Raw genomic sequence first — 72,089 nt, forward strand, 5'->3', positions numbered from 1 at the left:
GAGAATTAGCAAAAGAACCAGAGGCGAGAATGAAGAGAAACTTTCTAATACAGCAAGTTGTTATAATCTGCAATGCCCTGGCTGAAAGGGTGGTGGAAGTTGATCAATAATAACTTTCAAAAGGGAATTGGATAAATACTTGAAGGGAACAATTTGCATGGTTATGGGAAATGGGACTAACTGGATAGCTCTTTCAAACACGATGGGCCAAATGGCCTCCTTCTATGCTCTATCATTCTATGATTCCATGATTCTGGCTCAGTGGTCATCTACATTTGTTGCAAACCTTATTGAATATTCAAATAAATTTCACTTTTGCCAGATCTTGTGAAATTTGGACCACTAGTGATGAAAAGAAGTGACCCAACCCTCATCGTGTTCCAGAATTCATCATCAAGCGGAAACCAGGAGCTGACAGGTTGCTAGCCATACACAACTTGTACAGTTTACAATTAGGTGCCTACTTTCTGCTGCAGAACTTCTTACTAATTGCTGGAAAATAAAAGGGCGAGTTTAACCCTATCCACCTGGCGGAAACCAGGCACTTGTGCACTGTCAAAATGTCTTTTGACAGATCCACACATACGAAAATAATGAGCCTCTGCAGGTGGAGATTTGGGCTATTTGCCCAACTCTTGCCCAGCGAATGTCCTTAAAACCCTTACGCCTGTTAACAGAAGAGTTTTAAAAGATAGAATAATTAAATTTTATCACTAATTTTTATATTAAAAACCCTATCCATTAAGGTAAGTTTATTTTTAACCCGATTAAAACATGTTTAAAACATTTGCAAAAAAAAAAATGTTTTCCTAAAACATTTAATTTAATTCAATTTCAATTAATTTTAAATATGTGAGGTGTTTTCTTTATTCATTATGTTGTGTTTCTGTGTTTTGGGGATATTCTCATTGATAGTAATAGGAGCACATACAAATGGAACTCACCATTACAAGCAATGAGAATATTACATTGTGATTGGTGGTCCAGGCCCATGTGATCCCAGGTTACGCTTACGGTCCTGGGATGCGTGGGCCTCTGCGCTGGGCTGCGCATCTAGGCTTCGGAAAAGGTTAATTCCTCCGGGACCCCCAGGTACATACATTTAAAAAAATTAGGTCGGAGGCATCCATCCGCGGGAAGCCTCCGACCGCACATTTTGGACCATTGTTGCTGTTATGATAGGCAAAGAAAGGGGAAACGTACACGTGAAAGAATAAGGAATAAAGCAGACAAAAATTGTATTTTCTAAAATTTTGATCATCCTAATATTGTTCAGATCCTTAAACAACTGCAGTGCCTGTTTTTTTTATTCTGTGGAAAAAGACAATGACAATTTGAACTAGAACAAATGACGTATTAGGGGCTAGAATTTCCTATGGTTTACTGCCCAGTTTCTGGGCAGTATTGGCCAGTGTGGGCGGTAACCAGGTAAGCGAGAAATTCCTTACCTGAGTTACACCAGCGGTTTCGGCGTGCACCATCCTCAGATCGCTCTGGCGCGATATTTGGCTGGCTGAGCAGTGACCCGTAGGTAAGTATAAAAAATAACGCCCACAAGGATTAGCAGAGCTGGGTGGCAGGCGAGTACCTCTGCAAGAAAAAGGTTAGTGACTGTTTTTTTACAATTTATTTTAAAAATCTATTGTGATTTAGTTTAAAAGTATCTTGGGAATGTTTTTTTGATTTTTTAGGAGATGTTTTTTGAAAGTTATTTGTATTGTTTTTCTGCTGTTAGCCCAACCTGCAGCCTCGGGGTAAATTTTATTGATTTTCAAATTTATCACCCATTTTGTTTAGGAACCGCCCAATCGACCCTAAATTGCAATTTTCTGCACAGAATGGAGGTACAAGGCCCATGTTTTTCGCTCGGTGATAATCTTCCCAGTCTTTTGGGCGGCAACCGGACGCTGGCGGACTGATAGGAAATTCTAGCACATAGGATTTATAAAATAATAGACATGGGGCTGGAATTTCATCACCTTTCCACCCATTTACCACCCATTTACTGCCAAATTACTGCCGAAATACCACTGGCGGTAAATTCATCAATGATTACTACCGAAATAACGGCGATTTAATAACTTACAAGCCAAAATACCACTGGCGGTAAATTCATCAGTGATTATCCGCCGGCATAAAAAATACTGCCGGCCTAATTTTTTAACCATTTTTATGATGTCAGTCGGTGTGCAACTCCGAAATACTGCCGAAAATTACCGCTGGTGATAAATTGATCAATACCACCATTTTTACCACTTGCCTAAAATATCACCGTGAAAACTGTAGTCTTACTTGCTTGGACCCAGCGGTAACTACACCATTTAAAAAAAACGGAGCTGCAGTTCATTCCATATGAGAGAAGGCTGAGTTTTACATAGTTAGCTTTATGTGAGCTCAGAGTTCGATTTTAAGGCTATTTGAGGCTTTTTAAGGCACATTGGAGAACATTTGAGGATTTGAGGACATTTAAAAGAATGGGGCCTATAATACCTCTGCCAATATTGCTAACTACTTATCTTATGCAGAATAGAGCTGAAAGAAGGTTTATTCAAGAGCATTATGAGCCTAATCTAAGAGCTCGCAGACTTATGAGGAGGAGGCCTTACCCAGCCAATGAATTTTCTTGGCGAAACACTCATATCTGCACCTGTCTGAGGTACAGTGCATTAGAAGGCTGTGCTTTCGAAAAGAGGTAGTCACAGAGATATGCCAGCCCCTAAAGGCAGACCTGCAGCCCTCCACCACCAATAGGACTGCACTGACCATCGAGGTCAAGGTGACTGCGGCACTTGCCTTCTATGCCTCCGGCTCCTTTCAGGCATCAGCTGGGGACATAAGCTGCATCTCGCAGCATGTTACACATCGCTGCATTCGCCAGGTGACTGTTGCACTGTATGCATGCAGGATGGACTTTATAAACTTCCCAATGACAAGGGAGGCACAGAGTGAGAGGGCTGTGGGTTTTGCATGAATTACTGGCTTCCCCAAGGTTCAGGGTGCCATTGATTGTACACACATCTTTAGAGAATCCAGAGGTTTACCAAAGCCAAAAGGAATTCCACTCCCTGAATGTACAGATCGTCTGCGACCATATGCGGTGCATCATGGCAGTCAATGCCCAGTTTCCAGGGAGCATCCATGATGCTTTCATTTTGAATGAGACCACTGTTTCTGACCTGTTTAAGCATCAGCCAAAGGTCACAGCTGGATGCTGGGAAACAAAGGTTACGGGCTCACCACCAGGCTCATGACGCCCACTCAGGAACTCTCAGACAGAGGCTGAGCATCGTTACGACGACAGCCATCATCATCATAGGCAGTCCCACGGAATCGAGAAAGACTTGCTTCCACTCTTAAAATGAGTCCTTAGGTGGCTGCAGTCCAATATGAGAGCTATAGTCCCTGTCACAGGTGGGACGGATAGTCGTTGAGGGTAAGGGAGGTTGGGACTGGTTTGCCGCATGCTCTGTCCGCTACCTGCGCTTGATTTCTGCATGTTCTCGGCAATGAGATTCGAGGTGCTCAGCGACCTCCCAGATGCACTTCCTCCACTTAGGGCGGTCTTTGGCCAGGTACTCCTAGGTGTCGGTGGGAATGTTACACTTTATCAGGGAGGCTTTAAGAGTGTCCTTGTAACATTTCCTCTGCCCACCTTTGGCTCATTTGCCGTGAAGGAGTTCCGAGTAGAGCGATTGCTTTGGGAGTCTCGTGTCTGGCATGCGGACAATGTGGTCTGCCCAGCGGAGCTGATCAAATGTGGTCAGTGCTTCAATGCTGGGGATGTTGGCCTGGTCAAGGATGCTTATGTTGGTGCGTCTGCCCTCCCAGGGGATTTGTAGGATCTTGCGGAGACATCGTTGATGGTATTTCTCCAGCGACTTGAGTTGCCTACTGTACATGGTCCATGTCTCTGAGCCAACAGGAGGGTGGGTATTACTACAGCCCTGTAGACCATGAGCTTGGTGGCAGATTTGAGGGCCTGGTCTTCGAACACTCTTTTTCCCAGGCGGCCGAAGGCTGCACTGGCGCACTGGAGGCGGTGTTGAATCTCGCCATCAATGTCTGCTCTTGTTGATAAGAGGCTCCCGGGGTATGGGAAATGGTCCACGATGTCCAGGGCCATGCCGTGGATCTTGATGACTGGGGGGCAGTGATGTGCGGCGAGGACAGGATGGTGGAGGACCTTCGTCTTACGGATGTTTAGCGTAAGGCCCATGCTTTCGTACGACTCAGTAAATACGTCGACTATGTCCTGGAGTTCAGCCTCTGTATGTGCACAGACGCAGGCGTCATCCGCATTCTGTAGCTTGACGACAGAGGTTGGGGAGGTCTTGGACCTGGCCTGGAGATGGCGAAGGTTGAACAGGTTCCCACTGGTTCTGTAGTTTAGTTCCACTCCAACGGGGAGCTTGTTTACTGTGCGGTGGAGCATGGCAGCGAGGAAGATTGAGAAGAGGGTTGGGGCAATGACGCAGTCCTGTTTGACCCCAGTCCGGACGTGGATTGGGTCTGTAATGGATCTGTTGGTAAGGATCACGGCCTGCATGTCATCATGGAGCAGGCGGAGGATGTTGACGAACATTTGGGAACATCCGAAACGGAGGAGGACGCTCCATAGACCCTCGCGGTTGACAGTGTCAAAGGCCTTTATAAGGTCAAAGAAGGCCATGTATAAGCGATATATAGCCACACGCAATATCATCAAAAAGACAATTAGAGTACTCAAGCAGTGCTTTCGATGCCTGAACCACTCTGGAGGCAGCCTGCAATACTGCCCTCAGCAAGTCACTCAGTTCATTGTGGTGTGTTGCATGCTGCACAACTTAGCCATCCTGAGGGGATAGGTATTGCCACTGGGGATTGCAGGGCCACCTGAGGAGAGAGAGGAGGAGGAGGAGCAGGAGGAGTAGCAGGCGGAGGAGGAGGAGGGGAAGAAGGACAAGGAGCCTGGCGATGAACCCATGCCACCACCCCCACTCCCACCACCGCAGGGGAGACCTCTGCAGCTCATAAACCAACGCTTTGGTTGAACAGTGAGAGTTACGTTTCACCTTTGCCTGCCCTCTGTATCCGACCATGTTGACTATTACCCCTCTTATTCTAAAAGTGAGGCACTGTACAAGAACAGTTAATTTGAAGAAAAAAATTGATAAAAAATCTGAAATGTAAAACTTGAAAATTTTGGAAATGTTTTAAATAAATAATTCTTTAAATTAAAATAATTTTTTGTAAATTCAGCAAGAACAATAAGAACAATAGCAATATAAAAACACACCAACAACTACAGCAGCAACAACAAAGGCAACAGCCAACACCCCACCCCCCACCCCCACCGCACCTATTTTAACTGTGGTCATCTCTCCCTCATCCAGTATCTCCATCCTCCCTCCGCAAGATAGCCTAAGATCTCTACGAGGACAAGCTAATTTTATTGTATCAGTCGGCCGGTAAACTCTACGAGTTCTGGCTCATGATGATGTTCAGCGGTGAGAATCGAGGGTTCGCGTACGCCAAGTACGCCAACCGCTGGTAAGCCCAGTGTGCCATTGCAATGGCTACCAAATACAAGACGTGTACCCCATTGTCGTCTGCCGGAGCACCGAGAAAAAGGAGCTGTGTGTGGGAGGCATCCCGTGGGGCAGGCATGGATTGGAGGTTGGAGGTACTGGAGATTCTGAAGGAGCTGACGGAGGGAGTGACGGATTTGTTGCTCCACCTGAGCACTGACCGGAAGAAGAAGAAGAAGATGAAGATGAAGATGATGATGTTTGCCATTGTCAAGCACGAGAATCACTGGGTGGCGGCAGTGACAATGGCGAAGAAGAGACTGGTAGAAGTATAGTTCAACGACAACTTGTGCTTATATAGCGCCTTTAACATAGTAAAGTGTATCCGCTGTGGCTCAGTGCAGAGGCGGTAAATTCATCAATACCACCAATTTTTTGTTTGTTCAATATGAACAATTAGAACAATAACAATATAAAAACACAGCAACAACGGCAACAACTATAAAAGCAACAACAAAGGCAATAGCCAACACCCAACACCCTCCCCCGCAGCTATTTTAACTGCGGCCACCTCTCCCTCCACCTCCGCCTTAGGCCCCCCTTTCTACTTCCCGCCACTCCTACCCCTACCCGCGTTGGGACCAGGAAGTTGTGCAGCAAAGCGTTCAGAGTGTTGCCGTTGTGGGGGGATAGACACTGGCAACACCATGCATGGATCCCCTGCAGCAGCTCGGGGTGTGGAAGGCCCGGCTTCTGATTGGGGAGGCTGTTGTTCTGGCTCCCCGCTCACAGGTGCTGTTGGTCTGGGCGGTATGACACTGGAGTCTGCAGAGCCAAGATTCGACACCATCATTTCCCGCAGCCTCGGTGCATTCCCAGATCGCAGCAACAACCAGAGACATGTTTGCTTCTTGTCTGGCTGATTTCGCGGCGATGTTGCCAGAAATTGCACCCAGGGCTTGGAGTAGCTCGCGACCAAGTGGATGCTAGTCCCACCATGTCCAGGTTAGCACCTGCCTGGCTGTCAGCAGCAGACTGGCTTTGCCGACTCAACCTCCGAAGAGGCGGCATGTGGCCTTGTAGTCTCGGGGTGCGTTGCTGCACACCACTCGGTCTTGCAGCCTCAGAGGCGGGGATCCCTTGGAACGTGGATCGTTCCAACGGAGTAGTGGCCGTAGCTAAAATAGATGTTGACTCGTCCAGCACCTCCATCCCCACTCCCACCCCAACTCCTCCTCCTCCTCCATCTACTCCTCCCCCACAACAGCTGTCTCCGGCATGGGCCCCTCATCCGCCTCATTCTCTTCCACTTCAGAATCATCATGGACCCATGACCGGAGGTACAGTGTGGAGGCGGAGGTGGAGGCTTCCATCGATGGATGTGATGTCCTTTGTGCATGCTGTAGTATATGGAGAAAGAATCAGACGGAACACTTTGAGCTCAAAATGAAGTGTGACCTTAGTCTTTTATTGCAGGTCTCCAGAGTGCCTCTCCAACCTGTGAAGCCTCCTTAAATACCTGTGCTCCCAAGGGATTATGGGATTCCTTGGGACTCCAGGGGATGAGCCCTCTAGTGGCTGTACAGAGTAAATACAAGTATACATATATAACAACACTCCCCCCCCCCGCAAACTCAATAGTGTAACTAGTTACAATGTGAGTCGATCTGGGGCCTTTCTTGCCCTGGTTGATTATCTTGGTGTGAAAGCTGGTGTTGTTGAATTGTTGAGCCCTCGCTGGGCTGCTGTGCAGCAGGCCTTGCTGGGCTGCCTGGTGTGTTGGGCCCTGATGGGCTGCTGTGGATGATGGGTTCTGCTTCGTAGTCAACTGTGCTGCCGGTTGCCACTGGTGTGTATGTTGGGGGATCAAAAAAGGTAGGGTCCAAGGTGGGTTGCTCAGGATAGTCCGTGAATCTGAGTTTGATTTGGTCAAATGTTTCCGATGAATGAGTCCATTTGAAAGTTTGACCCGAAACACCCTGCTCCCCTCTTTGGCCATGACAGTGCCGGGAAGGCACTTGGGACCTTGTCCAGAATTTAATACAAATACAGGATCATAGATTTCAATCTCGTATGACACATTTTCGCAATCATGGTATGCACTTTGTTAAAGCCGCCTGCTCTCTACCTGTTCATGTACATCAGGGTGAACTAACTAGAGCCTTGTCTTAAGTCTCTTTTCATGAGCAGTTCAGCAGGTGGGACCCCAGTGAATGAGTGGGGTCTCGTGCAGTAGCTAAGCAGGATTCGGGATAGGCGAGTCTGCAGTGAGCCTTCAGTTACCCTCTTCAAGCCTTGCTTGATGGTTTGCACTGCTCTCTCTGCCTGACTATTGGATGCTGGTTTAAATAGGGCAGATGTGACATGTTTGATCCCGTTACAGGTCATGAATTCTTTGAACTCAGCACTGGTAAAACATGGCTCATTGTCGCTCACCAGGACATCAGGTAGGCCGTGTATGGCAAACATGGCCCGCAGGCTATCCGTAGTGGCAGCGGACGTGCTAGCCGACATTATCTCACATTCAATCCACTTGGAGTACGCGTCTACAACCCCAAGGAACATTTTACCCAAGAACGGGCCTGCATAGTTGATGTGTACCCTGGACTACGGTTTGGAGGGCCAAGACCATAAACTTAGCGGCGCCTCCCTGGGTGCATTGCTTAACTGCAAGCATGTATTACATTTGTGAACGCAGGACTCTAAGTCTGCATCGATACCAGGCCATCACACGTGGGATCTGGCTATCGCTTTCATCATTACGATGCCTGGGTGGGTACTGTGGAGGTCATTGATGAAGGTATCTCTGCCCTTCTTGGGGACCACTACTCGATTGCCACACAGAAGGCAGTCTGCCTGTAAAGATATTTCATCTTTGAGCCGCTGGAAGGGCTTTATCTCTTCCTGCATTTCCACTGGGACACTGGACCAGCTCCCGTGAAGCACACAGCTTTTGACTAGAGATAATAAGGGGTCCTGGCTTGTCCAGCTTTTGATCTGCCGGGCACTCTCAAATGCTTCCATAACCATAGCTAGATCTGCGGGATGCACCATTTCCACCCCGGTGGTGGGCAATGGCAGCCTACTGAGAGCATCAGCGCAGTTTTCTGTGCCTGGTCTGTGGCGGATGGCATAGTTGTAAGCGGACAACTTGAGCACCCATCAATGGATGCGGTCCGATGCATTGGTATTTATCCCTTTACTCTCGGAGAACAGGGATATAAATGGCTTATGGTCAGTTTCTAATTCGAATTTTAGCCCAAACAGGTATTGATGCATTTTCTTTACCCCATAGACACACGCTAACGCTTCTTTCTCAATCATACTGTAGGCTTTCTCAGCCTTAGACAGACTCCTGGATGCATAAGCAACCGGTTGCAGTTTCCCAAAATCATTAGCTTGTTGCAATACACACCCGACGCCATATGACGACCCATCACATGCTAGTACCAAACGCTTACATGGATCATACCACAGAAGCAATTTGTTTGAGCAGAACAATTTTCTCGCTTTTACAAAGGCATTTTCTTGGCTTTTGCCCCAACCCATTCGTCCCCTTTTTGTAATAAGACATGCAGTGGTTCTAACAGTGTGCTGAGACCTGGTAAGTAGTTACCAAAGTAGTTCAGGAGTCCCAGAAATGACCACAGCTCCGTCACGTTCTGTGGCCTCGGTGCGTTCTCGATTGCCACCGTCTTCGAATCGGTGGGCTTGATGCCATCCACTGCAATCCTCCTTCCCAGGAACTCCATTTCAGGCGCCAGGAAAATGCACTTTGAGCATTTTAACCTGAGCCTGACGTGGTTGAGTCAACTAAGAACCTCCTCCAGGTTCTGCAGATGGTCGACTGTGTTCCGACCTATGACCAAGATGTCATCCTGGAAGACCACAGTGTGTGGGACCGACATCAGTAAGCTTTCCATGTTTCTCTGGAATATCACCGCCGCCGATCGGATTCCAAACGGGCATCTGTTATAAACAAAAAGACCTTTGTGCATGTTGATGCAGGTGAGGGCCTTCGATGATTCCTCCAGTTCCTGCATCATGCAGGCTGAAGTCAGATCCAGCTTCGTGAATGTCTTTCCTCCCGCCAACATTGCAAGGAGGTCATCAGTCTTTGGTCGTGGGTATTGGTCCTGCAGGGAGAAATGATTGATAGTTACTTTGTAATCGCCACAGATTCTGACGGTGCCATCTCCCTTGAGGACTGGAACGATAGGACTGGCCCACTCGTTGAACTCGATTGGGGAAATGATGCTCTCTCTTTTCAGCTGGTCTAACACGATCTCTACCCTTTTTCTCATCGTGTACGGTACTGCTCTCGTCATGTGATGGATGGGTCGCGCCCCCGTTTTGGTGGATCTGCACTTTTGCTCCTTGGAATTTCCCGATGCCTGGTTCGAACAGCGAAGGAAATTTATTTAAGACCTGGGCACACGAAGTGTCGACAGCGGGCGATAGCGTTCGGACGTCATCCCAATTCCAGCGTATCTTTCCCAGCCAGCTCCTGTCGAGCAGCGTGGGACCATCGCCTGGTACCACCCAGAGTGGTAGCTTGTGCACCGCTCCATCGTAGGAGACCTTAATGGTAGCACTGCCGATTACAGGAATCAGTTCTTTTGTGTAAGTTCTTAGTTTTGTGCAAATTGGAGTTAAGACTGGCCTTGAGGCATTGTTGCACCACAATCTTTCGAAAGTCTTTTTGCCCATGTGGACTGGCTTGCACCCGTGTCCAGCTCCATTGACACCGGGAGTCCATTTAGTTCAACATTCAGCATTATCGGGGGACAATTCTTGGTGAATGTGTGCACCCATGTACCTCTGCCTCCTCAATCTGAGGCTCTGGTTCGTCGTGATACTCCATGGATCTGTCCTCCCCTGCAACATGGCGGTTTGCAGGTTTAACAGGCTTTGCAGCTCGCCTGCACACTCGTTGGAGGTGTCCCATTGTTCCACAGCCCTTGCAAACGTACTCTTTGAATCGGCATGAATGCAAATGATGATCACCCCCGCAGCGCCAAGAAGGTGTTAATGGCCTTGCATTCATCACCCTTAATGGTGGACTCTGAGACATCTGTGGAAGTGTAGCTGCAGGTATGTGTGACCTGCCCTGTACATAACGATTCAAAAACAGCATCACTTTGTTCACAGTACTTGTAGCAGCACTTGTGTGCTGAGAGATTTGCTTCGTATTGTCACTGGTGGCAATGAAGGCCTGGGTTACCACTATAGACTTACTCAAGGTTGGGGTCTCTATAGTCAAAAGTTTGCGAAGTATGGTTTCATGGTCAATGCCAAGTATGAAAAAGTCTCTGAGCATGTGCTCCAAATGTCCTTCAAATTCACAATGTCCTGCAAGGCGTCTTAGCTCGGCGACATAACTCGCCACTTCCTGGCCTTCAGACCTTTTGTAGGTGTAGAACCGGTACCTCACCATCAGAACGCTTTCCTTTGAGTTCAAATGCTCTCGGACCAGTGTGCACAAATCATCGTATGATTTCTCCGTGGGTTTCACTGGAGTGAGCAGATTCTTCATGAGGCCGTACATTGGTGCCCCATAGACGGTGAGGAGGATCGTCCTTCGTTTGGCAGCATTCTCTTCCCCATCTCGCTCGTTGGCCACGAAGTATTGGTCGAGTCGCTCCAGAAAAGTTTCCCAATCATCTCCCACGAAGAATTTCTCCAGGATGCCCACTGTTCTCTGCATCTTTGAGTTCGCTATCTGGAGGAGTGAGTCAGGGAGCGTCGTCGGAGAGGCCTATAAAGGCCCAGCGGCAACGTCGAGAGGCAGTCGGAGGAGGAGATAGTCGGGGAGCGTCGGAGGAGAGGCCAGCCGGTGCAGCTACAAGGGCAGGAGGTCAACAAAGAAGTAGAAAGAAATCGACAGGTAACGTCACAGCCAAGGGGGTAACTGATTGGCTGGTGATTGGTGAGTCGTTTTTCTTTTTCTTTTCTTTATCAGTAAATAACCTTTAGCTTTATTGTTGCCAAATTAAGTTACTCTAAGGATTAAGTCATGGCAGGAGAGCTCGGACATGTGTTATGCTCCTCCTGTGCTATGTGGGAAGTCAGGAACACAGCCAGTGTCCCCGACGACTACATGTGCTGGAGGTGCATCCGCCTGCAGCACCTGACAGACCACATTGCAGCACTGGAGCTGTGGGTGGATTCAGTCTGTAGCATCCGCGATGCTGAGGATGATGTGAATAGCACGTTTAGTGAGTTGGTCTTACCACAGGTAAAGGTTACACAGCCAGATAGGGGATGGGTGACCAACAGGAAGAGCAGTGCAAGGAATGTAGTGCAGGGGTCTCCTGCAGTCATTCCCCTGCAAAACAGATACACCGCTTTGGGTACTGTTGAGGGGGATGACTCATCAGGGGAGAGCAGCAGCAGCCAAGTTCATGTCACCGTTAGTGGCTCTGCTGCACAGGAGGGCAGGAAAATGAGTGGGAGAGCTATAGTGATAGGGGATACTATTGTAAGGGGAATAGATAGACGTTTCTGCGGCCGTAACTGAGACTCCAGGATGGTATGTTGCCTCCCTGGTGCAAGGGTCAAGGATGTCTCGGAGCGGGTGCAGGACATTTTGAAGGGGGAGGGTAAACAGCCAGTTGTCGTGGTGCACATAGGTACCAACGATATAGGTAAAAAATGGGATGAGGTCCTACAAGATGAATTTAGGGAGCTAGGAACTAAATTAATAAGTAGGACCTCAAAAGTAGTAATCTCAGGATTGCTACCAGTGCCATGTGCTAGTCAAATTAGGAATCGCAGGATAGCTCAGATGAATACGTGGCTTGAGGAGTGGTGCAAGATGGAGGGATTCAAATTCCTGGGACATTGGAACCGGTTCTGGGGGAGGTGGGACCAGTACAAACCGAATGGTCTGCACCTGAGCAGGACCGGAACCAATGTCCAAGGGGTAATGTTTGCTAGTGCTGTTGGGGAGGGGTTAAACGAATATGGCAGGGGGATGGGAATCTATGCAGGGAGACAAAGGAAAGTAGAATTTGGGGCAGAAGCAAAAGATAGAAAGAGGAAAAGTAAAAGTGGAGGGCAGAGAAACCCAAGGCAAAAAGCAAAAAGGGCCACATTACAGCAAAATTCTAAAGGGGCAAAGGGTGTTAAAAAGACAAGCCTGAAGGCTCTGTGCCTCAATGCGAGGAGTATTCGCAATAAGGTGGACGAATTAACTGCGCAGATAGCAGTTAATGGATATGATGTAATTGGCATCACGGAGACATGGTTCCAGGGTGACCAAGGCTAGGAACTCAACATCCAGTGGTATTCAACATTTACAAAGGATAGACAGAAAGGAAAAGGAGGTGGGGTGGTGTTGCTGGTTAAAGAGGAATTTAATGCAATAGTAAGGAAGGACATTAGCTTGGATGATGCGGAATCAGTATGGGTGGAGCTACGGAATGCCAAAGGGCAGAAAACGCTAGTAGTAGTGACAGCATCAAATAAGAAATTAGGGATGCATGCAATAAAAGTACAGCAGTTATCATGGGCGACTTTAATCTACATATTGATTGGGCTAACCAAACTGGTAGCAATGCGGTGGAGGAGGATTTCCTGGAGTGTATTAGGGATTTAAGGGAGTAGCCCTAGAACTAGTGGATGCATTGGTGATCATTTTCCAACAGTCTATCGACTCTGGATCAGTTCCTATGGACTGGAGGTTAGCTAATGTAACACCACTTTTTCAGAAGGGAGTGAGGGAGAAGGCAGTTAATTACAGGCCAGTTGGCCTGACATCAGTAGTGGGGAAAATGTTGGAATCAATTATTAAAGATGAAATAACAGCACATTTGGAAAGCAGTGATGGGATTAGTCCAAGTCAGCATGGATTTATGAAAGGGAAATCCTGCTTGACAAATCTTCTGGAATTTTTTGAAGATGTAACTGGTGGAGTGGACAAGGGAGAACCAGTGGATGTGATGTATTTGGACTTTCAAAAGGCTTTTGACAAGAGCCCACACAAGAGATTGGTGTGCAAAATCAAAGCACATGGTATTGGGGGTACTGTACTGACGTGGATAGAGTACTGGTTGGCAGACAGGAAGCAGAGAGTCGGAATAAACGGGTCCTTTTCAGAATGGCAGGCAGTAACTAGTGGCGTGCCGCAGGGCCCAGTGCTGGGACCCCAGCTATTTACAATATGCATTAATGATTTGGATGAGGGAATTGAGTGTAATATCTCCAGGTTTGCAGATGACAGTAAGCTGGGTGGTGATGTGAGCTGTGAGGTGGACGCTAAAAGGCTGCAGGGTGACTTGGACAGGTTAGGTGATTGGCAAACGAGTGGCAGATGCAGTATAATGTGGATAATTGTGAGGTTATCCACTTTGGTAGCAAAAACATGAAGGCAGAATATTATCTGAATGGCGACAGATTAGGAAAAGGGGAGGTGCAACGAGACCTGGGTGTCGTGGTACATCAGTCATTTAAAGTTGCCATGCAGGTTTGGCAGATGGTGAAGAAGGCAAATGGTATGTGGGCCTTCATAGCTCGGGGATTTGAGTATAGGAGCAGGGAGGTGTTACTGCAGTTGTACATGGACTTTGTGAGGCCTCACCTGGAATATTGTGTTCAGTTTTGGTCTCCTAATCTGAGGAAGGACGTTTTTGCTATTGAGGGAGTGCAGCGAAGGTTCACCAGACTGATTCCTGGGATGGCAGGACTGACATATGAAGAGTGACTGGATCGACTGGGCTTGTATTCACTGGAGTTTAGAAGGATGACATGGGATCTCATAGAATTATATAAAATTCTGACAGGACTGGACAGGTTAGATGCAGGAAGAATGTTCCTGATGTTAGGGAAGTCCAGAACCAGGGGACATAGTCTAAGATTAAGTGGTAAGCCATTTAGGACTATGAGAAGAAACTTCTTCACTCAGAGAGTTGTTAACCTGTGGAATTCCCTACTGCAGAGAGTTGTTGATGCCAGTTCATTGGATATATTTAAGAGGGAGTTAGATATGGCCCTTAAGGCTAAAGGGATCAAGGGGTATGGAGAGAAAGCAGGAAAGGGGTACTGAGGTGAATGATCAGCCATGATCTTATTGAATGGTGTTGCAGGCTCGAAGGGCCGAATGGACTACTCCTGCACCTATTTTCTATATTTCTATGTTTCTATGTATCTCGTCGCCAGTTGTAGTGTATGGAAAAAGAGTCAGACTGAACACTGTTAGCTCAAATGTAAAGTGTGACCTTAGTCTTTTATTGCAGGTCTCTAGAATGCCTCTCCAAACTGTGAAGCCTCCTTATATACCTGTGTTCCCAAGGGATTATGGGATCCCTTGGGACTCCACGGGATGAGCCCTCTGGTAGCAGTACAGAGTAAATACAAGTTTACATATGTAACACATTCGACTCCTCATCTGGAAATAGAAAACAACATACGAGTGGTTAACAGCATGGGAGACGGCAGGGTAACATGATTACGGTCACATAGCGCAGGCCTATTTGAAAGCCCACCACTACTGTCGTCGAGAGACACTACATGACATGACATTATATGACATTACCCCAACCCGAGTCCACAGACACTACATGACATTACGTTACCTGACCCCAACACAGCCCGGGGATTTTGCTGGACTTACCCTCACTTGCAATTAGGTCAGCACTCGCATGGGTAGCCGCCCTGTTGTGGGCACCCACCAGGACTGCCACACGTTCCTCCACCTCAGTCAGTAGTCGCAGCATGGGTTGACCACGCCCCGTGCGTCATTGCTCGGCGTGATTATGAGCCAGTTTCTTCTGCAAAAATTACAATAGTAATGCTTAACCAAATTGCCCTTCTCCACTTGTGGCACACAGCCATCAAAGCACTTGTAACATACTGTGTTAATTTAATACTGTAAAGTCCTGCCCCTGCAGTAAAAACTCACACGAGGCACATGCTGAAGTCAAGGTCACTCAGGACCTGCACCTTCATTACACAGCTCTCGAATGCCACACTTGCCTGAGACCTGTCCTTATATATCTGTCTGGGACAGGTATCCAGTGTCTCCTGCAAGTGCACCCCTAGTGGTAAGGTAAGCTAGTGGTTACAGGTCATCTCTAGTTACAGTCATGTATAGCACGGTAAGATACAGTTATGTACAGTAGTGTGAGATACATGACATCACCCTCCCCCAAGGTCTTATTGTCTTTATAGGTTCAGTCTCTCAGGTGGTCTACGCTCTCACGTGGAGCATCTTAGTTGTGGTTCAGTTGTTTGCCTTGGTGCCTGTTTTTCTTTCGGTGTGATTGCTGGTATCTCGCCTGGGTGGTCTGTTTCATTCAGTATGATTGTTGGTGTCTCGCCTGGGCTGTCTGTTGGGATTGCCCTTTCCTCAGGTTGTTCCCTCTGTCTGTCCACCAGGCGTGGTGTGAGTCGCACAGTGTAGTCTGCTTCTGGTTCAGCAGTGTTGTTGGTCAATCTACTTTTGACTTGGTCTACATGCCTCCGGCAGGTTTGGCCATTGTCCATTTGTACCACCAGTAGCCTGTTTCCTTCCTTGCCTGTTACTGTCCCTGCAAGCCATTTGGGACCCCTGCCATAGTTTAGCACAAACACTTTGTCCCCTATCTCATTCCACCTCCTCCTCGAATTTCTGTCATGGTACTCAGTTAGCTTACGACGCTTTGCCTCAATGATTTCATGCATGTCTGGGAGGATTAATGAGAGCCTTGTCTTTAAGGTCCGTTTCATCAATAGTTGCACAGGGGGAACTCCAGTCAATGAATGCAGACGAGATCTGTATGCCAGCAGCAGTCGCGACAGGCGGCCCTGCAGCATGGGACCTTGGATTTTGAGCATGCCTTGTTTAATGATCTGCACTGCTCGCTCCGCCTGGCCGTTGGAGGCCGGCTTGAACGGTGCCGTCCTAACGTGATTTATGCCGTGGTCACTCATAAAATCTTGGGATTCTGCGCTGGTGAAGCAGGAACCATTATCACTGACCAATATGTCAGGAATGCCGTGGATTGCGAACATGGTTCCAAGGCTCTCCACAGTGGTGGAGGTGGTGCTCGAGTTTAAAATGGTGCACTTGATCCACTTTGAAAATGCATCTACAACTAGAAGAACATTTTGCTCATGAATGGGCCCGCATAGTCTACGTTCACCCGCGACCACGGTTTGGTGGGCCAGGGCCAGGGGCTCAGGGGGGCCTCCCTGTGGGCATTACAGATGGGGCACCTCGGACGCAGAGCTCCAAGTCCGCATCAATGCCAGGCCACCAGACGTGGGATCTGGCTATGGCCTTCATGAGAACGATCCCCGGGTGCTCGTGGTGGAGCTCCCGGACAAATGCTTCTCTTCCTCGCAGAGGCATAACTACTTGGTTGCCCCACATCAGGCAGTCTGCTTGTAGTGACAACTCATGCATGTGCCTATGGAAAGGCTTGATCTCCTCGGGGCAGGCATCGCGGGCCGCTGCCCAGTCACCGGTTAAGACACATCTTTTTACTCGGGATAACATGGGGTCGCTGGTCGTCCAGGCTCTGATTTGGCAAGCCGTCATGGGTGAACCTGTGGACTCAAAGGCATTGATTGCCATGACTATATCACAGTCCTGTTCGTCAGACCCTTCTGTGGTCGCCAGGGGTAGCCTGCTAAGCGCATCGGTACAGTTGTCTGTGCCTGGTCTGTGCCTTATTGTGTAATCGTAAGACGCCAGCATGAGTGCCCACCGCTGAAGGCACATCGAGGCGTTGGCGTTTATTGCCTTGTTCTCGGATAGTAGGGACGTGAGGGGCTTGTGTTCAGTTTCTAACCTGAACTTGGCCCCGAAAAGGTATTGGTGCATCTTTTTGACACCGTACACGAACGCGAGCACCTCCTTCTCCATTATTCCGTACCCGTGCTCCGCCCACGAAAGTGACCTGGAGGCATAAACTATGGGTTGTAATTTACCCGCACTATTGACATGTTGTAAAACGCACCCGACCCCGTACGCTGACGTATCACATGTAAGAATTAACTTTTTACCTGGGTCAAAGAAAGCCAAAACACTGTTGGAACACAGAAGGTTGCGTGCTTTATTGAAGGCGCGTTCCTGGACGTCCCCCCAAAACCAATCACACCCCTTTCTGAGTAGCACGTGGAGAGGCTCCAGCAGCGTGCTTAAGTTCTGCATAAAGTTCCCAAAGTAATTGAGTAGCCCGAGAAAGGCGTGCAGTTCTGAGACATTCCGGGGCCTGGGTGCCAGGCGAATTGCTTCGGTTTTGGACTCTGTTGGGCGGATTCCATCAGCGGCAATCCTTCTGCCCAAAAATTCAACCTCGGGCGCGAGAAACAAACACTTGGATTTCTTAACTCTTAGGCCTACCCGATTCAATCGCTTTAGTACTTCCTCCAAATTGCAGAGATGGGAGTCGCTGTCCCTGCCCGTGATAAGTATGTCATCTTGAAATACAACCGTCCCAGGGATGGACTTGAGCAGACTCTCCATGTTGCGCTGGAATATAGCAGCTGCCGACGTGATGCAGAATGGGCATCAATTGTACATGAAAAGGTCTCGATGTGTGTTGATGGTGGTGAGTAGCTGAGACTCGTCGGTCAATTCTTGCATCATATACGCAGATGTGAGATCTAGTTTTGAGAAAAGTTTTCCTCCAGCCAATGTGACAAATAAGTTCTCCGCTCTGGGCAGCGGGTATTGGTCCTGTAGGGAGACTCTGTTGATGGTAGATTTGTAATCCCCACAGATTCGTACAGATCCATCAGGCTTCATGACTGAGACGATGGGACTTGCCCAGTCGCTAAATTCCACGGGTGAGATAATGCCTTCCCGCAGAAGCCTGTCCAGTTCAAGTTCTATCTTTTCCCTCATCACATAGGGCACAGCTCTAGCTTTGTGATGGACTGGTCTAGCATCCTGTGTGATGTAGATTTTGACTTTAGCCCCTTTGAAGGTGTCCACACCTGGCTGAAAGAGATGTTCAAATCGAATTGGAACTGTTGAGGAGGAGGTTCGTTTCTCTGACGACATGGCGTGAACATCATCCCATTTCCAATTTAGTTTTGCCAGCCAGCTTCTCCCGAGCAGTGCTGGGAGATCTCTGGGGACAATCCACAGGGGAAGTCGGTTCACTGTCCCTTTGTGTGTGACTGAAAGCATGGCGCTGCCAAGGACTGGGACGATTTCTTTGGAATCGGTCCTTAGTTTGGTGTCGACCCTTGTGAGCTTTGGTCTGTCTCTTTTGTGCAGCCACAGCTGTTCAAATTGTTGAGCACTCGAGAGATTGACTCGCTCCCGTATCCAGCTCCATGTTGACGGGTATCCCGTTGAATAGGATCCTCATCATTATTGGAGGCATCTTGTTGTAAGAGCAGTGGCCATTGATCGTGTTGACTCGCTGTACCTCGGTGTCCCGGGTACTGTACCCACCGTCTTCTGGTCCGCTTTCTGACCCTTCCGATTCGTATACCAGCTGAGCTGCCGTTTTTCTGCACATGCGGGCCAGATGCCCTGTATAGTCGCAGTTTCTGCAAACAGCATGCTGAAATCAACACCCCCTTGATGAATGCCTTCCCCCACATCTCCAGCACAGACCGCTTCCATTGTTTCCAAAGGATGAGCTGCGTCTGGCTGATCTCTCTTGAGCTTCTCTCAATTTGTAGTTGATTGCTCGCATTGTGGGTTGATGAGGTGTGAACGGCTATTCATGTGGCCCTTGATGGCTTCTGAAGCCACTGCCTGCTGTTGAGGGCCTGCTCTCCTGCCTTTGTCTGTGTGTTGGGGTAGCGGCTTGTTTCACGCTGTGAACACCTTATTCCGATGTTTCGTTAGTTGTCGAACCCGCAGTGTAGATCAACCTCGTTTCTTCTTCTCCTGCCAAGAATGTCTGTGCAACCAGTGCTGCTGCCTCTAGGGTCAAGTTCTTGGTCTCTATGAGCTTTTGGAATATGCCTGCGTGGCCTATTCCCTCAATAAAAAAGTCTCTCAGTACTTCTCTCCTTAGTTCATCGGAGAACTCACATAAGCAAGGCAACCTCCGAAGTTCTGCCACGAAGTCGGGTATGCTCTGGCCCACACAACATCTGTAGTTGTAGAACCTGTGTCTGGCCATGTGTAGGCTGCTCGCTGGATTCAGGTGGTCTCTTACCAGTGTGCTCAACTCTTCAAATGACTTGTTTGCTGGTTTTCGGGTGCCAGCAGGTCCTTCATTAAGGCATATGTTTTCGAGCCACAGCTGGTCAAGAGATGGGCTCTTCTCTTGTCTGCCTTATCATCACCTAACCAGTCTTTGGTTATGAAGCTTTGCTGGAGCCTTTCTATAAAGTCCTCCCAATTATCTCCAGCATTGTATTTTTCCTCTGAGCCGTTGATCGCCATTCTATGGATTCTGTAATCCCGTAACTCGTCGCCACTGAAAAGTCCTGTCCCTGCAGTACAAACTCACACGAGGCACATGCTGAAGTCAAGGTCACTCAGGACCTGCATCTTTATTACGCAGCTCTCGAGTGCCACACTTGCCTGAGACTTGTCCTTATATACCTGTCTGGGACAGGTATCCAGTGTCTCCTGCAAGTGCAGTCCTGGTGGTAAGGTAAGCTAGTGGTTACAGGTCATCTCTAGTTACAGTCATGTATAGTATGGTAAGATACAGTTATGTACAGTAGTGTGAGATACATGACAAATACAGTCCATTCTTTATTGTTTATTGTGCCATTAAGCTGCACATGGTTCATGAGGAACACATGTAAGTACAGAAACATCTTTTAAAATCTCAAAAAGCCATCTTAATAATGTGTAAAGACCATTCGTGGCAAATAAGGTACAACACTACCTACAGCAACAATTGTCAGATTTACAATGTAAGAAATCAGGGAGTGCAAGATTAAAATTATTACTTACTCTCGCGGACGCGCAAAGGTCATTCCACCTCTTGCAGCACCGCTGGCCGCCCCGTTGTATTTGGTCTCCTGAGACGACCTCCTCAGCTATGGCGCTCCAGATACGACGTCTGACAGCTGGGGGAGGTGTACTCTTCCCCCCTTAAACAATTGCTCCCATCTCGCCTCAACTCCTGCTACCAGTACCTCTTGGGCATCGAGGCTAAATTTATGTGCCCTCTGCCTACTTTCCTCAGGCTACATTACTTTTTATATACCAATCAGTCAAATAACAATAGTCTCTCTCTCTCTCCAAACTCTCTCGCTGGGATAGTGGATGCATTGGTTGTAATTTACCAAAATTCCCTGGATTCTGGGGAGGTCCCAGCAGATTGGAAAACTGCAAATGTAACACCCCTATTTAAAAAAGGAGGCAGACAAAAAGCAGGAAACTATAGACCAGTTAGCCTAACATCTGTGATTGGGAAAATGTTGGGAGTCCATTATGAAAGAAGCAGTAGCAGGATATTTGGAAAAGCATAATTCAGTCAGGCAGATTCGGCATGGATTTATGAAGTGTTCTCGACTCCATCCCACAGCACGCGACTCTTCACCAACTCAGTGAAACTCCAACATTACACGAGGTAGGCAAGGCCATAAAACAGCTCAAGAATAACAAGGCTACGGGTGCGAATGGGATCCCTACTGAGGCGATAAAGTATGGCGGAGAGGTGCTGTTGACGCGGATACATGACCTCATCTCTCTCATCTGGAGGGAGGAGAACATGCATGGAGATCTCAGAGTTGCAGTGATTGTGACCATTTTTTAAAAAGGGGACAAGACCGACTGCGGCAACTACAGGGGAATCTCCCTTCTATCAGCCACTGGGAAAGTTGTCGCTAGAGTTCTCCTCAATCGTCTTCTCCCTGTGGTTGAGGAGCTCCTCCAAGAATCACAGTGCGGATTTCGTCCCCAACGGGGCACAACAGACATGATCTTTGCAGCGCGACAGTTGCAGGAAAATTGCAGGGAGCAGTGCCAGCCCTTATACATGACTTTTTTTGATCTTACAAAGGCATGTGACACTGTCAACCATGAGGGTCTATGGAGCGTCCTCCTCCGTTTCGGATGCCCCCAAAAGTTTGTCAACATCCTTCGCCTATTTCACGATGACATACAGGCATTGATCCTTATCAACGGATCCATTACAGACCCAATCCACATCCGGACCGGGGTCAAACAGGGCTGCGTCATTGCTCCAACCCTCTTCTCAATCTTCCTCGCTGCCATGCTCCACCTCACAATCAACAAGCTCCCCGCTGGAGTGGAACTAAACTACAGAACCAGTAGGAAGCTGTTAACATGACGCCTTCAGGCCAGGTCCAAGATCACTCCAGCCTCTGAGCTGCAGTGTGCGGACGACGCCTGCGTCTGTGCACATTCAGAGGCTGAACTCCAGGATATAGTCAATGTATTCACTGAGGCACATGAAAGCATGGACCTTACGCTTAACATCCGTAAGACAAAGGTCCTCCACCAGCCTGTCACTGCCGCTCAGAACTGCCCTCCAATCATCAAGATACACGGCGGGGCCCTGGACAACGTGGACCATTCCCCATATCTCGGGAGCCTCTTGTCAACAAAGGTAGACATTGATGCGGAGATTCAACATCTCTTCCAGTGTGCCAGTGCCGCCTTCGGCCGTCTGAGGAAAAGAATGTTTGAAGACCAGGCCCTCAAATCTACCACCAAGCTCGTGGTCTACAGGGCTGTAGTAATACCCATCCTCCTGTATGGATCAGAGGCATGGACGATGTATAGAAGACACCTCAAGTCGCTGGAGATATATCACCAACGATGTCTCCACAAGATCCTGCAAATCCCCTGGGAGGACAGGCGCACCAACATCAGTGTCTTCGCCCAGGCTAACATCCCCAGCATTGAAGCACTGACCACACTTGATCAGCTTCGGTGGGCAGGCCACATAGTTCAATTGCCAGATACGAGACTCCCTAAGCAAATGCTTTATGTGGAGCTCCTTCATGGTAAATGAGCCAAAGGAGGACAGTGGAAACATTCTAAGGACATCCTCAAAGCCTCCCTGGTAAAGGGCGACATCACCACTGACACCTGGGAGACCCTGGCTGAAGACCACCCGAGGTGGAGAAAGTACATCCGGGAGGGCGTCGAGCTCTTCGAGCCCCAACGCAAAGAGCATGAAGAGGCAAAGCGCAGGCAGCGGAAGGAGTGCGCGGCAAACCAGCCCCACTGACCCCTTCCCTCGACGAATGTCTGTCCCACCTGTAACAGGGTCTGTGGCTCTTGTATCGGACTGTTCAGCCATCAAAGAACTCACTTTGGGAGTGGAAGCAAGTCTTCCTCGATTCCGAGGGACTGTCTATGACTGACTGATGACTGATGAAGGGCAAGTCATGTTTGACAAATTTGCTGGAATTCTTTGAGGATGTAATGAACAGAGTGGGTAAAGGGGAACCAGTGGATGTGGTGTATTTGGACTTCCAGAAGGCATTTGACAAGGTGCTACATAAAAGGTTACTGCACAAGATAAAAGTTCACGTGGTTGGGGGTAATATATTAGCAAGGATAGAGGATTGGCTAACTAACAGAAAACAGAGAGTTGGGATAAATGGTTCATTCTCTGGTTGGCAATCAGTAACTAGTTGGGTGCCGCAGGGATCAGTGCTGGGACCCCAACTATTTACAATCTATATTAATGACTTGGAAGAAGGGACCGAGTGTAACGTAGCCAAGTTTGCTGATGATACAAAGATGGGAGGAAAAGCAATGTGTGAGGAGGATACAAAAAATGTGAAAAAGGACATCGACAGGCTAAGTGAGTGGGCAAAAATTTGGCAGATGGAGTATAATGTTGGAAAGTGTGCTCTTTGCACTTTGACAGAAAAAAATCAAAGAGCAAGTTATTATTTTAATGGAGAAAAATTGCAAAGTGCTGCGGTACAGTGGGACTTGGGGTACTTGTGCATGAAACACAAAAAGTTAGTATGCAGGTACAGCAAGTGATTAGGAAGGCCAATGGAATCATGGCCTTTATTGCAAAGGGGATGGAGTATAAAAGCAGGGAAGTCTTGCTACAGTTATACAGGGTATTGGTGAGGCCACACCTGGAATATTGTGTGCAGTTTTGGTTTTCATATTTACGAAAGGATATATGTGCTTTGGAGGCAGTTCAGAGAAGGTTCACTAGGTTGATTCCATAGATGAAGGGGTTGACTTATGAGGAAAGGTTGAGGAGGTTGGGCCTCTACTCATTGGAATTCAGAAGAATGAGAGGTGATCTTATCGAAACGTATAAAATTATGAGGGGGCTTGACAAGGTGGATGCAGAGAAAATGTTTCCACTGATGGGGGAGACTAGAACTAGGGGCATAATCTTATAATAAGGGGCCGCCCATTTAAAACTGAGATGAGGAGAAATTTCTTCTCTCAGAGGGTTGTAAATCTGTGGAATTTGTGGCCTCAGAGAGCTGTGGAAGCCGGGACATTGAATAAATTTAAGACAGAGACAGACAGCTTCTTAATCGATAAGTGATTAAGGGGTTATGGAGAGCAGGCAGGGAAGTGGACCCGAGTCCATGATCAGATCAGCCAAGATCATTATAGATGGCAGTGCAGGCTCGAGGGGCCGTATGGCCTACTCCTGCTCCTATTTCTTATGTTATGTTCTTTATGTTCTCTCTGTCTCTCTTTCTCCAACACCAACGCTAAAATGGATGAGTGCTGCGAACCTGACCCTGACACCTGACCAGAATCGCGGGAAAAAATCGGGAAAAAAAGGTTGCGCATGCGCAGAGGTCCGTTCCTTTTCGGCGTCAAAAAAATGAGTCTTGCACGAACTAAAATACCACTACCGCAACAACCGGTCAACTTTTGACCAAACTAGCGGTAATCAGTCATTTCGAAGATAAAATAAAACCCGATCTGTAAATATCACCAAATACCACCGAGAAACCAGTGGTAGCAGTATTCCATGAAAATTCAGCCCATAGTCTGGAATATAATTAAATGAAAAATACATTTCAAATCAGATATATATCTTTTGTATTTGGAAGTTTAAATGAATGGCAAGTATGTTTCAAAGACCAGAGGGTCTGTGTAATGCAGTTATCGTCTAGGTAGAATGCATACAAGCTGTTAGGGTGTTTGATCTTCTGTACTGGCTAGTTTTTACCTGCAGCCACATTCCCATATACTGCAACATTGTCAAATTTATTGGCCACCTTTTGACTGAAATAATTGTTAGGCTGCAGGCCAAGTATCATACAGGTTTTTGAGCAAATCTAAAACATGACTTCCAAAACAGTTTATATGGCAGAAAAGTTATTTTGTTTGCTCTCTGGCCTGACTTCCAAAGCACGAGAACTTGAAATGAGAACAAAGGATGACACCACAGTGATAATTACTTTTTAGTGCCACAAAAGAAGGATTTAGTGGCTACCGTGCTCACACAATTTATAATTTCACTGCACTCATATTTGGAATATTGTAGCTTGTGGGTACAATAAAACAGCTAATGGATTTTTCACAGAATAATTATAGGATATAATTGCCTGTTCTCTGCAGAGAGTGACCTATGGAGCTTTGGATATTTCAGTGACATCATCACCAACATTGTTAGCAGTGCTTTTTATTATTGTTGATCAGTGCACAACACCTTGACATCATCAATGTCATAACACATTGCATTATAATTTGAAAAAAGTTGCTTCCTTAGTCTTAAATGGCAGTTATACACACAACAATAAAAATAACAACTTGTATTTATATAGCGTCTTTAACATAGTAAACCGTGCCAATGCGCTTCACAGGAGCATTATCAAACACAATTTGACACTGAGCCATATAAGGATATATTAGGACAGATGACCAAAAACTTGGTCAAAGAGGTAGGTTTTAAGGAGCGTCTTAAAGGAGGAAAGAGAGGTAGAGAGATGGGAGAGGTTTAGAGAGGGAATTCCAGAGCTTAGGGCTTAGATAGCATGGACACGATGGGCCGAATGGCCTCATTCTGTGCTGTAAATTTCTATGATTCTATGATTCTATGACAGCTGAAGGCACGGCCATCAATGGTTGAACGATTAAAATTCGGGATGTTCAAGAGGACAGAATTAGAAGAGGGCAGATATCTTGGTGGGTTGTGGGGCTGGGGGAGATTACAGAAATAAGGAGGGGCGAAACCGTGGAGGGATTTGAAAATGAGGCTGAAAATTTTAAAATCAAGGCATTGCTTAACCGGGAGCCAATGTAGGTTAGTGAGCAATCGGCCATTTCTAAAGAGCCAGTTGTGTGTGTGAGAATAGAGTGTTGTGTGACAACTTTAATTAGCATTGGAAAAATCGAAGCTGCAATACAAGATGCAACGCGGCACAAGGACCAAGACTTTCTTACAGGATGAAGTGGAGGCACTAGTTACTGTGATTGAGGGCAGATGGCAGGAGCTGGACACCAGCAGAGGTCACATAAAAGTTCCACCCAAAGAAATGAAGAAATGCTGGAACCAACTTGCAGAAGATTACTCTGCAATGGTGACCACCCTGAGGTCTGGAGGCCAGTGCAAAAAGAAGTGGCAGGACCTTAGTCAAGTAGTTAGTGTAAGTAATATTTTTATTTTTCAATGGAATTGCAATTGTAAATGTGACCATCTGTATATGTCCCACCTAGCAGAAAGACACCCTCTCTAAAAAGTTGCCTTTTCATCTTTGCAGAGGAAAGTGGCACACAACAAACGAGAAAGAACTCGAACAGGAGGAGGCTTGCCAAATCTGCACCCACTGACATCCTGAGAAGACAGGGTTGCTGCTTTGCAGGGTCCTGCCTGGAGAAAAGCAACCACCACTGCACAAGCTGGGTCCACACTCGAGGCAGAGGGTAAGTCCTGCAAATTCCACAGTCTGGCTTTGCTAAATGTTAAGTACTGCGTGGGCTAGCCATGCTTTGGTTCATGGGGATGTCTCCGTCAGCTATGCTTCAGTTGATGCAATGTGCTATCATTGATCATGGTCCTTCAAATCAGCCTGCTGCCTGCTCTGTGTGTGCCTAGTCATGCCACCCACCCTGCCCCTTCCTCTGCTGCTAACCATTTGTCTGTTCTGCTATATTTTGCAGAACTTGAGGCCAACCCTGACGATGCAGAAGAAGATTCAGATGAGGACGAGCCTGAAGAGGAGAACATTTTCCAATCCCACCTTCCAGACCAAGAGCATGGGGGGGAGGGGGAGGGGGAGGAGGGGGGGGGGGGGGGGTGGGGGAAGTCCCCACTGTTAAACTCACTTTAGAAGAGTTGCAGGTGCCTCCCATTGAGATGCTAGCCCCTTCCCTGAGTACTGGTTTGAGTGTTGGTGGGACATTCCATAGTTTCCCACTGTCCGAGGCTGCAGCAAGGCACACAGGGCCCTACCATCTGAGGCAGCGGGTCCCACTGGGAGGCTGCGAGCCACACCCAGGGTGAGGAGGGGAAGGAGAGCTTGACCGCACTCTCCTGAGGTGTAGGTTCTAACAGATGTGGTTCAGATGATGACAATGAGTGGGGAGAGAATTTACCTTACCCGATCATTCCTGGTCACCATCAGTGGGGTGGGTGATGAGGTATCGGAACTGTCGGGAGAAGTAACAACACTCTCACGAGAAATGGGAACGCTGTCCGGCAACATGAGGGAGGGAATATCTCAGTCGCAGAAACAATGTCGGTGCACATGAGGGAGGGAATGTCGCAGGTAGTTCAAACACTCTCAGTGAAAATGAGAGAGGGAATGTTGCAGGTAGTTGAGACACTGTCAGGGCACATGAAGGAGGGAATATTGGAGTTAGCTGCTGCAATAAGGGAACACGCCCAGACCCTGCGCCCATTGACAGAATCAACTACCACTCCCACTCCATCATCATCATAGGCCGTCCCTCGGAATTGAGGAAGACTTGCTTCCACTCTTAAAATGCATCCGTAGGTAGCTGAACAGTCCATTACAAGAACCACAGTCCTTGTCACAGGTGGGACAGATAGTCGTTGAGGGAAGGGGTGGGTGGGACAGGTTTGCCACACGCTCTTTCCGCTGCCTGCGCTTGATTTCTGCATGCTCTCGGCAATGAGACTCAAGGTGCTCAGCACCCTCCCAGATGCACTTCCTCCACTTAGGGCGGTCTTTGGCCAGGGACTCCCAGGTGTCAGTGGAGATGTTGCACTTTATCAGGGAGGCTTTGAGGGTATCCTTGTAACGTTTCCTCTGCCCACCTTTGGCTCGTTTTCTGTGAAGGAGCTCCGAGTAGAGCGCTTGCTTTGGGAGTCTCGTGTCTGGCATGCGGACAATGTGGCCTGCCCAGCGGAGCTGATCAAGTGTGGTCAATGCTTCAATGCTGGGGATGTTGGCCTTTTCGAAGACGCTAATGTTGGTGCCACTGTCCTCCCAGGGGATTTGTAGGATCTTGCGGAGACATTGTTGATGGTATTTCTCCAGCGACTTGAGCTGCCTATTGTACATGGTCCATGTCTCTGAGCCATACAGGAGGGCGGATATTACTACAGCCCTGTAGACCATGAACTTGGTGGCAGATTTGAAGGCCTGCTCTTCGAACACTCTTTTCCTCAGACGACTGAAGACTGCATTGGCGCACTGAAAGCAGTGTTGAATCTCGTCGTCAATGTTTATAAGAGGCTCCCGAGGTATGGGAAATGGTCCACATTGTCCAGAGCCACGCCATGGATCTTGATGACTGCGGGGCAGTGCTGTGCCCTTTGTCTGGAGGGCCTTTGTCTTACGGATGTTTAGCGTAAGGCCCATGCTTTCGTACGCCTCAGTAAATATGTCGAATATGTCCTGGAGTTCAGCCTCTCTATGTGCGCAGATGCAGGTGTCATCCGCGTACTGTAGCTCCCACTCCAATCTCCTGACCAGCCTCTGAAGAGGCCCAAGCCGGGCCTTCCACATTACCGCCTGCTCCCTCCCCCCATCAAGCAGTGCGCATTACTCGAGATGTTCGAAAGAATAAGCTTGGTATTAACCCGAGAAACCGCCTGCTGAAACGGGTGGTGGAGTCACCAAGACCAAGCGCAGCGGGCAGTCTTAGAGTAAGGTGGAGGAGAGATGGGTGCAGCCTTTCTTTGCTGCTGCTGTTGTTGTTGTTATTATTATTGTTGTTACTGTTATAACTGTTCTCAAGTTAAAAGTTTTTTGTAAATTTACCAGTTTAAAAGTTAGTAAGTGATCTTAAAGTTTTTAATCATCTTAGAGTCCAAGGAGCCAGCAGCGCGCGAGCGGAGCGGCGCGGGAGGATAAAGGGCGGTGGCAGCAGCGACTGGGAGCGGCAGCAGTCGGGAGGAGACCAGCTGGTGCTGGTGCAGAGGCAAGAAGTAAACAAAGAAGTCTAAAGAAATCGAAGTGTGACGTCATAGCCAAGCGGGTAAGTGATTGGCTGGTGGATTGGTGAGTATTTAATCTTTTTCTATTTCTTTTTCTTTCCTTATCAGTAGGTAACCTTTGGCATTGTTGCCAAATTAAGTTAATTTGAGGATTAAGTCATGGCAGGAGAGCCCAGACTTGTGTCATGCTCCTCCTGTGCTATGTGGGAATTCAGGGACGCTTCCAGTGTCCCTGACTACTATTTGTGCAGGAAGCGTGTCCAGCCGCATGGACTCACTCTGGAGCATCCGCGATGCTGAGGATGTCGTGAATAGCGCATTTAATGAGTTGGTCACAGGTAAAGGTTGCTCAGGCAGATAGGGAATGGGTGACCATCAGGCAGAGCTGTGGAAGGAAGGTAGTGCAGGGGTCCCCTGTGGTCATCTCCTTCCAAAACAGATACACCACCTTGGGGACTGTTGGGGGAGATGACTCATCGGGGGAAGGCAGCAGCAGCCACGTTCATGGCACCATGGGTGGCTCTGCTGCACAGGAGGGCAGGAAAAGGACTGGGAGAGCTATAATGGTAGGGAATTCTATTGTAAGGGGAATAGATAGGCGTTTCTGCGGCCGCAACCGAGACTCCAGGATGGTATGTTGCCTCCCTGGTGCAAAGGTCAATGATGTCTCGGAGAGGCTGCAGGACATTCTGGAGGGGGAGAGTGAACAGCCAGTTCTCATGGTGCATATAGGTTCCAACGATATAGGTAAAAAACGGGATGAGGTCCTTACAAGCTGAATTTAGGGAGCTAGGAGTTAAATTAAAAAGCAGGACCTCAAAAGTAGTAATATCAGGATTCCTACCAGTGCCAGTAGTCAGAGTAGAAATAGCAGAATAGCTAAGATGAATATGTGGCTTGAGGAATGGTGCAAGAGAGAGGGATTCAAATTCCTGGGATATTGGAACCGGTTATGGGGGAGGTGGAATCAGTACAAACTGGACAATCTGTACCTGGGCATGACCGGAACGAATGTCCTAGGGAGAGTGTTTGATAGTGCTGGTGGGGAGGGGTTAAACTAATATGGCAGGGGGGTGGGTGTTATGTATGCATGCTTGTATTGTTATATGATGTCTGTAACACTGAATGTACCTTCACCCTGTACACACCTTACCTGTACACCAGAGTGTGCTGCTGCTGGAAACTTAAGGGTTACCTGCACACTACAGGTAATCCAGTATAAAAGGGAGATCACAGCTTGGTGTCCTCTCTCGAGGAGCTGCAAATAAAGGACTACACTCTTCACAGTTTAAGTACCATACCTCTGCCTCGTGGAGTCATTAACAAGGTGCCTACATGTACAATAACTGGCGACGAGGTCATGAACTACATGCACAACGTCAAATCTCAGCAACTTTCAACAATTTACCAATGGGGAAGATTGAGACGCTTTCGTGGAAAGATTGGAACATTTCTTCATAGCCAACGACCTGGATGGGGACTCACCGGCTACACTACCGAACAAGCACATGGCCATCCTGCTCAGCAGTTGTGAGCCCACCATCCATTGTCTCATCAGGGACTTGCTAGCCCAGGAGAAGACAACAACCAAGAGCTATGAGGAACTTTTAACACAAATACAAGAGCAACTAAAACCAAAAGAAAGAATCCTCACAGCCAGACACCGGTTCTACATTCACCAGCAATCCGAAGGCCAAGAAATTGCTAAGTATGCTGCACATTTAAGAAGATTAGCTGCACCGTGTGATTTTGGCGACCACCTTAACGAAGCGCTAAGGGACATATTTGTTATCGGAATCGGCCACAAGGGCCTCCTCCACAAACTGCTCTCTGCGGACATCACAGTCACCCTGCAGAGGCAATTAAAGTGAGCCAGGCCTACATGATTTCGGTTGGCGACTCCAGGCGAATACTGACCCAGGACTCGAAACCGATGAATGCAGTTCACCGAATGGCTACTTCTAAAGGCAGAAATGCTGCCCCGAGTCCCGCAACCCTGATTCCGCCACATGGGGCAAACCAGCTGGCCCCATTCTGGCGCTGTGGAGGAAACCATAGGGGCCACCAATGCCGCTACAAAGACTATACCTACAAATGCTGCAAAGAGAAAGGACACCTTCAGAGAATGTGCAGAAAAAGCGTCTCTGAAGAATTGGCTGATCACCGGGACTTCGACATAGATAAAGATGAACCTGCTCAACCCCTGGAAGAAGAGTATGGAATTTATACCTGCTCCGCAGAAAGTTCTCCGTGGATGATGGAAGTAGACATCAACGGAGTTCCAGTTTCGATGGAGATCGACACAGGGGCGAGCCAGTCTTTGATGAGCCAGACGACCTTTGAAAAACTTTGGATAAATCCCGCCAACCGACCAAAACTATCTTCTGTCCAAGCGAAGCTGCTCACCTACACCAAAGGTAAAATCCCAGTCGTTGGCAGCGTAGGCATCCAGGTCTCCCAGGGCAGTGTGATGAACAAAATCCCCCTGTGAATTGTTGCCGGTGATGGTCCAACGTTGCTGGGAAGAAATTGGATGAAGCCGGTCCAAGTCGGTCGAAGTGACGACGACCTCCGGGCTCCAGCAATCGATATCCAGCGCAGCACCGAACATGGATCCATTGCTGCACCTAGAGCTCCCACCATCCAGCTCGACTGCGCGGCGACGACTTCACTACACAGTGGCGAGATCTCCAGAACCAAAAATTCAAACTTCACCTTCCGGGCCGTGGCAGGACTCCAAGAGACGAAAACCATCGAGAAAAGTGGATTCCCGATGTCCATGGCCGAACCTGAGGAGGAAAAGATCACCACAGCCTACCAGGAGGAGGACCAGAAGATGGCAGCTGCACCACGAGGCGAAGAACCTAAAATCAAAATGGCAGACCACGAGGGACAGCGTTGGAGGAGTGACACGTGACACCGAGCGGCGAACTGGATTGGATGGCCCCCTTAAAGGAGACCGGTAACCCAAAGAATTTAAAGGAACAGTTTCAATTTAAAGATGACAAGGACTTTAAAGTTAAAAATGCAGTTAGCAAATGCAGCTATGATAATGTAACGTGGAATTGTGATGCCGGAGTAACTGATGAGAAAAATGGAATGAATGCTTGTGTAAGTAAGGTTAAGATCAAGCTTGCAATGTCTGATGAATATGATAGAATGTTCAAAATGACTAATGTAACCATGTATTTAGAGACTATGATACAAGGAAGTGATGTAAATGCTGTAATTAACAATGTAAAGGCAGTTAATAATGTCGACTCGAATATGTATGATCGGAGCCAATGTGTCATGTACACAGGTAGGAGACTGTTAAAGGACACTGGGTTCTACAGGGACAATGCAAATGCTGGAGGAATCCCTCCGTGGGAGACTCCCAGGTTCAGCGGGCTACCAGACCATGTAGCCTGAACTTCTGGAACAAATGTGATGCCCCAGGAAGGGCTCACACACACCCAGTGGGAGCAGACCCACTACAGGGACAGCGGTCAATGGGCAGAACAGCCACCACCATTGGCAACCTGCCCCAGACCAGCCCTACACCCCCTGGCCACCAGGGTCAGCACCAGGAGCGAGAGGCCAGTACCCTCCAGCTTTCCTGGCGAGCCCTGGGATGACCAGACATTCATCCCAAATGAAGGACAAGGAGCCCACACAGTCCTGCCTACCGCCACACACTTACCCACACTACAGAGTATGTACCCTCCCACTGCTGTACTGGCTACCCCACTGAGGGATCCCACAACAGTGACACCCATAGGATCCGTGTGTGAAGGGGGCGGGGGGCACATGTATGAGGCCAGCCTCAAGTACAGGGATCACACCTGGCACCCACACAACTCTCACCACAACCTCCCACAGCTCACTACTGATCACCTCCCCAGGTCATGGCAATAAAGACTTGAAAAATGCTTAGGGGGATTGTTGTTACGTATGCATGCTTGTATTGTTGTATGATGTCTGTAACACTGTATGTACCTTCACCCTGTACACACCTTACCTGTACACCAGAGGGTGCTGCTGCTGGAGACCTAAGGGTGATCTTATCGAGGGGGCTTGATAAGGTGGATGCAGAGACGATCTTTCCACTGATGGGGAGACTAGAACTAGAGGGCATGATCGTAGACTAAGGGGCCGCCCAATTAAAACTGAGATGAGGAGAAATTTCTGTCTCAGGGGGTTGTAACTCTGTGGAATTTGCTGCCTCAGAGAGCTGTGGAAGCTGGGGCATTGAACAAATTTAAGACAGAAATAGATGAAATAGATAGTTTCTTAAACGATAAGGGGATAACGGATTATAGGAAGCGGGCAGGGAGGTGGAATTGAATCAGCCATGATCTTATTGAATGGCGGAGCAGGCTCGAGAGGCCGTATGGCCTACTCCTGTTCCTATTTCTTATGTTCTTATGTTCTTATGACGCACTTAACACGGATCGGCAGCAGCGGAGCGGTAGCGGGGGGGGGAGGGATCGGGGCACCGCCGGGAAACCTCGGAAGGGCAATTGGGCTATCAACGGCCATTCCACGAAAAGTTAGTGGTGTTAACAAGCCTTAAGGGAAGGGCAATTTTGGCCCCCTAAAGTTTTGATTGCAAAATGGTTAAGAGATAATGGGGTCTTCATTTGTTTAGAGCGGTGATGCAAAATAGCCGATAGTGAATCGACAGCCCATTTTGCAATCAGCCCAAATTTCTTTCACTTTAATGGAAAATAGAATCAGGTGGAGTGGAAAACTGGTTGCTAATTCACCGTGGCCCGTTTTGTGATACGGTCCGAGATGACCCTATACTCCGATATACCATAAAACATTTCCTGTAGTCTATTGGGCTGGAGGTGAAAAAATGTCCATACTTATGATCAGAAAGTCACTTAAATTAAAGAAATGTTTGGTTGAAATTGCCCAAACTAAGCAATGACACTGAATTTCCTCAATTACGCCGTAATTGTGTCTAAAAGTTCACCAATGTAGCGATCAACACACAAGTCCTTGAGTAAGTTAATTTAAATATTCTGGGTGCAACTCTGGTGTAACTTGAGTGTAGAGACTGTGTAAGTTGCTGATACACCCATCCCCAGGAAATTTCCATCCAATAGTCTTTCAAAATGCTCTACAGACTCCTGGAAGTAGCAGAACACTCATCATCATCATAGGCAGTCCCTCGAAACGAGGATGACTTGCTGCCACATCAAAAAAGGATGGAGGACCTAATATTCTAGGTCCTGAACTACATCCTGAAGGTGGAACTTGCCTGTGCATGGATTTTCTTTAATGTGTGGTGGCCGTTGCACACCAGCCACCCCACGGGCTTGACAGAGCTAGGTCTTGGTCCAGTGGCAAGGGTTAACCAAGATGACTGGAGACCTGCTCTGCTGTACGGACCTAGTGCGCACACATATCGCAGTGTGGGCTGGCCCGTGCTGCCCCTGGGCCCACACTTCTTCTGGCCCGAACTCACGCCTCTCCTGGGCCCCGATCACCTCCCTCTGCAATCTTTTGCCGCTCCTTCGCCCCAACCTCGCCGCTCCTGCTGTATCTACCCACGCTCCAATCACCGACCTGAACCTTGATGATGTCCCTCTTCGTTGTACCTTGCAGTGGTATGCCACATGCTGCTCCAGGGGCCGCTAGCCGCTCCTTTTATGGCCCCGACCTGCCAATTATGGTCTTTTCCAATACTTGAAAAGGCAGTCGGGGAGGAAAGGAGTGACATTGCGAGGAGGCAGTCTGAGTAAATGGAACTGTAGTGGAAAAGCAGAAAACTATTCAACAAGTGGTAAGTAGCCAAGAATTGGTTTTGCTGGCAATTTCCACCAAACCACGACGGCATCAGTTCAAATTCGCACTATTATGCCACTTATGCACAGGAAATAGGTAATTCAGTACATTCAGACTTCGTTGCACAGGAGTAGATTCCTGGCAAGGTCCTGCTTGTCGACAAAGGTCTGGTGTGGTGTCATCTGGTAAGATGCGTAGAAGAAGGTAAGGAAGAGGTACTGCTGCTGCAGTCGATCAGTCTATGAAGGTGTCCTGCAGAATCTGCCCTCTGATGCATCTGTCAGAGCTAAGTGAGGATGAGGCCTGGTTTTCTTTGCAGACAAGCTGGATGTCTGCAGAATGGAACCCTTGCTTCTGGACCTTGGCCTAGAAATTGGCTAACGCCTGAAAACGGGTGGGAGTATCGCCCGGCGCTATTTGCCTGCACCCATTTCAAGTGGTGCAGGCAAAATGCAAAATTCATGTTGCCTGCTCATTTACATTATTGTAGCACTTATCTCAGTGCTAAACATGCTGCTGATTGGCTTTGCGTTCAACAAGGGTGCCAATATCGGGTGCAGTCTACTGGTCAATAAAGTTTGTCCTAGGGTCTCTGCACTACTTAAAGAAAGGTGCTTTAGGAAAAGGGGAGCTGCAAAGAGACCTGGGTGTCATGGTACATCAGTCATTGAAAGTTGGCATGAAGGTACAGCATGTGGTGAAGAAGGCAAATGGTATGTTGGCCTTCATAGCTAGTGGTTTTGAGTATAGGAGCAGGGAGGTCTTACTGCAGTTGTACAGGGCCTTGGTGAGGTCTCACCTGGAATATTGGTGTTCAGTTTTGGTCTCCTAATCTGAGGAAGGATGTTCTTGCTATTGAGGGAGTGCAGCGAAGGTTCACCAGACTGATTCCCGGGATGGCAGGACTGACATATGAGGAGAGACTGGATCGACTGGGCCTGTATTCACTGGAGTTTAGAAGGATGAGAGGGGATCTCATAGAAACATATAAAATTCTGACGGGACTGGACAGGTTAGATGCAAGAAGAATGTTCCCGATGTTGGGGGGAGTCCAGAACCAAGGGACATAATCTAAGGATAAGGGGAAAGCCACTTAGGACTGAGATGAGGAGAAACTTCTTCACTCAGAGAGTTGTTAACCTGTGAAATTCCCTACTGCAGAGAGTTATTGATGCCAGTTCATTGGATATATTCAAGAGGGAGTTGGATATGGCCCTTATGGCTAAAGGGATTAAGGGGTATGGAGAGAAAGCGGGAAAGGGGTACTGAGGTGAATGATCAGCCATGATCTTATTGAATGGAAGTGCAGGCTCAAAGGGCCGAGTGGCTTACTCCTGCACCTATTTTCTATGTTTCTATGTTTCTATGTTTACCGAAGAAATAGGAGCAGAAGTAGGCCATACAACCCTTCAAGCCTGCGCTGCCATTTAATTCGGCCATGGCTGATTCGATCATGGACTCAGGTCCACTTCCCTGCCCGCTTTGTTGCGGAAGCACCTCATTGTCAAGTTGAAAGGAAACCATTTCCCAACGGCCAAGAGAAAGGTTGAAACAATTTTCTGATGTAGCACTGGAGGTTTTCTTCGTGGGGGGTCCAACAACGCCGGGATGTCTTCACCTGCAGGGGGGCAAGAGGCCTTCAAGGATGACCTGGGAGGAGATCGCTCAATCCATCATCGTGACTAGCACTCAGGAGACGGCTAAGCAAGACTTGAGAAGCTGTCGGTCCTGGAGGAAGCAGTGCTGGATATCATTGAAGGGCTGTAACACAGCCGTAGCAAGAGGAGAAGTGGAACACATTGCTGATGGTGACAATGTGTTCAGTACTTAATCCTTCTTCTCACATCCCAACTCCTCCTCAGCCCACAATCTCTTCTCACTTACAAGCTGCTGATGGTGTATGCATGTATATCTTGCTTGTGCCCCCGCCCCTCACCACAACCTGGCCCTTGTGCCTTTCTCCTTTCAGATAAGCAACAAAGCTAACCTAGCCAACCTATCCCTGAAGTTGTAGAGGAGAGTGATGAAGGAAAAGAAGAAGACATTTCAGCTCTGTATCTGACACTCGCAGTCACCAGCTCAGAAAATGGTGCTGCGTGTACTTTAGAGAGTAGTATAGAGGCAGGATCTGCACATGGTGAGTCACCGGGCACCAGTGTGCTGAATCCAGGCTAAGGGGAAATGTTAGCTTGGATGCCTACTCCCCGGAGGGTAAGTTCGTGTACGAGTTCTGCTCCACAGGTCTCAGATGATGATCTCAATGGGGCAGTCTTCAAAAGAAAGGTCACGGGCATGCACATGGAAATGCTTGGTGCAATTGCAGGCCTGCAGAAAGCCTCTTATCAGTGACAAAGAGCATGGAGGAGTCTGGCTCCAAAATTGCACAGGGTTTTGCACAGAGATTGGAGCCCATGATTTCCAGGATGAAAAAATGGGCAACTCTACGAGAGACCTTGTGGACTCAAAGATGATGCTGTGTATGATAGGCGATTTTGCAGCTTCCATTGCAGCAGCGGTAGAAGTGACCCAATGCCTCAGTGCTGCAGTGGCAGTGCAGATTACTCTCCTGCAGTCTTAGCTTGCTACCACAAAGCTCAGACTGCTGCCATCGTAGCTTGGTTTCTGAGTGTCAAAAGGGGTTTTCAGGGTGTCACAGCAGTCCAGCAATCTGTGGACCAACAGATGGCTAGGAATGCTGAGGTGTCGCCACAGGGGAGTGGCAGTGGCTCTATGGAGCAATAATCTGCTGTCCTCTCTCAGGATAACAGCATTCCTACTCCCACCACACCACCAGTGGCCTTGCTGCTGCCTGTCATCCAGCCAGCCCAGACTGCTGCTGCCCACGCCGAAGTGGTGCAGTCGACAGCCAGGCCTTCTAGGTCCAGAGCTGCTCGAGGTTGTCCTGCAAGGCCAGCTGTCGTGTTGCCCACAGAAACTTAGCAGATTTCCTCCAGCCTGCTGCAGCCACTTGAGGAGCACTGGAGTCGGAAAAGGCACATAATGAAAGATAGCAAGGAAATGCATAAGGGTGATTTGTTGAATTTGTTCTTTTAATTTGAATTTGAAAAATTTATAAATTATGTTTGAAATGTGTGTTTCGTGATAGCTTTGTGCCCAGGAGGATGCTGTGATGTTTCGTGACAGAGGGATGGTATGATGGGGGAAGTGGCGAGCAATGGGATCTGGGGTTTGTTTCGCTTGAACTGGAGTCTGATGATGCGCTCATGGACAGCTCATCCAGAATGGGGATGCGTTGCCTGCCTTCTCCCTTCCTCCTCCTCCTCCTCTTCCTCCTCCTCTTCCTCCTCTTCTTCCTCCTCTTCCTCGTCCTCTTCCCCCTCCTCTTCCTACTGAGGTGGTCCCAGAACCATGGTGGCAAGGGCTGCATGTTCATGATGGCCAAGTTACGGAGCATGCAGCAGACCACCACGAAATGGGACACCCACTCTAGCGTGTACTAGAGGGCTCCTCCTGAGCAATCAAGGCAGCAGAACCGTTGCTTGAGCACCCTGATGGTCTGCTCGATTATGTTTCTCGTGGCAGCATGGCTGTCATTATATGAGTGCTGGCCACGCGATGTGGTTGCAGATGGGGGTCATAACGCAGGTGCAGAATGGATAGCCCCTGTCTCTGAGCTGTCACCCTCAGTTTGACATGGTGGCTGGAAGATTGCTGGCATAACTGACTGGCACAGAATGAAGACATCATGACTGCTGCCAGGATAGCGGGCATTTACCATCATGATGTTCTGGGCATGGTCGTAGAAGAACTGCTCATTTAGGGCCCAACATTGCCCAACCCCTTTCTTCGGCGCACTGACCTGAAGCGCGCCAACTTTGCACGCTGGAAAAGGCGCCAGAAAAAAGGGGCCCCACCCTGGCCGCTCTTCGGAGTCCCCGGAGTCGTGGCGTGACGTGGATGCTGAAGGGGGGGAGGCGGAGCAACAGGCCAGCGCAGAAAGCACTGCCGACACCTGCGCACATGCTCAATGAGAGCTGCGCGCATGCTCCTGCCCTCCCAGGACCCGATGCTCGCAGCCCCTATCCCCGGCCGAAGAGACGCCCGATCTTGCCGCACCCTATCCCTGGCCGAGTGGACTCCCGCACCGACCGGCCGGCCCGCTGAGTTCCCGGGCAGGTAGGACTTTGCTTTTATTTTTTATTTAGTGGCTGTGCTTGTGTGGCTGTGCTTGAGATTTTTGATTGGGGGGGGGGGTGCGGCGGGTGGAGGAGGAGAGTTTTGCGGTGGGGGGGAGGTGGGTGAGGAAGAGAGTTTTGGGGGGGGAGGAGGAGAGTTTTGGAGGGGGAGGAGGAGAGTTTTGGGGGGGGAGGAGGAGAGTTTTGGAGGGGGAGGAGGAGAGTTTTGGGGGGGGAGGAGGAGAGTTTTAGGCGGGGAGGGGAGGGATAAGACTTCCAGACCCACGGGCTGTGATTCCTCAGGTTGCTCGGCATAAATGTCCAAAACTGTGGTAAGTGTCTGGGAAAGCCCCCTTTTGAAAAAAAAACTGACCTAAAAAAAATCATACCTCTGAAGCAAATTTTGGGGGGGAAATGGCATTTTTTAACTTACAGCAGAAAAAACAACTTACTCCAAAAAAATTGATGCAAGTCATGGCCAGGATTGGGCCCTAAGTGAGTGATAGCCACCTTTGCGATTACAGAACATTTCAGGATTGGTAAACGGTGAACACAAAGCCGCGTGTGTGCATTTGATGGCACCCTGCACCTTGTCAGCGTGGCTTAGTTGGTAGCACTCTCGCCTCTGAGTCAGAAGGTTGTGGGTTTAAGTCACACTCCAGGGACTTGAGCATAAAAAACAATCTAGGCTGCCATTGCAGTCCAGTGCTGAGGAAGTGCTGCACTGTTGGAGGTGCCATCTTTTGGATGAGACATTAAACTGAGACCCCGTCTGCTCTCTCAGGTGGACCTAAAAGATCCCATGGCACTATTTCGAAGAAGAGCAGGGGAGTTATCACCGGTGTCCTGGCCAATAATTTATCCTTCAGTTAACATAACAAAAAACAGATTATCTGGTCATTATCACATTGCTGTTTGTGGGAGCTTGCTGTGCACAAATTGGCTGCCGCATTTCCCACATTACAATAGTGCCTAGACTCCAAAAAGTACTTAATTGGCTGTAAAGCGCTTTGAGATGTCTGGTGGTTGTGAAAGGCACTATATAAATGCAATCCTGGCAAAGCCACATCCGTGCTCATTCTGCTTCTCTCAGTTCAGAGAGAAGACAATGAAGTCCCTTCTCCAGGAGTACAGGGCCTCTGTGAACTCTCGGATGCAGCAATGGATGGCGAACTGGGAGGTGTTAGCTGTGTCTCCTGTTTTAGACTGGACAGAGCCACTGTCGAAGAAATTCAGGGCCACAGTGACCTTGAGGACCATTGAGAGAGCCGTGGTCATCCTGCTCTGAGGCTGTGGGAGTTAACAGAGTTCTGTGACCACCTTGTTGGTTAAGCGAAGCCTCCTAATACACTACTCTTCACTTGTATAGGTGGGTAAGGCCTCCAGCTGAGCTCTCCTGGCCCTCCTCCTCCTCCCTCTGCAAACATCTTGTCCTCTTCTTCGCTGCCTCTGCTCCATCACTCTATTATATTCAAGCATGGAGGGGACTGCAATTAGAGCCCCCATGACTGTGAGCAAGTGATGTGAACACAACCCTTTAAATGAGAATCAGGCATTCTACAATTGCAACAACACTCCCTGAAGCAACTCTAGAAAGGTCCCAACAGTTGCATTAACTTAGACAGAGCCAGTAGAAATGAAAAAGCAAGTCAGTTCCAAGTTGTTGATGATCTCTTTAAATAGCGCTGCTAGGGGGGTCCTTTGTGCTGCAGAAGGATGGGCCAGCTGGTCGTGATTAGGAGAGGGCGTTAAATGGACCAGTGACATCCAAAATGCAAAATGCACACTGATTGACATCACGATCTGGCTTATCTAAATATGTGAAGGCAACAGCAGTGCTACTGACTTCCCCAAAATGGCGCTGCCACAGGACCCGCCAGAAGTGGGTGGAAGTGAGACGGCCGCCATTTTTTCAGCAAAACCAGCCTTAATGGCCGACGCTAAATCCAAAAAAGTGAGAGACATTTTTTTTTACAGGGCTAGTAGGATGACCATTGGGGTTGGAAATCATCAGGCTGCTATTCTTCGACATTATCCTTCCTATTTCGAAACTGAAGCCCCTGCCAAGAGGCAGACCTGTGCCAAGGGAATATCAGGCCTAAGCAGATAATCTGAAATGTAGAGAGGTTCATATCCTGTGGAGTGTGGGTGTGCTCAAAAACAGTTCAGACTTTCAACGCATTATTATTTCCCTGAAATCGAATAAGTTGATAATAAATAGTTATTGTATAAATCACTGTACAATAAGTGCTGTCAGGATAGTAGGACATCTTGATGAATCTATGTGTTGATGCAGCAATGCACAATTCCAAAGTATAACGACATACAGGTTAGTCTTCTCTGTTCTCACTTCCTAAACTCTCCCATACTCTTTTGGGAATCAACAAGAGAAGGCCAAAGAGAATCATCACCGAGACACTTTCAGGAACTTCTCTACTACTGGCTTGGAGGAGCATTGGTGGCACTTGGGAGAAGATCACCTCTTGGCCATATTCACTTTGTGGTCTGGGGAAACTGGGGAGAAAATAGAGGGCTTCAGGCCCTTTAAATCAATCGTGGATAATCTCCCAATATGCAAATCTGGAAACCAGCAAATAAGTCCACATTTTGGAGTTCTGATGAATTTTAAAATGAGCACCAGGACTTTCATCCCTTTGTCATTGTTTTATATTATATTTAAACTAAAATATATTAACATGTCACAGCAAAATTGATATAAAGGACAGTTTTACAAACATCGAGATGGAAAATGTTGATGAAGGCTAGACTCTACAACAGAACCAAGGTTGAATTTTTACTGTACTAGCACAGAGGGAGAATTAAGGAGCTGCATTTTGTAACTGAAATTTTTAACTATGTCACTATACTGCATCATCAGGGGTGATGTATTATAGAAAGTATTATGCAGCAAATGTTGTACCTGTATATTATCAAAGTAATATATAATTTTTGACTTTCATCCCTATTAATGGTATTGTACCCTAAGGCTGAAACTCTACATACACTATTTATTACATATATATATCTCAATAATTTCAATTCTGATATCTTGTGTCACCATCAGTGGCTTGAACTTTGTCTAGCAGTGTTTTACTGTGAAAGAGACAAAACATGATGGATGCTCATTTTAAATTAAATACGATTCTTCAACTCCAGCATGTGGTATGGGTGAATTAGTTTGTAATTATATTTGGTAAGCAGCTCCAAAAGTACCAAATCCATCTGTACCTAGTACAAAGGCAAAGACTTTCAGCTTGCTGCCAGGCATAAAACTGGTGTTGTGGATCAGCTGCAAAGACATCCTGCAAACCTCCTCCCCAAGGAAAACTGCAACTGTTTTGTCAATTAAAAAATTAGCAAGTGTACGTTTGAGTCATTGCTAGGTGGAAAATAGGTACCAGGAACTCCTCACAAGTGGCATGGCGAACACCATAACTCATTATAAAATATATAGTGCATTTCCAACATCCTGCTGCTGAATGCATGGGACACACTATATACTATCAGACTGAGGCTTTACTGCTTGGAGTTTTGGAGATTCAGCATCATCTGCTTGCCTCTGTGCAATCAAACCATTGTAGGTGCCAAATCCCTGGATATATGAGTCCTTTTCCTTATATCTGACCCCCTAGGAATACCATCCAGCAGTTGTTGCCCCATGTTTCAAAAGGCTAGACTTTCCCTAAAGCCCCTCAATGCCTGATAACCGCCCAGAAAAACCGCTAACATTTTGCAACTAACACTGGCGAGAATTTCCATAATTAAGGTAAAAAATATCGCCCGGCGAGAAAATGGATCTTGTACCAGTATTCTCGACGGTTTCTTGACGGTTAAAGGTGAAACTAGGTGAAACAGGCAGTTCTTACATTTTTTTTAAATTTACTCCAAGGCTGTGGTTGGGCCTAGCGAGGGAGGAAAACTTAAAAAAGAAATTTTCACAAAAAAAAAATAAAATGTTAAAAATCATTCCCAAGATAGCTTTACAGTTAATCGACGTTTTACAATTAAAAATAAATAAATAAAGAACCTTTAACGTACCTCTCTTTGCAGAGTACTCACCTACCGCCCTGTTTAAGCAGCTTTCACAGGGCGGGTCCCTCGGCAATCTGGATGGGCTTCCGTTGAGGCCAAACTTACGCCCTGCCGATTTTACCGGTGGTGCACATCGCCGATTTGCTCCCGGCGGGCGTTTCGAGATGTGAGCGGTTCCATTATAAAGTAATGGGGGAAACTTTCGCCGGGCGGTTTCTCTCACAAAAACAGCTGTACCGCTGAGAAAGCTGCTGAAAATGAAGGCGAATGTCTCCCCCAAAGTTTCCTCAACATCTATACGATGGATATCTGCCTTTAGGAATGGCCTACAAAGGATCTACCAACTATGTTGATGTTAGAACATAAGAACATAAGAAATAGGAACAGGAGTAGGCCATACGGCCCCTCGAGCCTGCTCCGCCATTCAATAAGATCATGGCTGATCTGATCACGGACTCAGCTGCACTTCCCCGCCCACTCCCCATAAGCCCTTATCCCCTTATCACTCAAGAAACTGTCTATTTCTGTCTTAAATTTATTCAATGTCCCAGCTTCTACAGATTTACAACCCTCAGAGAGAAGAAATTCCTCCTCATCTCTGTTTTAAATGGGCGGCCCCTTATTCTAAGATCATGCCCTCTAGTTCTAGTCTCTCCCATCAGTGGAAACATCCTCTCTGCATCCACCTTGTCAAGCCCCCTCATAATCTTATACGTTTTGATAAGATCACCTCTCATTCTTCTGAACTCCAATGAGTAGAGGCCCAACCTACTCAACCTTTCCTCGTAAGTCAACCCACTCATCCCCGGAATCAATCTAGTGAACCTTCTCTGAACTACCTCCAAAGCAAGTATATCCTTTCGTAAATATGGAAACCAAAACTGCACACAGTATTGCAGGTGTGGCCTCTTCAATACCTTGTATAGCTGTAGCAAGACTTCCCTGCTTTTATACTCCATCCCCTTTGCAATAAAGGTCAAGATACCATTGGCCTTCCTGATCACTTGCTGTACCTGCATACTATCCTTTTGTGTTTCATGCACAAGTACCCACAGGTCCCGCTGTACTGCGGCACTTTGCAATCTTTCTCCATTTAAATACTAACTTGCTCTAGACATCCAAATCCAATATCACATACTGGACTTAATAAGAGCATAAGCACAGAAGAAATAGGAGCAGGAGTAGGTCATACGGACCCTCGAGCCTGCTCCGCCATTCAATAAGATCATGGCTGAATTTTTATATCAATTTCACTTCTCCACCCTATCCCCATATCCCTTGATTCACTTAGTTTCCAAAAATCTAGCGATCTTAATCTTGAATGTACTCATCGAATCAGCGTCCACAGCCCTCTGGGATAGAAAATTCCAAAGATTCACAATCCTCTGAGAGAAGTTCTCCTCATCTCAGTCCTTATCCTGAGACTATGCCCCCTCGTTCTAGACTCTGCAGACAGGGAAACAGTCTCTCCGTATCTACCCTGTCAAGCCCTCTAAGAATTTTATCGGTTTCAATGAGATCACCTCTCATTCTTCTAAACTCCAGAGAATATAGGCCAAATCTCAATCTTTCCTCAAAGGACAGTCCTCTAATCCCTGGAATCAACCTGGAGAACATTTGTTGCATACCCATCTAAGGCAAGTATATACTTTCTTAGGTAAGGAGACCAAAACTATACACAGTACTCCAGGTGTGGCCTTACCAAAGCCCTATATAATTGCAGCAAGACTTCCTTACTCTTATACCGCAACCTCCTTGCAATAAAGGCGAACATACCATTTGCCTTCCTAATTGCTTGCTGTAGCTGCCGGTTAACTTTCCATGATTCGTGAACAAGGATATCGAAATCCCTCTGAATTCCAACATTTATTAGTCTCTCAGCTTTTACAAAATATTTTGCTTTTCTATTCTTTCTACCAAAGTCACAATTCTCCACATTATACTCCATCTGCCACCTTCTTGCCCAATAACTTAACCTGTCTATATCCCTTTGCAGCCTCTTTACATCCTCCTCACAGCTTACTTTCCCAAATAGCTTTGTATTGTCAGCAAACTTGAATATATTACACTTGATCCCCTCATCTAAGTCATTGATACAGATTTTAAATAGCTGAGGCACTCCACTCGTTACACCCTGCCATCCTGAAAATTATCCATTTAGCCCTACTCTTTGTTTTCTGTCCATTAACTAATCCTCAATCCATGCTAATATATTATATATACCAAATATATACCAAAAAGGAGAGCTATGCATAGCGACAGAGGGTATGGCTGAGATGCTAAATGAATATTTTGCATCTGTCTTCGCCAAGGATTGATGTGCAAAGTTAGAGCACATGGGATTGGGGGTAGTGTACTGACATGGATTGAGAACTGGTTGTCAGACAGGAAGCAAAGAGTAGGAGTAAATGGGTACTTTTCAGAATGGCAGGCAGTGACTAGTGGGGTACCGCAAGGTTCTGTGCTGGGGCCCCAGCTGTTTACACTGTACATTAATGATTTAGATGAGGGGATTAAATGTAGTATCTCCAAATTTGCGGATGACACTAAGTTGGGTGGCAGTGTGAGCTGCGAGGAGGATGCTGTGAGGCTGCAGAGCGACTTGGATAGGTTAGGTGAGTGGGCAAATGCATGGCAGATGAAGTATAATGTGGATAAATGTGAGGTTATCCACTTTGGTGGTAAAAACAGAGAGACAGACTATTATCTGAATGGTGACAGATTAGGAAAAGGGGAGGTGCAAAGAGACCTGGGTGTCATGGTACATCAGTCATTGAAGGTTGGCATGCAGGTGCAGCAGGCGGTTAAGAAAGCAAATGGCATGTTGGCCTTCATAGCAAGGGGATTTGAGTACAGGGGCAGGGAGGTGTTGCTACAGTTGTACAGGGCATTGGTGAGGCCACACCTGGAGTATTGTGTACAGTTTTGGTCTCCTAACCTGAGGAAGGACATTCTTGCTATTGAGGGAGTGCAGCGAAGGTTCACCAGACTGATTCCCGGGATGGCGGGACTGACCTATCAAGAAAGACTGGATCAACTGGGCTTGTATTCACTGGAGTTCAGAAGAATGAGAGGGGACCTCATAGAAACATATAAAATTCTGACGGGGTTAGACAGGTTAGATGCAGGAAGAATGTTCCCAATGTTGGGGAAGTCCAGAACCAGGGGTCACAGTCTAAGGATAAGGGGTAAGCCATTTAGGACCGAGATGCGGAGGAACTTCTTCACCCAGAGAGTGGTGAACCTGTGGAATTCTCTACCACAGAAAGTTGTTGAGGCCAATTCACTAAATATATTCAAAAAGGAGTTAGATGAGGTCCTTACTGCTAGGGGGATCAAGGGGTATGGCGAGAAAGCAGGAATGGGGTACTGAAGTTGAATGTTCAGCCATGAACTCATTGAATGGCGGTGCAGGCTAGAAGGGCCGAATGGCCTACTCCTGCACCTATTTTCTATGTTTCTATGTTTCTAAGATGTTGCCATCGCCATAGTGAAGAAGGAGGTAGAGGAGATACTGGATGAGATAAAAATTGATAAAGAGGAGGTACTAGAAAGGCTGGCTGTACTTAAAGTAGATAAATCAGGACCAGATGAGATGCATCCTAGGACACTGAGGGAAGTGAAGGAAGAAATCGCGGAGGTAGTGGCCATAATCTTCCAGTCCTCCTTGGAAATGGAGATGGTGCCTTGGACTGGAGAATTGCAAATGTTACACCGTTGTTAAAAAAGGGGTGTAAAGATAAACCCAACAACTACAGGCCAGTTAATTTACCCTCGGTAGTGGGGAAGCTTTTCGAAACAATAATCTGGGACAAAATAAATAGTCACTTGGACAAGTGTAGATTACTTAAGAAAAGCCAGCATGGATTTGTTAAAGGCAAATCTTGTTTAACCAACTTGATCAAGTTTTTTGATGAGCTAACAGAGAGGGCAATGCGGTTGACGTGGTGTACATGGATTTCCAAAAGGCATTCGACAAAGTGCTACATAATAGGCTTGCCAGCAAAGTTGAAACCCATGGCAGCATGTATATAAAATTGGCTAAGTGTCAGGAAAGAGAGTAGTGGTGAAGGGTTGTTTTTCGGACTGGAGGAAGGTACACAGTGGTGTTCCCCAGGGATCGGTTCTAGTACCACTGGTTTTATTGATTTATATTAATGACTTAGATGTGAGTGTAAAGGGCACAATTTCAAAATTTGCAGATGACACAAAACTTGGAAGTATAGTGAACAGTGAGGACGATAGTGATAGACTTCAAGAGGACATAGACAGGGTGGTGGAATGGGCAGACACGTGGCAGATGAAATTTAATGCAGAAAAGTGTGAAGTGGTACATTTTGGTAGAAAGAATAAAGGGTACAATCCTAAAGGGGGTGCATGAACAGAGAGAGACCGAGGGGTATATGTGCACAAATCGTTGAAGGTGGCAGGGCAGGTTGAGAAAGCAGCTAAAAAACTTATGGGATCCTGGGCTTCCTAATAGAGGTATAGGGCTAGACTTTCCACTTTTGTGCAGATCGGCCAAAAATGGGCAGTATTTCCAGCGTGGGCGGTAAAAATGGGTTTTGAGATCGCCGGATTATCGCCCATTTTCAAAACCCTAACTTTCCATTTTTGAAAATGGCCGTTACTGCGAGCGATCTGAAATGGGCGTTAGCGTTAAATTTTTTTGACCTTCTGCCGTAAAGTGTCGCCGACCATAGCAACGGCATGGCAACACTCATTTCCCGTGTTTCAGGAGGTCAGGTGTCATCATTACACGCGCATAAGAGGAGACAGAGAGAGTGGGACTGAATGCATGTGTGGGTGTGGTGTGTGCTTGTTTGGCTGTTGTGGGAGGCACGAGGGACGAGGGAGATTCACCAGCAGCATAAGGCCTACTAAGCACAAAATAATATTTAACATGGAAGGGATGGAGGAGGCAACACAGCACTCCATGGAGACTGAGGACGCTGGCAAAAGAGCAGTGAGCTGGGAGAGGAACAATTGGGAGGACACAAAAGAGTAAGGAGGTTCTTGGACGAGGCAAATGCCTTCCACATGCAGAAGGTCGAGTCACGCTGGGGTGATTCGACACAGGGAGGGCGTAGGAAGCCCACCCCAAAGGCCTACCAGAAGATATGGGCCAAGATAGCCGCGATGGTCTCGTCGGCGAGCAACGAGGTGCGTGAGGGCAACCAATGCCACAAGCGATGGAACGACCTTGTCGGATCCGCCAGAGTAAGTATTACATTTATTTACATGTACTTATATATTTATATAATTGAAATTGTAAGTGTAGTGTGTGATGAAAATCAGATGTGATGTCTTGCACTTTCACTAGGAATGTTTTACTCAAAGCCTGCGGTCACGCTGCACGTCTTTAGGTAAAGAATGATAATTATCATAATAAGCATGATTACATCTGTTGGTTATGTGTTGTATCAGTCTCTGTGACAGTACCTAGCAATGATATCACGCAATGATCTCATGCCATGTCGTGCTGTTGTTACCTTTTATAGAAGAAGCTTTCGAGGAATAGGGCTGAGCAGAGACGAACGGATGGGGAGGGGGCCACCATTCATCATTAACCTCACCGACATTGAGGAGCAAGTGCTGGCACTAGAGGGGACCCACCCCCGGTCGGCCATGCAAGCACAGCAGAGCCTGATGTCATGCCACGTGAGTAAAGTATACACCATTGCGTGATGTAAAGTGAACTGATGCCATCCCCACTCATAACCGACCAATATTATATGACAGATTAATCATAAAATTCTTCTCTAAATAATGATGTCCTCATGAGAATCATTGCAATGCAGAATTTGGTGATGGTCATGAAATGTGATGTCTGTGATGATCTTGATAGCGGTGTTGCTTTTGTCGTGCACCTTGTGACCCTAGCACCCCCTTCTTCTCTAATGACCTCATTTACGTTTTGCCAGTCAGCCAGCAGTGCGGCCTCATGCAAGAACACTGAGCTCAGAAGGTGGGGGCACGAGGACAGATTCACCGGACTCTTCTCCATCTGGTGCTGAGGAGCACCGATTCTCACCCATGCATCTGCTGGGTCCCTCCTCAACGGATGACAGTGCCGACTTCGAGGTGCCTGCATCCCCAACCTCCATAATCCATTTGTCACTGATGACATCTAGTGCTCCTGCGGTCTTTCCCACATCCATCGTGGAGGTACCGGGCCCAAGCACCTTGCCACAGGGCATCCCAGGTGTCTCCAGGATGGTGCCGACCAAGCAGATGTTGGTTCGACGCAGCAGGGCTGCTCCACGAGCGGCAGATCTGAGCAGGAACATGGTACACTTGTCCAGGAGGAGTGTTGACATAGGTCAGCAGATCCAACGGACAATGGGGGGCATATCCCAACAGCTGGCCAGCATGTCCGCCACCGTGACGGAGTACATGCCTTGGATGGCGGAGGCCCTGGAGTTGATAGCCAGGAACACTGGTGGCAGAGGCCTCCCAGTGGTCCCAGCACGTGACACTGCACCCCAAGGTGCCGCATCCCCATTACCAACGACAAATGAGAGCCAGGAGGAAGATCTTGCTTCTGGCCAGGAGGACGTTCCCACCTCGGGACCGTCCTCTCCTGTATCCGTCCAAGCAGCGCTTCTGCCGTCATCCCCCCCAATGAAGCAGCACCTGAGGAGCTCCTCGGCCAGGCGGCTTGGAGTCAGGAGGGGAAGGGGAAGGGGTAGAGGTAGGGAGGAGAAACGGGGGGGCGGTGGGAAAGGAAAGTGAGGTGCATAGGCCATTTCTTGGGCAATGTCTTGGGCATATTTTTATGTTGTTGGTGGGAGGGTTGGTGGAAGGGGCGAGGGGATTACCTTGCTGGTTTGCATTTGTGTTATGTGTTGCTGGAAATAGTGACCAATCAAATGATATAAATGTGATAAATTTATAGTGGGCGGGGGTGGGGTGGGGTGTTTTTTACAGTTATAATTATGATTTCACACAAATGGTCGGATTAAAAAATTTTTATTTAACATAATCTTGTTGCACATTGTCTCAGATAGCTGCACCGTTACACATTGGTGATTCCTTAACATGAAAGGGTATAATTACACTTAACTTGAATCAACTAAACTTTAACTGTCACCAAGGTGCTGCACACCATTGATGTATAACCTGCACACCCAACAGTGTTGCAGCTTTGTAAATAACAAAAACGTTCTTTCAAGCAAAGCGCTCATTTATGAGCTGTTGATGTAAGAGTCTTGTAGCTATGTAACCACCACGGGCCCATTCTTGCGGTCTAGAGGGAGGCGGGGGCATCGTTTCAGCGTCAGCCAGATTGTCTGGACCGAGGTCAGCATCCGCCTCCTCGTCCTCCGTTTCCTCTCTCTCCTGAGGGGGACCATCAGACCCTCCTGGCAATTCTTGTACCCTCCTGATAGCCAAGTTGTGCAGCATTGAGCACACCACCACGAATTGAGCTACCTGCTCAGGGTGGCATTGGAGCTCTCCTCCTGAGTGGTCCAGGCATCTAAAGCGCTGCTTAAGCACTCCAATGGTTTTCGCGATGATATTGCGAATGGCTCTGTGGCTTTCGTTGTATCGCTTCTCAGCTTCGGTGTGGGTGTCACGCAGGCGGGTCATCAGCCAGGTGGCGAGGTCATACGCTTTGTCACCAAGCATCCAGCATTGACCTTGGTAAACATGTCAGATACAGTGCTCTCATGCAGGATTTGAGCATCATGGATGCTGCCTGGAAATTTGGCATTCACTGCCATAATGATTTGCTGGTGGTCGACAATGAGTAGCACATTGAGGGAGTGGAATCCCTTGCAGTTCCTAAAAACCTCTGCATCCTGAAAAGGTGCCCGCATCGCGGTGTACGTACAGTCTATTGCTCCCTGCACCTTGGGGAAGTTAGTAATTCGGTAGAATCCTAAAGCCCTCTCCGTCTGAGCCTCCCTGGTCAGGGGGAGCTGATAAAGTCCATCCTGTGTCCGTAAAGGGCTTTATATTCAAAAAGGAGTTAGACAATTCACTAAATATATTCAAAAAGGAGTTAGATGTAGTCCTTACTACTAGGGGTATCAAGGGGTATGGCAAGAAAGTAGGAATGTGGTACTGAAGTTGCATGTTCAGCCATGAACTCATTGAATGGTGGTGCAGGCTCAAAGGGCAGAATGGCCGACTCCTGCACCTATTTTCTATTTTTCTATGTTTAGTGACCTATCTAATGCAGCAATGTGTGGCATGTTGAGATGTAGTGCAAATGTTGCCAGCTGAGGTCTGAAAGGAACCCGACGCATTGAACGAAAGTGCCGCGGTGACCTTGACCTCAATGGACAGTGTGGTCCTGATGGTACTGGCAGGCTGAAGATTTCCTCTGATGAGCTGGCATATCTCACTGATAATCTCCTTGTGGAAGCACAGTCTCCTAAGGCAGGTGTTATCAGACAAGTTGAGGTAAGACCGCTTCTCCCTGTAAGTGCGGGGGGTGTAAGGTCTGGTCCTCCTCATCAGTCTGGCACGTCTTAGATTGGGCACATAATGCTGTCGAATATATCTTCAGCCATCTCTAGTCTGCAGCATGTGCCGACTCATCGAGACAGGCTGCAAAATGACTGGCCCCATTCCAGTAACTATCAGTATTTCACTGATTGTTCACAAACAATAAATGTCCCCACTAAGACACCTAAAGTAAATTCCAATCGTCCACCGTATGATAAGATGTTTGTTCAGATGTTCACATCACCTTAAAAGACCTCCAGAGTACATCTAAACTCCCCCGAAGTTGAAGCAGAGCAGCCTTTTAAATGAAGCGACCTGCGATTTAGAAAATGGCGTCCATACCGCTGTGATTAGTTCAAGTGAGAGCAACCTTTTCACAGCGGTTTTATTCGACGAGCGATATTGTCGGTGAGATGTGTGCAAGGTGCCGAAAGTAACGCTGGCCGATTTTCTGGATGTTTGTTTCGGCAAATGTGATCTTTACGACAAAAAAAAGTGGCCGGGCAGTATTATTAAATCTCGACGTTAATTACATGCCGAAAGTAAAGCTTAGCGATATTATGGACGTTGGTTTTACCCATTCTGATCTTTCAGCCCCAAAACAGTGGGCGGGCGGTATTATTTTTTATCGCCGTTACTTACATGCCAAAAGTAACGCTCGGCGATAAGTGACCGAGAAATGGTCGTTAGTTTGTGGCGAAATGGGCGATATATGGGCGCTATACCTCATTTCAGCTTTAAAATGGACGTTAAGTGGGCGGTATGCTTGCAAAAATAATGGAAAATCTAGCCCACAGAGTACAAAAGCCTGGAAATTATGATGAACCTGTATAAAACACTGATTCAGCCTCAACTGGAGTATTGTGTCCTGTTCTGGGCACCGCACTTTTGGAAGGATGTGAAGGCCTTGGAGAGGGTGCAGAAAAGATTTATGAAAATGATTCCAGGGATGAGGGAGTTCAGTTACATGGATAGACTGGAGAAACATAGAAACATAGAAACATAGAAAATAGGTGCAGGAGTAGGCCATTCGGCCCTTCGAGCCTGCACCGCCATTCAATGAGTTTATGGCTGAACATGCAACTTCAGTACCCCATTCCTGCTTTCTCGCCATACCCCTTGATCCCCCTAGTAGTAAGGACTTCATCTAACTCCTTTTTGAATATATTTAGTGAATTGGCCTCAACAACTTTCTGTGGTAGAGAATTCCACAGGTTCACCACTCTCTGGGTGAAGAAGTTTCTCCTCATCTCGGTCCTAAATGGCTTACCCCTTATCCTTAGACTGTGACCCCTGGTTCTGGACTTCCCCAACATCAGGAACATTCTTCCTGCATCTAACCTGTCTAAACCCATCAGAATTTTAAACGTTTCTATGAGATCCCCTCTCATTCTTCTGAACTCCAATGAATACAAGCCCAGTTGATCCAGTCTTTCTTGATATGTCAGTCCCACCATCCCGGGAATCAGTCTGGTGAACCTTCGCTGCATTCCCTCAATAGCAAGAATGTCATTCCTCAAGTTAGGAGACCAAAACTATACACAATACTCCAGGTGTGGCCTCACCAAGGCCCTGTACAACTGTAGTAACACCTCCCTGCCCCTGTACTCAAATCCCCTCGCTATGAAGGCCAACATGCCATTTGCTTTCTTAACCGCCTGCTGTACCTGCATGCCAACCTTCAATGACTGATGTACCATGACACCCAGGTCTCGTTGCACCTCCCCTTTTCCTAATCTGTCACCATTCAGATAATAGTCTGTCTCTCTGTTTTTACCACCAAAGTGGATAGCCTCACATTTATCCACATTATACTTCATCTGCCAGGCATTTGCTGGGGTTGTTCTCCTTGGAGCAGAGAAGAGAGAGAGGAGATTTGATAGAGGTGTTCAAAATCATGAGGGGTCAGGACAGATTCGATAGAAGGGGGCCGAAATTGGTGAACTCTAAAGTCCACCTATTTCTCGGCGGTCCCCGGGCGGATCCTACCTTTTTGCCACCCACTGCCGCTGGGGCCAGTCGGGAGCGAGCTTTGTCACAGCTGTGTTGGCGGCAGCGGCAGCGGCAGGCAGCGGGTGTCGGCGGGCGGGAGCAGGCGTCAGCGGGCGGTGGCAGCAGTGGGCGGCAGGTGCAGGCCTCACGAATCGGAGAACTTCAGAGTTTTATTTGTCAGCTGACATCAGTGTTGCCGCGATTTGGGCTGATGGGTCATCTGCGCATGCACTTAAAAGCTGATCGCTCCTTTGCACTTGCCAGTTGGAGAGGGGAGAGTGTTGGAAATAGAGAGCAAAACATTTATCAGCAGCCATCCATCAAGGGAATTAAAATGAGTTTACAAAAAGCTTCACAGAAGGCTGTTAAAAGCAGGCCCAGAGCTCCTTGGTTTAATGATGAAGAGCTGAAAGAGCTTGTATCAGAGGAGGAGCGCAGGTATGAAGACCTCACCTGGGGTGGTCGTGGCAAGCCTCCACGCATTTGGAGGGAGGTTGGTGAGCCATGTCGTCAATGGGCCACATTGTGCGGGATGGAAACCAGCGTCGGAAATGTTGGAACGATGTGGTGGCATCAGCAAGAGTGAGCAACCATTTATTGGAGCCCTCCCGTACACCTGCAAAAGGTTCTGAGCCAGATGTCTCTGTTTGTGTGAGTGTGTGTGTGGGGCATGAGCAAAAGGAATCAAGGATGCAACGTTTCTTTCTGCAGAAGAATAATTCATCCAAGGCAGCCAGCCTGAGTGCCACGGGAGGGGGCCCAGCAGAGGTCATAGAGTTGAGCAGCCTGGAGGAGCGTGCCTTGGCATTGGTGGGTGACCACTGCTGTGCAACCACAAAGGGTGATGCAGATCCTGAGCTAGAGCATGGTAAGGTTATACTAATCTCCGGTGTGTGTAACGCTCGTGTAATGAAAGGTCATGCAATTTAAAGTTCAAAGCATTTTAACGCACACCTTGTCGGCCATTATTGTGTGCCCATGTAGCGATGGAACTCCTTGATGGCACAATGTGAGATGACACGGCACACATGTCATTTTGACCAACCACACCCCCCGGCTATAGACTGAAATGTTGTCCACTACTTGCAGATAGTGAGTCGGACAGCACCGAGCAATGCACACCATCCACTTCTGGCACACAAAGGAGGAGTGAGATCCCAACTTCTCCCACCCCAACGTTGTCACCAGCCCAAGACAGCAGCTCTTTCCTCCATCCCCCCCCCTCCCCCCACCCCCCAAGATCACCCATATCCACCACGCCCACCTCCACCACCCAGAGTCAGAAAGACCAGGAACGAGAGGAGGAAGGGCCCGTGTTGGAGCCAAATGAGCTACAGGAGCTGGAAGAGGAGGACACCAGCCTCCTGACATGTGTGCCATCTGTCCGGAGAGCCTCGGAGTCGGGAACCAAATTCATGGGGTTCGAACCGGACGAACCAGGAACAAGTGCTGGCAGGCGCAGAGGCCGTCGCGTTAAACCAACACAGACACCCACACAGACCCAACAATCACCTGAGGATGCAGGACGGCTCACGGCCATTCACGAGATAGTTCAGCTGTCTAGGACCAACGCCGACCTAGGTGCAGACCATGGCTGCCAGCATCGCAACCTTTGCTCAGCACCATACTGACGGCATGGAACGGCTCATTAGTGTGGTGGAGTGTAACACCGAGTCTGTTGAGGCGATGAGGCAAGCGATGGCTTCTGGGCAGGTCGTGCAAGCCCCCGACCCCACACCCTCGAGGCACACAGATTCCGAGGAGCCAGAGAACATAAGAACATAAGAAATAGGAGCAGGATTATTCCATTGGCCCCTCGAGCCTGCTCCACCATTCAATAAGATCATGGCTAATCTGATCAAGGACTCAGCTCCACTTCGCTGTCCGCTCCCCATAAACCTTTACTTTCTTATCACTCAAAAATCTGTCTATCTCCGTCTTAAATATATTCAATGACCCAGCCTCCACAGTTCTCTGGGCCAGAGAATTGCATAGATTTACAACCCTCTGAGAGAAGAAATTCCTCCTCATCTCAGTTTTAAATGGGCGGCCCTTTATTCTGAGACTATGTCCCCTAGTTTTAGTTTCCCCTATGAGTGGAAATATCCTCTATGCATCCACCTTGTCGAGCCCCCTCATTATCTTATATGTTTCAATAAGATCACCTCTCATTCTTCTGAACTCCAATGTGTATAGGCCCAACCTACTCAATCTATCTTCATAAGTCAATCCACTCATCTCCGGAATCAATCTCTGAACAGCCTCCAATGCAAGTATATCTTTCCTTAAATATGGAGACCAAACTGCACGCAATACTCTAGGTGTGGCCTCACCAATACCCTGTACAGTTGTAGCAGGACTTCTCTGCTTTTATACTCTATGCCCTTTGCAATAAAGGCTAACATTCCATTTGCCTTCCTGATCACTTGCTGTACCTGCATACTAATTTTTTGTATTTCATATACAAGTACCTCCAGGTCCCTCTGTCCTGCAATTTTGCAATTTTTCCCCATTTAAATTGTAATTTGCTTTTCTATTTTTGCTGCCAAAGTGTATAACCTCACATTTTCTCACATTATACTCTATCTGCCAGATTTTTGCCCACTCACGTAGCCTGTCTATATCCCTTTGCTTGCAGATTTTTTTGTGTCCTCACAATTTGCTTTCCATCTTTGTAACATCAGTAAACTTGGCTACATTACACTCAGTCCTTTCATCCAAGTCATTAATATAGATTGCAAATAGTTGAGGACCCAGCACCGATCTCTGCAGCACCCCACTAGTCACTATTTGCCAACCAGAAAATGATCCATTTATCCCGACTCTCTGCTGGAGATGCCAGCGCTTTCAATGACGTCCTCAACCTCCTCGTCAAGACAGACACGTCTGCAGAGTTCCAGCTGCCCTCCTGCACAAGATGCTCAGGCAGAGGCGGTGAAGGGCAGGGGTGTAGCACACCATGTTAAAGGCAGTGCGAAGAAGAGGACGATGGGCCTCACATCGAGGGGAGGGAAGAGAGGTGGTGGTGGCGGGTAGAGGGATGTGAGTTGATGTTGGATATGTTCATTAATGTTATGATGTTCTGTCACTTTTGGAATGCTGCACTTTTAAATACAATCACATTGTTCACCCACTCTTGGTCAGTGTCTCATTTTGACATAATGTGTGGTGTCTTCTGAGAAAAACACAGCTCTCCCTCAGGTCTTCTGCTGTATAAGGAATATATTGGCCTCCACATATGATTCTACTGTTTCATCGGTCCTGCCATCAGGCCATCCGGACATGACAAGTAAGGGTCACCAATGCAGGAATGCTTCCATTCAATGAGAGACAGTTGAAGTATTTGCAGGGCACACATTAAGGCTTGTACTTCACCCCACTTTTTCAGACGCCAAACATCACGTAGTGCCACCCCTGAGATGACATGTGCATCACTGACATTGCAGTCCATTATATGTATTTTTCCATCTTCCATACCTCATGTTATGCTGTTGTCACTATCACATACAACGAACTGCCAGAGCTTTACATCTTCCAACTTTCGCTTATTTACTCTGACATAAGCTCATACCATCAGCGCAGTCACAATCTGTGACTAAATATGTCCCGCCTGAAATGGTCACAAAACTCTTGTAAGGCATCTCCATTGATCCTTTACCATCTGTCGTTACTCATTGGCACCTCCTCTACCACACCTTCCATTCAACCGGGTAATGTGGATTTACATACCTCTACTCTTTCTGTGCGGGTTAAGGTCCATCACATTACTCTTTTTCTGCCACTGATAATGCTGCAGCATGTGTTTGATACCCGGGATGTGAAGAGCTGCAGCACTCTGAGCCATTGTCCCTGCCGCCTGACTCACAGCCAGCTCAAACCAGCTTTTTGCCAGCGGTTTCTTCTGGCAGGTGGCAGGGCAATCTTAGTCAATTTTGACAGACGAAAATCCCGTATTTCCAGCCTTCGGCATGGGCGGGCGGCAGCAAGTGGTGACGGCGGAACTCTTGCGAGGAATCTCCCGGTGGGCGGCACCTGGGCGGCGGATGGGCGGGACCGGAGGAATCGGCTAAAAAAAATCTATTTCCGCCGGAACCTCGGCAGCTGTGGGCGGAACCTCAACCAAGTTCGGGCCCTAAGAAACTGTTCCCATTGGCAGAAGGGTCGAGAGTCATTGAATATATTGAAGGTGGAGATAGACAGATTTTTGAATGATAGGGGAGTCAAGGCTTATGTGGAGCGGCTTGGAAAGTGGAGTTGAGGTCAAGATCAGATCAGCCATGCTCTTATTGAATAGTGGAATAGGAAATGGCCTACTCCTGCTTCTATTTCTTATATTCTTATAAACCAGAGGACACAGATTTAAGGTGTTTGACAAAAAAAACAAAGGCGACTTAAGAAAAATCTTTTTTACGCATTGAGTGGTTAGGATCTGGAATGCACTGCCTGAAAGGGTGGTGGAGGCAGACTCAATCATGGTTTTCAAAAGAGAGTTGGATAAGTACCTAAAGGAAACAAATTTCAGGGCTACGGGGAAGCGGCGGGGGAGTGGGACTAGCAGAGGTGCTCTTGTAGAGAACTGGCATGGGCTCAACGGGCCGAATGGCCTTCTTCCGTGGTGTAATCATTCTATGGAGCCGAAATTGATCAACTCACTGCCCACTGCCGCCGACTGCCACCGACATTCCTCTGGAAGATCTGCCCAGTGCCAATTTCGAGGTAACCGTTGGGAACCGCCCGCTGACATCAGTAGTCGGCCGAGTGGTGCGACTGACCTCCTGCCCTCCGAGCTCCCGTATTGTTGCGGGCGGGAGTCAGTGGGAGTCGGCGCCAGAACGGGGGTGGACCGCTAGCTGGAGGCTGGTCTGTTCCCGATGGTAAGTATGAAGATCCTGAAAAAAAGGTTAGTGAACATTTTAAATATATTTTTTCCATAGCGACTTACCTGGGTGGGGTCTCCTGAAGATTTTCTGATCATTTTTTAATTTTTTACTGATGATTTTTTTTTCAGCTGTTCGACCTTCCGTGGGCCCGACTCCATCCTCAGTGGCACTTGGGCGGCAAGCACCTCTGCCGCCAAGAATGAGACCTCCTGTCCGCTGCCGCCCAGGTTGGCGGTGTACATTATCCATTTGCCACCCACCGACCTTCAAGGGACCTCAGCGATGAATATCCCGCCCAAAGTATCGTCCGGTACCTCGGCGGCACTTTGGGCGGTACTTTGGACGGCACTTGGGCGGGCGGAGGCCTTGATCAAAATCGGCCCCCATGATTTTATGATTACCGCCAATGCCATGAGCCTTAATCTTGTGTCACAATCTATTGTGTGGCACCTTATCAAATGCCTTCTGAAAATATCATCAATGATCATCAACAACCAACCAACCAGGTCCGATGTAAAGTGTTTTGGTAAAGAGTTGTGCCCATTGTGCAGCTCATTCTCTAACCAGAGCAGTGAAAGATAGTGTGGGTTTGAACCACCATCCCTGCATCTGCTTCACTGCACATCACTGTTCCTATATCTGCTGCATTTCAATTGGTTGTGGCAGGAGTGGAGTGAGAGTGTTAGTGCTGGGCCAATAACTGAAAGCATCACTGATAGAACAACAAGTTGAAGATTCTAGAGTGAAAGATCACCGTGAGAAAAGAACATAGAAATGATAATTAAGGTTTTTGTATCAAGGATCTGGGAATAAAGACTGTGGTGAGGCCTTCTTCCCATGAATACAACATACAAGTTCTGTGTTTTGAAGCAGCAGCTGTAAAATGTGGTGAGCACCTAATACACAATGCAATTTAATGCCTGGATTTTACATTAGCTACAGCAATTCAAAGGAAGTTACAACTGTTGATAAATTTCCTTACAAACCTGCAAAGACTTAAAGTGAAAAGGTCAGTTCTTGAGCCTTATTTAGAAATTTGGTTTGAGATTTGGGTCCAATAGAGAGAACTCAAAAATCATTCTTGTCTTGACAATATTTTTATTAGTCTGTGCGTTATACTTGTGCAGTGACCTTTTCTTAGGTTTTAAATGTTAGGAAACGATTCTCACTGGACATACGCAGAAGGTTAAGGCTTGTGCATCTTATTTACATAGTGGGACTGACAGGGTATTGAATTGTCCTAATAGAATTTGTTTTAGTTTGAGTTAGATAAAATGAATGGCACCTACCTCCCCTCTCCAGCACCATTTTACATTATCTGCAAAGCAATCATAAAGGAAAAATTAGCACGTATCACACTAGGAGGAGTCTTGCCATAAGGTGAGTGCAGATTGAAACTGACCCCGACAAACATTTTTGAGCTCATTAATAACATTGGAGTATGACTACCTGCATTGTTTTATTTCTTTAATACAGTAATACAATTTATATTTAATTGTCTGTGAATGTTTTTATAGTTTCACAATTGTATCTGACTGAAACAGTTTTTTAAAAAATTTGTGATAGCAAGGTTCAAGGTTGAAAAGATTAAAAGTTAGAAATTCCATTCGGCGAATTTATAAACAATTAACTCTTTGCTAATACATTCCTGCACTATTTTTACACAGGCATCAAGGCATTTGTTTTAAATTAGTTAACACTGCATAAACTGCATAGTTAACACATAAACAAAGCACACACAGGAATGGAATACAGTCACATTAAGCATTTGCTCATCTGCTGCTGAAACCCTCATCCATGCCTTTGTTACCTCTAGGCTTGACTATTCTAATACTCTCCAGGTTAGCCTTCCACCTTCCACCTCCATTAACTTGAACTCATCCAAAACTCTGCTTCCCATATGCTAACTCGCATCAAATCCCGTTCATCCATCAGCCGCTGAACTACATTGGCTCCCAGACTGACACCGTCTTGATTTTAAAATACTCATTCATGTTTTCAAATCCATCCATAGCTTTGCCCCTCCTTATCTCTGTAACCTCCTCCAGCCTTACAACCCTAATAGATCTATGTACTCCTCCAATTCTGGCCTATTGCGTCTCCCCGATTTTAATCGCTCTATCATTGGCTATCGTGCCCTAATGTCTGGAATTCCCTCCCGAACCCTCTCACCTTCTCTACTTCTCTCTCCTCCTTTAAGACGCTGCTTAAAATCTACCTCTTTGAGCTTCACCCCTCCTAATATCTTCCTATGTGACTCAGTGTCAAATTTTGTTTGATAATGCTCCTGTGAAGTACCTTGGGACGTTTTATTACATTAAAGTGCTATTTAAATGCAAGTTATTGTGGAACGTGTACTTCACTAATTGGAAACTGTACACTTAAAAAGGGCAGACTAAAGAATTCAAAAGGAGGCAGCAATGAGATGAAGCCTAGCATGAGAATTCAAAGCTTGAAGATCGTAGGAGAAAGGAAAGGTCCCTCAGTTTAGAGAAACAATTAGAATAGAAGACTGTGCAATAAGTTTTGAATATGGAAGTTCTTGATTCTGTACTAATCCATGGTATGTCTTGTCAGTACACTTGTAATGCAGTTTATACAAAAAAAATTGAGATTTGCATGTCTTGTGGATTTTATGGGATCTCTCATTCGTACAGCAGGCTTTCTAATTGAGCTTGCACATGACTTGGGTTGAACAACTGAGGCAGATTTAAATGGACAGAAATCATGCAAAGTATGCACCTAAATTCTGATAGGGCATTCCCAATGAGGGGAGGTTTCACCCAGAGAATCAGGTTGGCGAATTGTGAGCTTACAGCCTGTGATTTCCTATCTAATGGCAGGTAAATCTCTAAACCAGGAGTGTGAATTTGTAAAATTACTCCTCCTTGCATGCACTCCTTAAACTTACAATATTTCAAGACTACCTCTCTTGCTGGACAAGATGGCACAAAAGACAAGGGAACAGACCCAAACTTGAGAAGAGCTCTGAAACGACAAGCTCTTCATTCTCTTTGAGATGTCATTATTAGCTCCACATTGTTGACAATGAAAGCATTAAAGCTGTAGGGAAGGATGAAACCTGCAAACTCAGCACAAGTATTATCCCGCTCCTGTCATACTTTTCTCCTCAATTCATTCACCGACACACAGCCACAAAAACATCACTCACAACATAATGCAATGTAAGCACTGTTTGAAGGTGTCTCCTGCAGCCAGCAATGTGACATATGTTCAGTTCATCTTATTTTTTTGTCAGCTTGGAAGGACTGCCTGCCAGCAATGCCAGTAGCCCCCTAAGTGGGCTAGCACCTCACAGCATCCTACATCACTCACATTTACCAGCATCACCTTGGAAGAATGTCGATAGTGAGCATGTAGCACCAGGTGAGCCACAGTACTCGAGTGAGGAAAAGCAAAAAAGAAAGACTTGTATTTATATAGCGCCTATCACGACCATCGGACATCCCAAAGCAATTTACAGTCATTGAAGTACTTTTTGAAGTGTAGCCACTGTTGTAATGTAGGAAACACGGCAGCCAATTTGCGCTCAGCAAGCTCCCGCAAACAGCAATGTGATAATGACCAGATTATCTGTTTTTGTTATGTTGATTGAGGAATAGGTATTGGCCAGGACACCAGGACCCTGCTCTTCTTCGAAATAGTTCCATGGGATCTTTTGCATCCACCTAAGAGAACAGACGGGGCCTCGGTTTAACGTCTCATCCAAAATACAGCACCTCCGACATTGCAGTACTACCTGGACGTCACAGAAAATGATTATAAAGGAGAGTACTGGATTTTCTACAGCAGCTACTTGAATCTGTCCAAAGTACCACACAAGATCTGGCTAGGAGTGCAGAGAAGTTCATGAGTGGCATCTCTGCAACAATGCAGATTAACATCTGAACCCTGCAATCTACCACGGAATATGTGTCAATTTCAGTGATATCTGCAGCAGACCCCCATTATCACAGGTCCTAAGCTCAGGTAAGGTTTCTTGGAGTTCATTACTATCCTTGGAGCTTCTTCCATGCCAATCAGTGACCATGTCCAACAGCAAAGGCATGGTTGAGGAGCAGGTTAAAATCAAAAAACCTGTAGGACAACAGCACACTTAATCGACATCTCACATCCCTGCTGTCCTCTGAGTTAACCCCTTGAAAGTTAAGTTTAACTTACTAGTAATATTTCTAACATATATTACATCAAGGTTCTCTTGTGATGGCATAATCAAACGTCCAGAAATGTGACAGATACTTCTCTGAACAACAAATGTGCTAGACCGAAAGGAGCTGGAAGCATAAATGTCGAAGGCAGTGGAATCCCTAGTGCAGTTGTTAAGGATCAGTTTTAATGAGTTCGAGGAGAAAGATACCATACACTGGCACTAAGTCAAAGCATCAATGGAAAAACACTGCACAAATATCCATTTATCACTTAAGACAAATTGGTTGATTTTTGTTTCAAGCATGTCCAGAAAGTTTCTTTCAGCTGGTGCAGAATATAATAACAGCAGATGCAAAAATGGGCTCCCATTGACCTAGTCAACAGTATCTTGCCAGTATCAGGTCACTGAGGACAATGGAGATGGAAATAATGGGAATTCTAGCCATCCCACCAGACCTAATTCAAATGTGACATCAAGCCATTAATGAGGCAGACGGAACTTCCAGTTGCGAGCATTAATAGCTTGTGATCTCCAGAGTGAAGATATAGGGCTCAATTTTGCACAAAGCCATTTTTTGGCGTATTGCCAGAGTTATGCTCATTTTTATAGGCCAGACCTACTCCAAAAATAAATGTGCCAAGTTTCCCCACTCTATTTTTCAAAATTGGCGCCGCACAGTCTGTCCTGTAGCATCGGGGGACGGAACCTAACATCTGTGCCGAAAGAACAATGCCGCCCTTTCTGCGCATGCGCGGAAATAAAGGACGTTTTTGACGTGATTTCTATGGGCACGCATGCGCACTACAGCTCCCGGTCTGAAATCGGCCATTTTTAAAGAGCCAGTTGTGTGTGAGAACTTTAATTCTCATTGGAAAAATCGGTGCTGCAATACAAGATGCAATACAAGATGCAAGGACCAAGAATTTCTTACAGGAAGAAGTGGAGACACTAGTTACTGTGATTGAGGGCAGATGGCAGGAGCTGGACACCAGCAGAGATCACAGAAAAGTTCCACCCAAAGGAATGAAGAAACGCTGGAATCAACTTTCAAAAGATTACTGTGTAATGGTGATCATCCTGAGGTCTGGAGGCCAGTGCAAAAACAAGTGGCAGGATCTTAGTCAAGTAGTTAGTGTGAGTAATATTTTCATTTTTCAATGGAATTGTAATTGTAAATGTGACCATCTGTATATATCCCACCCAGCAGAAAGACACCCTCTCTAAAAAGTTATATTTTCATCTTTGCAGAGGAAAGTGGCACACAACAACCGAGAAAGAACTCGAACAGGAGGAGGCCTGCCAAATGTGCACTCACTGACATCTTTGGAAGACAGGGTTGCTGCTTTGCTGGGTCCTGCCTGGAGAAAAGCAACTACCACTGCACAAGCTGGGCACACACTTGAGGGAGAGGGTAAGTCCTGCAAATTCCACAGTCTGGCTTTGCTAAATGTTAAGTACTGCACAGGTTAGCCATGCTTTGGTTCATGGGGATGTCTCCATCAGCTACGCTTCAGTTGATACAATGTGCTATCATTCATCGTGGTCCTTCAAATCAGCCTGCTGCTTGCGCTGTGTAAGCCTACTCATGCCACACTGTCCCCTCCTCTGCTGCTAACCATTTGTCTGTTCTGTTATGTTTTGCACAACTTGAGGTCAACCCTGACGATGCAGAAGAAGATTCAGATGAGGACAAGCCTAAAGAGGAGAACATCTTCCAATCCCAACTTCCAGACCAAGAGCATGGGGGTGAGGGGGAAGAGGAGGGGGAGGGGATGGATGAAGCCCCCACTGTTGTATTCACTTTAGAGGAGGTGCAGGTACCGCCCATTGACGTGCTAGCCCCTTCCCTGAGTAGTGGTTTGAGTGTTGGTGGGACATTCCATGGTTTCCCACTGTCCGAGGCTGGGGATTCCAGTGGGGTGCAGCGAGGCACACCCAGGTCCCACCGTCCCAGGCTGGGGATTCCAGTGGGATGCATCAAGGCACACCCAGGGCCCCACTGTCATAGTCTGTGAGTCCCAGTGGCATTCTGCGAGCCACACCCAGGGTGAGAAGAGGAAGGAGAGCTCGACCGCGCTCTCCTGAGGTGCAAGATCTAACAGATGTGGTTCACATGATGGCAATGAGTGCGAAGAGCATTGACCGATCACTCCTGGACACCATCAGTGGGGTGTGTAATGAGGTATCGGGACTGTTGAAAGAAGTAACAACACTCTCACGAGAAATGGGAATGCTGTCCGGCAACATAAGGAAGGGAATATCTCAGCCAACTGAAACCATGTCAGTGCACATAAGGAGGGAATGTCACAGGCAGCTGATGCGCTGTCAGATAACATGAGGGCGGGAATGTCGCAGGTAGTTCAAACACTCTTAGTGAACATGAGGGAGGGAATGTTGCAGATAGTTGACACACTGTTGCTCAACATGAGGGAGGGCATGTAACAGGTAGCTGAGATACTGTCGGCAAACATGAGAGAGGGAATGTTGGAGGTAGTTGAGACATTGTCAAGGCACATGAGGGAAGGAATTTTGCAGTTAGCTGCTGCAATAAGGGATCACTCCCAGATGCCGCGCCCATTGACAGAATCAACTGCCATTCCCACTCCATTCCCCAGACCAGCCTCTGAAGAGGCCCAAGCTGGGCCTTCCACATTACCGCCTGCTCCCTCACCCCCTCAAGAAGTGCGCATTAGCCGAGATGTTTGAAAGAATAAGCTTGGTACCAGCATGAGAAACACTGCTCCATCGCCTGCGGATAGGGGTGGTGGAGTCACCAAGAACAAACGCAGCGGGCGGTCTTAGAATAAGGTGGAGGAGAGATGGGTGCAGTCTTTCTTTGCTGCTGTTGTTGTTGTTATTATTGTTGTTACTATTGTAACTGTTCTCAAATTAAAAGTTTATTGTAAGTTATGTAAATTTACAAGTTTAAAAGTTAGTAAGTGATCTTAAAGCTTGTAAGTGATCTTAAGTAAAAACGTTAAAGTTTGATACAAGAATATGTTTATTAAAGATAAGTTAAGTACAAACAAGTATTGGTTAAACTTTTGAATAAAATATATTTTAAATGATAACAGAATCATTTACATTATTTGTTCCATTATTAAAACAAATTTTGCAACTCAAGAAGAATCATTTCCATCATTTGTTCCATTAACACAACACAACATTACGAAACAGGTCCAAACAGTAAACACAGTCCATGTGGAATAGTTGCCGCTGAGCCTTCAGGCAGCAAAGCATTCATGGATAAATTGCTGGCGCAAGGCTCGAGCAATCGCTAAAGGGGCATGATGGCCCGCCCTCCTCCGCCGTCATGCTCCGGGTTCAGGTAATTGCATGGCTTCCTCATCCTCGTCCTCCTTCTCCTCGTCATCTGCATCTTCGTCATCATTATCAACAGCCACTCTCACCCTACCAGCTGTTGATGCCTCATGATGGTGAAGTTATGCAGCGTGCAGCACACAACAGTGAACTGACTGACAATCTCAGGGGAGTATTGCAAGTAGCCTCCCAAATGGTCCAGGCATTGGAAATGCCGTTTCAAGATGTCAATGGTCCTCTCTATTATGCTGCGTGTCGCAATGTGCGACATGTTGCATTCCCGGTCAGCTTCCGTCCGGGCTACATGTAGGGGCGTCATGAGCCAGGTGGCGAGGTCGAACCCTTTGTCTCCCAGTAGCCAGCTGTGCCCTTCTGGCTGCTGCTGAAACATGGCAGATATAATGCTCTCGCGTAAGAAGAACACATCATGGGCGCTCCCAGGGTATCTTGCATCAATTGACATGATGCGATGCATGTCATCACACACAAGCTGCACATTAATGGAGTGGAAGCCTTTTCTGTTCCTGTACATCTCGGAATCCTCCAAAGGTGCTCGCAATGCAGCCTTCTATTTTTGGGAAGCAAGCAATCCAGGAGAAGCCCACAGTTCTGTCATGCATTGCCTGGGCGGTCATGGGGAATTTATGTAGTCATTCCTCCGGGCATATAGTGCAGCAGTCACCTGTCGAACGCACACATGTGTTGCATGTTGAGAAATGGCGCACACATCCCCAATTGTAGCATGGAACGATCCAGATGCATAGAATGAAAGTGCAGTTGTAACCTTCACTTCAACTGACAAAGCAATCCTCCTAATGCTTCTAGGTTGCAGGTCTGCTTTTACCAACTCACAGATCTCAGTTACAATGTCTTTGCGAAAACGCAGCCTTCTGACACAGTCTGCATCACTCAGGTGCAGGTACGAATGCCTCTCTCGATATACCTGACATAGGTAATGCCTCCTGCCCATCACCCTACGGGCTCTGAGGGTTCCTCATGCGATGACATTGAATCAATTGTCTCCTCCGCAGCACCCTCATGCAAAAGGCTTGCACAAAGTATGGCATTGTAAGTATTGCCCCCATGCTTAAATTTTATCTTTGCAAGAAGCTCAAAACGGCAGGCAAGCAGGACAAGGTTCTTTGCTGTCTCTCCCCACAGGTCTGTATGGACCACACTCATGTCTGAGCAGGCGCAGTGATCGGGAATCCCCCACACCCCCGCCACCACCCCCCCGAGCTACATTTGATGGGTAGTGCAGGCTGCTGATGCCTTCCGATTGCCTTCTACAGATAGCCCCACCTCCCCCCCCCCCCCCCCACCCCCGGGCTTCTTTTGCAGTCGAGCCCCGAGCTCCTGTGCCCGGGCATAGGACCGATTCTGCCGGCCGACGCTCCGACCCTCCAGCCCTGTTTGCAGATGTTCGGTGGTGTTGTGTCAGTTGAAAAAATATGAAAACTTACAGAATTCCATCAAAGTTCCATTTACTGCATTATCAGGTTAAAAAAAATAATCTTTATTATGCATATTTAAGTCTTCTTGACTCCCTCCAAACTTCGCTGGCTGAAAAACAATGGCGTCTTTCTGCACCGATTTTTCAATGTGCGCTGCTTTTTCTTAATTCACCAGAAGGTTTTTCGGGAGTGGTCACATACGCCGACCTTGGGAGAATTTTTTGGGAGGCAAACGTCCATAATTATCAAAAACTAGCGCAGACATTAGGTTACGCCCCCATGACGCAAAAAAAACCCGAACCTACAAAAATTGTAACTAACTGAGTTATGCTGGGGAAACTTTAATTTTTTAATTTACGCCAAAAAAAGCAGTGCATGGCAAAAAAACGGTGCAAATCACTGGGGAAAAATGAGCCCATGGCATTTGTGGTCCCACCCAATTTCCCTTCCCCACGTGTACGCTTTCCCAGGCCCCAAAAAACACAGCTCCATGGGAGGCATCAAAAATGCCTCGGACTTTGGGAAATCCTATGTGCATGGTTTTCCAACCATTCATTTAAATGTTTAGAAAATCATGCATGACACACATAAAAATGTAAAACAAAGATTAAGTAGCAAATTAAAAATAGAGTGCATTAAGTAGCATATTAAAGACCATATACAGTAGACACCTCAAATCACTGGAGAAATACCACCAACGATGTCTCCGCAAAATCCTGCGAATCCCCTGAGAGGACAGACATAAGAACATAAGAACATAAGAAATAGGAACAGGAGTAGGCCATACGCCCCTCGAGCCTGCTCCGCCATTCAATAAGATCGTGGCTCATCTGATCATGGACTCAGCTCCACTTCCCCGCCCGCTCTCCATAACCCCTTATCCCCTTATCGTTTAAAAAACTGTCTATTTCTGTCTTAAATTTATTCAATGCCCCAGCTTCCACAGCTCTCTGAGGCAAAGAATTCCACAGATTTACAAACCACTGAAAGAAGAAATTTCTCCTCATCTCTATTTTAAATGGGCGGCCCCTTATTCTAAGATCGTGCCCTCTAGTTCTAGTCTCCCCTAGCAGTGGAAACATCCTCTCTACATCCACCTTGTCAAACCCCCTCATAATCTTATACGTTTCGATAAGATCACCTCTCATTCTTCTGAATTCCAATGAGTAGAGGCCCAACCTACTTAACTTTTTCTCATAAGTCAACCCCCTCATCTCTGGAATCAACCTAGTGAACCTTCTCTGAACTGCCTCCAAAGCAAGTATATCCTTTCGTAAATATGGAAACCAAAATTGCATGCAGTATTCCAGGTGTGACCTCACCAATACCTTATATAGCTGTTGTAAAACTTACCTGCTTTTATACTCCATCCCCTTTGCAATAAAGCCCAAGATACCATTGGCCTTCCTGATCACTTACTATACCCGCATATTATCCTTTGTGTTTCATGCACAAGTACCCCCAGGTCCCGCTGTAGTGCGGCACTTTGCAATCTTTCTCCATTTAAAGAATAACTTGCTCTTTGATTTTTTTTCTGCCAAAGTGCATAACCTCACACTTTCCAACATTATACTGCATCTGCCAAATTTTTGCCCACTCACTCAGCCTGTCTATGTCCTTTTGCAGATTTTTTGTGTCCTCCTCGCATTGCTTTTCCTCCCATCTTTGTATCGTCACCAAACTTGGCTAAGTTAGAATCAGTCCCTTCTTCCAAGTCATTAATATAGATTGTAAATAGTTGGGGTCCCAGCACTGATCCCTGCGGCACCCCACTAGTTACTGGTTGCCAACCAGAGAATGAACCATTTATCCTGACTCTCTGTTTTCTGTTAGTTAGCCAATCCTCTATCCACGTTAATATATTACGCCCAAACCCATGATCTTGTGCAGTAACCTTTTATGTGGCATCTTGTTAAATGCCTTCTGGGAGTCCAAATACATCACATCCACTGGTTTCCCTTTATCCACATTGTTCGTTACATCCTCAAAGAACTCAAGCAAATTTGTCAAACATCCTGTTTGACTTCTCCTTCATAAACCCATGCTGACTCTGCCTGACCGAATTTTGGTTTACCAAATGTCCTGCTACTGTTTCTTTAATAATGGACTCCAACATTTTCCCAACCACAGATATTAGGCTAACTGCTCTATAGTTTCAAAGTCCCAACGTTGGTGTTCTCGATCAGGCCAACATCCCCAGCATCGAAGCACTGACCACACTTGATCAGCTCCGTTGGGCGGGCCACATTGTTCACATGCCAGACACAAGACTCCCAAAGCAAGCGCTCTACTGGAACTCCTACACGACAAGCGAGCCCCAGATGGGCAGAGGAAATGTTTCAAGGACACCCTCAAACCCTCCTTGATAAAGTGCAACATCCCGACTGACACCTGGGAGTCCCTGGCAAAAGACCACCCTAAGTGGAGGAAGAGCATCCAGGAGGGTGCTGAGCACCTTGAGTCTCGTCGCCGAGAGCATGCAGAAAACAAGCGCAGACAGCTGAAGGAGTGTGTGGCAAACCAAACTCCCCACCCATGATCTTAATGAATGGCAGAGCAGGCTCGTGGGGCCATATGGCCTACTCCTGTTCCTATTTCTTATGTTCTTATGTTCTTATTTCCTCCAACAACTGTCTGTCTCACCTGTGACAGAGACTGCAATTCCCGTATTGGATTACACAGTCACCTGAGAACTCACTTTTAGAGTGGCTGCATGACTTCTGTCATGTATCTTACATTATTATATATAACTGTATCCTAACATGCTACACATGACTGTAATAAGATATGACCTGTAACCACCAGCATACCTTACCACCAGGTGCACTGCAAGAGAGAGGTATATAAGGACAGGTCTCAGGCAAGTGCAGCATTCCAGAGCTGTGAAATAAAGGTGCAGGTCCAGAGTGACCTTGACTTCACTACAGTGATGACGAGTTACGGGATTACAGAATCCACAGAATGCCGAACAACGGATCAGATGAAAAGTACAATGCGGGAGACAATTGGGAGGACTTTATAGAAAGGCTCCAGCAAAGCTTTGTAACCAAAGACTGGTTAGGCGACGATAAGGCAGACAAGAGAAGGGCACATCTCTTGACCAGCTGTGGCTCGAAAACATACGCTTTAATGAAGGATCTGTTGGCACCCAAGAAACCAGCAAGCAAGTCGTTTGAAGAATTGAGCACACTGATAAGAGACCACCTGAAGCCAGCGAGCAGCCTACACATGGCCAGACACAGGTTCTACAACTACAGACGCTGTGTGGGCCAGAGCATACCCAACTTCATGGAGGAATTTCGGAGGTTGACTAGTTTATGTGAGTTCTCCGATGAACTGAGGAGAGAAATGCTGAGAGACTTTTTCATTGAAGGAATAGGCCACGCAGGCATATTCCGAAAGCTCATAGAGGCCAAGAACCTGACCTTAGAGGCAGCAGCACTGGTTGCACAGACATTCTTGGTAGGGGAAGAAGAAACGAGGTTGATTTATAATGCAGGTATGACAACTAACGAAATATCGGAACAAGAAGTTCACAGCACTAAACAAGCTGCTAACCCCACACACAGACAAAACCGGGAAAATAGGCTCTCGACAGCAGGCAGAAGCCATCAAGGGCCACAGGAACGGCCATTCACACCTCATCAACCCACAATGCGAGCAATCAACTACAAATTGAGAGAAGCTCAAGAGAGATCAGCCAGATGCAGCTCATTCTTTGGGAACACTTTGAACAATGGACCAGGTCTGTGCTGAAGGTGTGGGGGTGGGCACTCGTCAAGGGGATGTCGATTTCAGCAGGCTGTTTGCAGAAATTGTGAAAATACAGGGCATTTGGCCCGCATGTGCAAAAAACCGGCAGCTCGGCTGGTATACGAATCGGATGGGTCGGAAAGTGGACCAGAAGATGGTGGGACAGTACCCGGGACACCGATGTACAGCGGGTCAACACGATCAATGGCTGCTGCTCCTACAACAGGACGCCTCCTATAATGATGAGGGTCCTACTCAACAGGATATCTGTCAACATGGAGCAGGATACGGGAGCGAGTCAATCTCTCATGGGCGCTCAACAATTTGAACAACTGTGGCCGCATAAAAGAGACAGACCAAAACTCACAAGGGTCGACACCACACTAAGGACCTATACCAAAGAAATCGTGCCAGTCCTTGGCAGTGCCATGCTCTCTGTCACACACAAAGGGACAGTGAACCGACTTCCCCTGTGGATTGTCCCCAGAGACCCCCCAGCACTGCTGGGGAGAAGCTGGCTGGCAAAACTAAACTGGAAATGGGATGATGTCCATGCCATGTCATTAGAGGAACGGACCTCCTGCTCAACAGTTATAAAGCGATTTGAACATCTCTTTCAGCCAGGTCTGGGCACTTTCAAAGGGGCCAAAGTCAAAATCTACATCACACAGGATGCTAGACCGGTTCATCACAAGGCTAGAGCTGTACCCTATGTGATGAGGGAAAAGATTGAACATGAACTAGACAGGCTTCTGCAGGAAGGCATTATATCACCTGTGGAATTTAGCAACTGGGCAAGTCCCATCGTCCCAGTCATGAAGCCTGATGGATCCGTACGTATCTGTGGGGACTACAAATCTACCATAAGCAGAGTCTCCCTACAGGACCAATACCCGCTGCCCAGAGCGGAGGATTTATTTGCCACATTGGCTGGAGGTAAACTTTTCTCAAAATTAGACCTCACATCTGCGTATATGACGCAAGAATTGACCGAGGAATCCAAGCTACTCACCACCATCAACACACATCGAGGCCTTTTCATGTACAATCGATGCCCATTTGGCATCAGGTTGGCAGCTGCCATATTCCAGCGCAACATGGAGAATCTGCTCAAGTCCATCCCGGGGATGGTTGTATTTCAAGACGACATACTTATCATGGGCAGGGACACCGACTCCCATCTCTGTAATTTGGAGGAAGTACTAAAGCGGTTGGATTGGGTAGGCCTACGAGTCAAGAAATCCAAGTGCCTGTTTCTCACACCCGAGGTTGAATTTTTGGGCAGAAGGATTGCCGCTGATGGAATCCGCCCAACAGAGTCCAAAACAGAAGCAATTCGCCTGGCACCCAGGCCCCGGAATATCTCAGAACTGCGCGCCTTTC

This window comes from Pristiophorus japonicus, chromosome 1 (assembly GCF_044704955.1).
Source record: "Pristiophorus japonicus isolate sPriJap1 chromosome 1, sPriJap1.hap1, whole genome shotgun sequence".
Lineage (NCBI taxonomy): Eukaryota > Metazoa > Chordata > Chondrichthyes > Pristiophoridae > Pristiophorus > Pristiophorus japonicus.